The sequence below is a fragment of the Microtus oregoni genome, unplaced genomic scaffold, assembly GCF_018167655.1.
Source record: "Microtus oregoni isolate MIOR12 unplaced genomic scaffold, Mior012 000025F_ref0000491, whole genome shotgun sequence".
Lineage (NCBI taxonomy): Eukaryota > Metazoa > Chordata > Mammalia > Rodentia > Cricetidae > Microtus > Microtus oregoni.
Genome location: NW_024543084.1, coordinates 31,063,606 through 31,132,819, shown reverse-complemented (window position 1 = coordinate 31,132,819; position 69,214 = coordinate 31,063,606). Strand labels below are relative to the sequence as shown.

Here is a 69,214-nt window from a genome sequence, read left to right as displayed (position 1 = left end):
TCTCGTAGTGGAATAAAGAGTGGAGATGAACAGTTGGAAAACTGCAAATTTGTCTTTATATGTAGTTTCTCAAAGTTCTGAAAGCCATGTCTTTTTTTTTTTCCCTCTAAAGCATTTCTGGCTGGATGGAAGGGAGGGCTCTGCGCGGGAATGTTTGAAGGAGATGAATTCGTGTCCCGGAGATGGGAGGTAATTACGAGACAAATGAGTCGCACATCCGGTGGGTTCGTGGAGGGTTAAACTAAATATTTCAAGCTGTTATTTGGTCTGTTTACTTATGTTTATATGAGGTTAACAGCTTCCACAACAGCCTTTTGGGCAGTTGTTCCCAGGTGTCTTCTGTTTGGCGGTCGGGCTCATCTGAATTACTTTATGAGGAATATTTCGAGTAGAGACAGTCAAGGGAAGGCTCCCGCTTCTCACGCCCTTGGGAGAATTCCCTGTCTCCTTCTCACCACAGTGGCGGCGATGCCTAAGAGAGGAAATAAGGTCGTCACGGACAAACGCAAGATCTCGTGATTGTGTGTGCACACATGTTTATACGTGGGGTGTCTACAGACACGTAGAAGCTTGTCAACAAGTTGTAGGCACGGAGAACTGAATTAGCGAAACAGATCTCTTTGGCTTTTGAAGGTTAACAACCCTGGCATGTGTGTGGAGGTCAGAGGGCAACATAGGGTACTGGTCCCTGCTTTCCACCCTGTTTAGAGATGGCCTCTTGTTTGTTTGCTTAGCCATGAATAGGTTTCTCCTTTTCAGCAATATATATAGATTAGAAAATATACTGTGGAGTATAATAAACTCATTGTTTGAAAACCAAAATGCACATAAGGTGTGCACATACTTGGGAAAATATATACAAAACTCTAGCAATATTTGATTTTTGGTTGGTAAGAATGCAGATTTATGATAAAAAGGCTCTGCTTTTACATATACTTTCAACATTTCCTCATAAAACAAAATTTAGTATGTAATAAAAAGTAATCTAAGTCCAATAAAACATAGCATGACAAATTCTTTCTTTAGGAAAGCATTTAAAATTATAGTTCTGGAAACCAGAGACTGTGTGGCCCACAGTGATTAACTCTTGTTTGAGTGACTCGTTCTGAGGTTTTCTTTGAAAAAAAAAAAAGTAATTCTTGCCTCTCTGTTTGTATGATTTGTGTGTGTTTGCGTGTGTGTGTGTGAGAGAAAGTCTGTGCGTGTGTTTGTATGTATGTCTGTGTGTCTCTGTGTCTGTCTGTGTGTATCTGTGTGTCTCTCTGTGTGTGTCTGTGTGTATTTGTGTGTCTCTGTATGTGTGTCTGTATCTATGTGTGTCTATGTGTGTATCTGTGTATGTCTGTGTGTGTTTGTGTGTACGTCTGTGTGTATTTGTGTCTCTGTGTGTGTCTGTGTGTATCTGTGTGTCTCTCTGTGTGTGTTTGTGCATATGTCTGTGTGTGTGTCTGTGTGTGTGTCTATGTGTGTGTCTCTGTCTGTATCTCTGTGTGTGTCTGTGTGTGTATCTGTGTCTGTGTGTATATCTCTGTGTGTCTGTGTGATCTGTGTGTATATGTGTGTGTGTGTCTGTGTGTGTATCTCTGTGTGTCTCTGTGTGTGTCTGTGTGATCTGTGTGTGTGTCTATGTATGTGTAATGGTTTACTCATTGCACCATTTCCCTATCCCTTGTATCCTTTTCTTAACTTGGCTCTGCTGTTTTCCCACTCATAAAGTAGGAATCGTCACTGAGAAACTGAAGAGACCAGCAGGCTGTGTTGAAGTTAGGCTCAGCCAGTTCTGCACCTGTTCTTTTCTATTCATGTATTTATTTATTTTCCAGACAGGGTTTCTTGCATCCCAGACTGGCATTGATTCTCTGTGTAGCCAAGGATAACCCTAAACTTCTGATGTTTCTGCCTTTCCCTCCAGAGTGTCAGGATTACAGGGCTGCAGCAGCATCACTCAGTCTGTAGTGCTGGGGATCGAACCCAGGACTTCACGCATGTTAGACAAGCCCTTCACCCACTGACCTGCATTCCCAGCTCTTTTTTGTTTTGTCCTGGAGATAAAGTTTTACTCTGTAGCCAAGACTAAACTCAGATTCCCCGTAATCCTTCTGCCTCTGATTTCCAAATGCTGGGATTACAGGCATGAGACCATACCTGCTTTATAATATATTTCTTAATAAAATTGCTGATGGTCTACTTTATATTTTCTGGGACAAATACAGGGTTTGTATTCTTAACCTGATTTACAGTCGGCCAATAAATGATAGCAGTGTTATCCTCAGATATTTTCCTTGATTGACATGATCTTGCTTCCCAAAAACTAGAAACCTCAGAATTACTCTTACTGGAGGCTGGAAAGATGGCTCAGTGGTTGAGTGAGTACCGCTGTTGTAGAGGACCAGAGCTTGGTTCTCAGCACCCACATTAGGGTGCTTACAACTGCTTGTAATTCCAGGTTTTGGGGATCTCATGCCACTTACCGCCACAGGCACCCTCACTTACATGAACAAACTCCTACACAGAGAGAAGATGGACACACACACACACACAGACAGAGACAGACAGACAGACAGACACACACACACACACACGATAGACACACAGAGACACATACACACATACAATTAAAAATAGAGTGGCCCTTGCTACCTCCCCATCCTCCTGCCATATCCAGTTTTCACATCTAGGTCACAAGATCCCATTGTCCTTACCTTCCTCCAGTTCCCTTCAGTGTTTGTTTTTGAGATAGGGTCTCACTATGTAGCCCTGGCTCTCCTGGAACTCCCTATGTAGGTCAGGCTGGACTGGAACTCACCTCTGCCCCTGAAGATCTAAAGTTAAAATTGTATGCCACTCTACCTGGTTTTATTTTTGCTTGTCACCTGCAATTACAGGAGGGCAGCACTATGCTGAACTTATATTTAGTTATTACTAAATGTAGGGGTCACAGACCAGCGAGGTAGCTGTAGGTGAAGGTGCTTGTTCCAGTCCTGGGTCCCAGATGGTGAAAGGGGACAACTGACTCCCTCAAGCTGTCCTCTGACCTTCACAGTGTGCTGTGGCCTATGCGTGGCCTCCCCCCACACAATAAAAATCAATGCAATGAATATTTTTACAAATGAATAGGGCTCAGAGGCATAGAGATAACCTTAATTTCAGATTTCACTGAATAAATTTGTTTCTACGTTTTATTTGTTTCTTCTATGTGCGTCAGCACACACCAGCTAGGGTCCCGTGGTGAGGTAATCTATGACCCATCCAGAGCCCATCAATTCCAAGATTAGGGCGAGACTGAGGCTGTAACTAAGCAGTCTTGATGAAGCCTCCCAGCTGACGGGACATTCAGGTTCAGCCTGACTTAATGACCTAATCTCAGAGAGGAGGAATCGTGAGTCTAGAAGGTTGTGGTGATTTGCCCTCATTATCATATCGTATACTGCTGCTCATAGCATAGCTATGAGCCTCCCCTCCTGGGCTTTATCCGCCAACATTCATCTTGCTGCCCCTGAGCACTGAAGTATGTAGACAAACTTTTTTTTTTTTTTTCCTTTTTGCTGTCTTGAGACAGGATCTCCCTTTATAACTAATGTTGAACTCACTGTGTAGCTCAGGCTGGCCTCAAGGCTGCGGTGACCTGCCTTGCTGGAGTTACGATCCTGGCACACCTTGGTCACTCTAGACAAGGATTTTGTTGTTCTTATTCTTGTCTTTTTAGATCAATGGAGTCTGTGAATTGCTTGAATTCTTTAGAGCTGCCGTTCCCAGTGGTCATTTGCTTTTTGTAGTTTTGTCATTTGAGAAGCTTTATGATTAGATCTTTATTCCGGGAGCAACCCGCATTGTTTACCTTCAAAGCCTCTTAGAAATGCTGATTCTTTGTAAAAATCTGCAGCCTGCTACATCACAGGTGGGCACAGGGCTCCTGCAAACCAAACCCAGCCTGAGGCTAACTTTTGTGCAATCTCTCTGATGAGAATGACTTTTGCTTTTATCTATTTTTATTTTGTGTGCATGTGTGCCACTGTCTGTGTGTGTGGAAGTTAGAGGAATTCGGGGGTTGGTTCCAGGAATTGAGCCCTGATCGTCAGGCTTGGAGGCAGATGCCTTTACCCACCAGGCCATCTCCAGCCTTGATTTATATATATATATATATATATATATATATATATATATATATATACTTATATATATAGTTGAAAATAAAGTACTGAGCGTGAGGCTCCGTGGTAGCGTATGTGCTTAGCATGCGTAAGATCCTGAGTTCAATTCCCAGTACTTGAAAGAGAGAAATTAAAATAGGAATAGCATTTTTTAGCTGGGCAGTGTGGTGCACACCTTTAATACTTGGGAGGCAGAAGCAGGCAGATCTCTGTAAATTTGAGGCCAGCCTGGTCTACAGAGTGAGTTCCAGGCCAGCCAGGGCTGGTCACTGAAAAATCATTTCTTGAAGAACAAACAAGCAAACAAAAGAAGAGCATTTTGGCCGGGCGGTGGTGGCGCACGCCTTTAATCCCAGCACTTGGGAGGCAGAGGTAGGCGGATCTCTGTGAGTTCGAGACCAGCCTGGTCTACAAGAGCTAGTTCCAGGACAGGCTCCAAAACCACATAGAAACCCTGCCTCGAAAAACCAAAAAAAAAAAAAAAAAAAAGAAGAGCATTTTGTAACATATGAAAATTCTATAAAAGTACAATTTTAGAGTCTTTTAATAAAGTTTTGCCAGGACACAGCCATTTTTTTTTCTGTTTTTCTTGGCACAACAGCAAAATCGTAATCTCAACAAAGCTTGGAATAGACTGTCTTGTCCTGTTAAGAAAAAGCTTATTCGTTTCTGTGTTGCGGTAAAATAATTACACTCCCCCTCCCTCCCAGGCTTGTGAGATGTGTAGATAGGCATCTGATTAGAACCAGGATTTTAATCTTTGATGACAAAACCAGAGCTACGTTGCAAACAACACCAAAATGGTATTTTTCCTCCTCCTCCTCTTCCTCCTCCTCCTTCTTCTTCTTCCTCAATACTGTATTTAATGTGCGTATAGCCCTTTCCACCAAAAACTGAAAATCACGAGCGATGGTAGATACAGAAGCTTCCCTCGGCCTGCCAGCAGGAGGCACGTGTTGGGATAATGGACTGATGAGACATCTCGGGACAGACTCCCTGGGACTTGTATGCAGAAGGGGGTTGTTCTTCCCCACTCCCACCCCCATAACTGAGTTTCCAGCTTCTCAGAGTCTTTTCCATGGTTTTAAAAGCTTAGTGTTTTTGAGTCTGGGCTGATAATGAAACAGCCAAGGAACAACTTGTTTTATTTAAAGAGAGTTGAGTTTTTAAGACGTAATGTAATGACTTTCCCTTCAACCCCAATAAAATATGTTAACAGTTCATAGGGAAAAAACACAGAACAATAGAATATGGGAATAAGTGCATGGAAATGTCTCCTCACTACAGGTTCAGTAAATACAGTTCGAAACAGCAGCAAGACGCCATCTTTTCCTTTCATGAAATCACAAGGAATCAGTACATTTTCTGATGATGTCATCACTCTATAGTAACTTGAGTTTCTTCCCTGAGACAAAGTTTATTATTTGACTCAAAGGACATCTTCTGCAGGTCTTCTTTCTTTCTTTTTTTCTCTTTCTTTCTTTCTTTCTTTCCTTCTTTCCTTCCTTTTTTCCTTCCTTTTTTCCTTCCTTCTTTTCTTTCTCTCTTCCTCCCTTCCTCCCTCCCTCTCTTCCTTCCTTTCTTCTTTTGATTCTCCTGCCTCAGCTTCCAGAGAGCTGTGATTACAAATATGCTCTCCACTCACCGTGATCAAAGGATTTCCAAAAATATGTAATGTGCCATTCAAAAGCCTAACTTCAAGACTGCAGAATTAACACCGGCATTGTAACTGGCATTCAGAGAAACCTTCTGAAATGCAGAGTACCAAACCTGGCTTTAGCGTACTCGAATGATAATAGAAGCAAACAAAACCCCCTAAGAAGTGAATTCGCAACTCTCTACGTGGAAGAAATATTTTTAAAATGAAACAGTTTGTTTGCTATTAAATTTTATCACGTGGGAGGTGAAACTTGGTGGGTTTGGGATCTCTGCCTCTGCCTGTCAGATCCTGAGTAAACCCCTCAATTCATGCTAACATGCAGGTTTATATTCTTTGGGATAGGTATGTTTTTAATTCAGTTTTGGGTTTAGATTAGGTGCTCAGTGACTGTCCAGCACTTGTTTAACTTAAGATCAGGAACTGGGCTAGTAGTTAAAAACTGGTTTGGAGAGCCTGACTGGTGGCGTGGACCCTTGGGAGGCAGGGAGAGTGTGAGCTGGAGGCCAACCCGGGCTACACAGTGCGTGCAGGCCAAGATGCTGGCTCAAAGAGGAAACACACAAGTCAAAACAAAACAGTATAACAACCTCAGAGGGCCACTTGAATAGACTTACCTTTAAAAAAGCATTTTCTGAGCAGGGCGGTGGAGCATGCCTTTAATCGAAGAGGCAGATGATCTCTGTGAGTTCGAGGCTATTCTGGTCTGCAGAGCAACTTCCAGCATAGCCAAGGCAGTTACATGGAGAAACCTTGACTCAGGAAAAAAAAATGCATTGTCTTTAAATTTTGAAAATTATACATTTTGAGTAAAGTCATTTTCTAACTTAGTAAATTTACGCTATCCCTCTGTGAAGTATGTAGCTATGGCTTCCAGCTCTGAACTTTGTGTCATTCCGCAATAAATCTAGTTCCTTCGAGTGTCTAGAAAAACCTTCATGGCTCACCCTCAGCTTTCTAATCTGTCAGGAGGCTTCTTTAGGAGAGATCTTTCTATGTTGTGATGTGTAGACCTGTGTGTTTAACCCTTTGCCATCCTGGTGGGTATTCCTCAGGTCTGCACTTTGCCAGATACGATGTCAATTAGAAAAGCAAGGCCTTTGTGTTGATGAACGGTGTCATGACCACAGGAGTATTTGTTGATGTAATATGTCAATGCACATGATGTAGTTATTGGTGTGTGATCTTTGAATAAAGGCAGTACAGCTTTTATAGATTTAGACAAGTTCCCTTATATCACAGGCTGGCCTCCAACCTGCTACACAGCAAGAATGCATGCCACTGAACTTCTAACCTTCTTGGGAAGACCTTCAGAGTTCTGGGATTATAGGTGTGAACTGTCATGCCTGGTCTATGTGATGTAGGGGATGGGATGGGGAAGTCTAGGGATGCTGGTAATATTGGGGGATAATGAAGATGAGAAGACTTGCCAGATATTGAGAGTGACCCCATACCGAAGGTGACCAGTCCTTGTTAGAAGACTCGGCAGGATTCTTGGTAACACCGGACAATGAAGAGGCCAACATGGCAGGCCAGTTTTCATTTTATCTGTTTCTTACTTATGTTTACTTAGTAACTGTGCTAGAAGTTTAGCTCCCTGATATTAACGGGGAGCTGCTGAAACAACTCAGTCTCTGTTCATATGGTCTCTAGACTGGCAAGGTCTTTAAAGGTTCACTTCAGTGTTTCAAGTGACACTGGGATTTAAACTTAGGATGTGGTCTGGCAAGATGGCTCCATGGATCAAGGTACTTGCTGCCAAGCCTGATGAATTGAGTTTGATCCCCAGATCCTACACAGTGGAAGGAAAGACAAGTTGTTCTTGGAACAACACGTATACATATGCAGTATGATATATGCAAGCACACATGGTCTAAATTTATGTATAATGTTTATCTCTTTTGTATCTATTTTCTCTGTGTCTTCTGAGTTCATGTATGTGCAACCAGTGTTCCTAACTGCTGAGTCATCTCTCTTGCCTCTAGAAAAATCTTAAAACAAACAAGCAAACAACAAACAAAAGCCAGGGTGAGCTGCTTCCCTAGGCCTCTTAGCGAAGTGCAGGTGGGACCTGTAAGCCTTCCAGGCAGCTTTCCAGAACCTGGAGAGATTTGCTTCAGTGAACACCTTCTGCTGCCCCATGCTGCCTGTCTACGGTGATACTGCTCTATGGGTTCTTTTGTGTATACGGATGTTCCCTGTGCAGTGAGCCATGGTTCACAAGCTTTGGAAGTTCCCCTATCAGGACCTAGATGAAAATCATTTCCGAGGAGCTTGAGTAGACTTTGTCAACTCTATTGTATGCGTGAGAGCCAAAGTCATGTTCTATGTTTTAATCACTCTGCCTAAGAGATTGTTCACCCCACTGACCAAGAATAAGACCACTATCACAATTTAAAGCTAATTTGAAGCAAGCTTTAATTAAATACTGGCCAGGTGGATGGGGCTCTGGCCAGGTCCATCTCCAGGTTTCCAGAAAATGGCCTTGAGTCACTGTTTGCGGCAGCTTAAGTATTTCTCATCAGGTCCAATCAGGGGCAAGCACACACCGTGATGTATTTCCTGCCTGGAAACCTCCTCCCTACCTGTGATCAAGCACACCTGGTATAGGTGGGGCAAGCAAACTTGTTTAGGGGAGCAAAACTGTGCCTTGTTATCTTGTATGAACAACGGACTCCAGCTTTTCAAGAAGTATCTGTCCTTGGGCAAGGGGTTTGTAGGTTAGAGGAACTTTTGTTTCCTGAATCTCTATAGAGTAGTAATTAAAATTTGAAATGTAACTTTGGCTCTCACAAGATCCATAAAACAAAGATTTGTGGTATCGCTGAGTGACACTTCCCATCTCTGTCTGTCCTTTGTCTCCCTGCTGGTCACAGTCTCTGGCCTTTGTTTTGAAGAATCATTGTGACTCGGCATGTGATTGCCAATACGTTCAGTGTACACAGGAAGACTTGAATCAGAAGCTCTGCTTGTGAGGAAACCATTACATAGTCACTGGGAGAGGAAACGACTCGCTCCCAGTCACATCTTGTAGCTCTTTCTCGTGAGGTGAATGGTCTCCCGATGAAGAGGAAGGGGAAGTAAATCTAAGTCTGCTCTCGTTCTGGGATTCCCGTGCTATCCCAGCACAAAAACAACTCCTTTGTGTTTTCTTCCTTGAGCAAGAAGTGGGCTTGTAAAATGCAGTTTAGTTCTGCAAAGTACATAGATACAACAGAGAACAGTGATCAAGGAAACTTTAGGAGGGCTAATAAAGGATGGGCAGAGGCGAGAAGGCTTAATCCCGGAGTCCACTACTCTACCCTCCCATCCCATCCAGGAGTGCAGTGTAAAAGCAGGTCCAGCCAGACGAGAAACACATGGCCAACTGGTGCAAAGGTTTTGTGGAGGTCATGCTTGCCATGCTTATTTTGAAAAGCTTCAGTGATTTATTTGACAGTTTTAGGCAGGGTTGTCATTCAATCAGAGAAGAGATGAAAAGCTGAAATGTAGGGTCTTCGAGTAAGCCTCCCTGAGTAGCCTGAAAGAAAGGGAGAGGCTAAGACAGAATGGAATAGACCGAATCCTCATTTGCATACCAGGCCGAATAGTGCCATTAGCCTAGAGTAACCTCCCATCTTAATAAGAACATAGTTATATAGATTTGGCTTACAGTGTATTCTGAAATAGGAAGTTCTAAGTTTTAGAGAAGAACAATATATAAGCCTGGCCATGCATGAGCATTGTCTCTTCTAAGACACTATCACAGCTGCCAAAGGAACAAAGAGAAAAGTAGCTTCACAGCTTAGCAAGATGTTCCTATTCCTACGTGGATCCCCAGATGTTCAATTGAGAAAAATCTTTTCAACTTCCCCCTGCTTACACTGAGGTTATGAGACCCACACACACAAATAATGTAGGAGCACGAAGTTTTTGCTAAAGACTTTTGTTTTTTCCTTCTAATTTCCAACTTGGGCTGCAAGTCAGAGTGTTTCCCATGGGTTAGGCCAGTTTGGATTAAAGAAATTACCAGAAAGCTTAGAAAAATTGAAGAGACTTGATGACACCAAATAATTTACTAAAAATAGGTATTTGTAGTTTGTGCATTAATTTTAGGGAGAACAGAAGTAGTGGGTCTTAAATGCCTGTTGCGCATCACTTGGGCAGAAGTGAAATCTCGCAGAGACAGCTAGCTTCTGCTCTTGCTGCTGTGTAGACGTCTCTTTCTGTTCCAGTTTGTGGAGCTTCATCCTGGACTATGATGCAAGCTGAGCGACCTCTAGCAAACCCAGGCAGCCTAACAGCTAGGTAAGGACTTGGGGATGCAGTTTTCTGATGGACATAACATTTCCTCACATCTATGCCTTGTATAAGTAGAGTGAAATGGGAGATTCACCATGGTTCATAGTTTGAATGGGAGAGGGTTCAGTAGATAGTGAGACATAGGTAATTCCTACCCAGTCAAAGCCTTCCTTTCTATAAAAACTGTCTGACAAACACACACACACACACACACACACACACACACACACACACACACACACACCTCTACAAGGGACCAAGTAAAATCAATGTGTTATCAAGCCTTAATTTTCTAGGCTGGGTAGGGTGGCACATGTTTCTGATGCAGCACTGGAAGGGGAGACAGAGCTATGCATGCAGGAACACTTAGTTTTCCATCGTTAGCTTGTGTCAGCGATGCCCCCGAGTGATGCAAACAGTCATCTCAGACAGTTAACATGTAGTACTTGTCAGTCGAAACTGCATCTACTTTCTGTTTAAAAAGATTTAATTTTAATTGTGTGTAGACCAGGCTGGCCTCGAATTCATGGCGATCCACCTGCCCTTGCCTTCTGAGTGCTGGGGTTAAAGACGTGTGCCACCACTGTTCTGGTGGAAGCTCCACCTTGGTCCCCTTTCCCCATCTCTCACTCCTGAAGCCCTGCCTCATATCAGAAAGCCCTTCAAACATGACCCCTCCTGCAGAGATGCACAAGATACCATGCCCACAGGGTATTTAAACTGCCCCCCACCCACACCCCCAAGGAAGGGGTGGAAGATTATCCGGGAGCATTTTACCCATTAAACCTGGGATTTTTCTAATTGTGTTTGATTTTGATAGCTGTGTTGGCAGAGAGGATTATCCGGCTGCAGGAACTTTTCAACCACTTAGGAGATTGAGGAGCGAACCCTGGGCCTCACACATGCTGGGCATGCACTCTACTACTGGGCTGTATTTGCAGCCCTTTGTTTTCTGACTAAGGTAGAGTACAGGTACCCACCCCCCCACCCCCCCCATTACCCCAATCTCTTCTGGGCTAATTTTCTTGGACAACATTCCTCCTATCAAAATACTGTGGCAAGTTTAGTCTGAGAGGCACTTGTAAAATTTTAAGAAACTAGCCCTATCTTACTCTTAGCGTCTAGAAGACACTGAATCAAACAACAAAAGATTTAAAAAGGAATAATAACACTGAGGAGAAATCAGGAATACAACCCAAAGTAAACAGAACCGAGGCCTTGTCCTGTGAGGATGAATGATCACAGCTTCAATGAAACTACATTCCAACCATTTAGCTGGTCGGTCTGCAAACTAGGTACAAAGACACATCGCTCCGCCTTTTCCTGTCACGTGGTGTGCTATTTGGCCATTGTAAGGCACCCAGCGCTGTAGTTCGTTAAAGAATACCCCCCATTACAGCTTCAAGCCAGCTACTCTGCCTCGCATTCCCGCCTGTTAAGTTGGATGTTGCTGTTGATGCCTAGGGTTGTTGGTGGTATGGTTTATTTTCAGAACGCTTTTACATCGTCTGCAGTTCCGGGTTTTAATGTGATGTCATTCCCTATTGCTCCGACTCCGTGAGAACGAGAAGAGGGACTTAACATTGTTTGCATTCAGATGATCCTCAGGAGTTCCTTTGTTTATCTACTGGGCATACACCTGGCTAATGACAAAGTGGAGGAACATTTGTTTAATAGGGAAATGAAGAAATGGTTCTGAAGAAGAATAATAATCATAGATTGGCGTATATGCCATACAGTACAAATTTTATTTTTTTTTTAAAGAAAAATGATGAATTTAAATAACAAAACTGCCATAGAGCCTCAGTTTGACTCTAGGGTACAGATGTTTCACGGGCTGGAACTGACGAGGTGACCATTTACGAATCTCTCCCGGGCGCCAGTTGGTCTGCTTTTTACATCTAGGTTGCAGTTTTTCAGCTTTGAGACCGTATCAGGGACACCGTGGGTTGAGATCTCGTGCTTTCTAGGGAGAGAAAGATAAGCTAGCGGAGGTTACACCGCGCGTCAGTGGTCTTAAAGGGAGCGGCAGCGCTGGAGTCGACTCTCGACCTTTAACTGCTCACTGCGCTGCTGGCCCCCTGGATACAGCTCCTGTAATTCCCCCACACAGGGAAACTTCAAGTCGGGTCTTATCAGCACATAGCCAGATGACCGTGTCTCTTGAAGGAAGAGGAAGCTCGACTTTCAGACTTTTGGGGTTTTTGAATTGTGATAATGGATGTAAGCATAAACGTTTGCTTTAGTGCACAACCTTAGAAAGAGGGTCTGGAAAATGTTAACAGTTCGTGGTTCTTTATTTAGGCAGGCCTGGGGTTTGAACCTGGGTTCTATCCCCAACCAGAGTTAACATTCTGGAAACGGATGTTTTACCAGAAAGGAAAAGCAGTTTCTAAGGCCTTCCCAAACATCACATTGGGAAACGGCCAATTTTATAACAAGTATTTTAAAGATTAAAAAAAAAAGGTTTGTTTATTTTATTGATGTGTATGGGTGTTTTGCCTGCACGTATATCTGTATACCATTTTCATTGCTGGTGTTCATGAAGGTCAGAAGACACCATCAGATCCCCTGGGGCTGCAGTTAAGGATTGTGCCACCCACAGTGTGGGAGCTGGGAATGGAACCCAGGTCCTCTGCTAGAGCAAGTGTTCTTAACCACCAAGCCGTCTCATCTGTGTGTGAGTGTACCAGGGTGTGAATGTGGGGGCCCAGGGAAGGTTAGAAGAAGATGCCAGAGTCCTGGAGCTGGAGTTACAGGTGCTTGTAAGGTGTTTGACATGCATGATGGGAGCTATATTTTCAGTCTTGTGTTCTTAAACTCCAGGACATATCTCTAGTCTCAATAAGAAGTAGTCTTGCTGGGCAGTGGTGGTGCACGCCTTTAATCCCTGAATTGGAGAGACAGAGGCAGGTGGATTTCTGTGAGTTTGAGGCCAGCCTGATCTACAGAGCTAGTTCCAGGACAGGCTCCAAAGCTACAGAGAAACCCTGTCTTGAAATAACAAACAAACAAACAAACAAACAAACAAAAAAGTAGTCTATAACTTACAATCTTCCTTTGTCCCTTCCCTCCCTCCCTCCCTCCCTCCCTCCCTCCCTCCCTTTTTCCCTTCCTTTCTGATACAAGATTTCATGTAACCGCAGGTAGCCTCAAACTCCCAGTGTAACTGAGGGTAACTTTGAACTTTTGATTCTCTCGCCTCTACCGCTTGGTGCTGTGTTTACAGACCTGGGCCACCTTGCCCTGTTTTTATATGATGCTGATGATCAACCCAGGCCTTTGCACAAGCCAGGCAAGCACTCTCCCTGCTGAGCTACACCCTTAGACTGGTTTATATCTTTAGATGGTGATAAAGTCTCTGATCAGAAACTAAGCCTTTAGAAGTAGTAGATTCTTCTTTGTTTCCTTATGGCTCCAGGGGGCAGTTTGAGGTCTCCCTGATAATCAGTGAATGATCTTCATGACTCACTTTTCAAACCTATTTCACCTCTACTCGAGACTGCGTTCTACTTGTCAAAACATTAAACCTAATGTGGGGAGGAAATTTTTACCCACCTTACCTTTAGTTACTTCTGTAAGATTCGGTGCATCGCAATAGAGCCCCTCCCCCAATCTAGCTCTAATAGATTTATTCTGAGAAGAACTAAGGGATCCCTTGGCCTAGCATCTTGTCTTGGGAAGGTTTCCTGACAATACAAATGTGTTAATGGTGTTAGGGGTTGATGAGGCATCTTGGGGAGTGGGGGCAAAGGTACTCGATCCCAGACTTGATGACTCTAGTTTGATCTTGGGGACTCACATGATAGAAGGAGAGAACTGTCTCCCCCAGATAACCATAATTTGAGCACTTGTGTGTGTGCTTACACACACGCGCATGCACACACACACACACACACACACACACACGTCCGCACATTTAATAGAAAATTAAAAACAAAACAAAAACCAAATGTTGTTAAGTTGGAGAGCTACTATGTTTCTGAAGGCGTTTGCAGCCACTGTGAATTGTTGCTCTGTTGTGTTCAAACATGAGCCGAGCCCTCTGTGAGCTCTGAGCACAGCACAGGGAGGTGGCAGATGGGCAGAAGCCTGTGCCCAGGACTCTATTCTGGGAGTGTACAGTGGAGTAATGAGTTAGGACATAATTGAGGTTACCACTCTTGCAGACTCTGTTTCCTGAGACTGCTAGTACGTGCTCATTTAAACTACTGATTAAGTGAAAGCTAGATTTCCTCATTGTAATAGCCATTTTTCTTTGTAAGACTTGAGGTATAATATCTGTAAAATAGCCAGGTGGCACATGCCTTTAATTCCAGCACTCGGGTGCAGAGGCAGGTGGATCTCTGAGTTTGAGGCCAGCCTTGTCTACAAGAGCTAGTTCTAGGATAGGCTCCAAAGCTACCTGTCTTGAAAAACCATAAATAAATAAATCTGCAAAATAAGATATTTTTATACTTATTTTTAGATGTGTATGTCTTGTCTTTCTGTGCTACCCAGGGTGTTTTTAATTTGCAATCCTTCTGCTAGTGAGCCTGGCGAGCCTGGCTTTGAAAATAACCTTTCTTTCTTTCTTTCTTTCTTTCTTTTTTTTGGTGCTGGAAATTTAATCCAAGACCTTTCACAAGATTTTTTAATGTAATAAACCAACCAAATAAAAAATACCTAGAAATTCTTTTCTACATTAAATTATATGTATGTATACATTATTGCTTTCTTAATATATGAAAAATTTAGCTGAGGGTGTGGTGCACAACTTTTATACCAGCACTGCAGAGGCAGAGGCAGGCAGATCTATGAGTTCGAGGCCAGCCTGGTCTACAGAACAAATTCCCGGATAGGTTTCTACACAGAGAAACCCTGTCTTGAAAATAAAAACAAAAGAAAGTTTTATATATTTTTATTAAAAGCTACTAGACAGCTAAATAAAATATAAAATACAGTGTTTTGTATTTTTCTTCTTCTCATATGCATCTTAAATATTTCGTCTGAAGCCTTCCTTCCCTGAGCCAGACTTTACTGATCTTTGTGTGTGTGTGTGTTTGTGTGTGCATGCGTGTGTTTATGTGTGTGCGCGTGTGTGTGAGAGAGAAGGTGCATATGTGGCGGTCATAGGGCAACCTCAGTGTCCAGCCTCCTCTTCCATCTTCTTTGAGACATGGTATCTGCCGTTTTTCCTCTTTAAAGGCCAGGCTAGACATCATAGAGCCCTGGCTGGCCCAGAATTCAATAACGTAGACCACACTAGCTTGCTACTTGTGGCCATCTTCCTGACTCTGTCTCTAGAGTTCTGGAATTCTAGGTGTGAGCTATCACACCTAGCTAGGTCCACTTTAAAAAAAACAATTTTCATGCTAAAAAGAATACCACCGTTTTATTTGATAAACCACCAAGGCCTCAAAATTAAAGAGAAACCGCAGAATTGAAAAGCAAGTCCTTTCGCAGTGAGCCTTGCTGAGTGTAACCCAGGATGGCTTGAGCTCTTCCATGGCATTATGCCTTCCATTTCACGGCAAAGTCCAAGGAGAGTTTGTTTCTAGATCTGGAAAAGCCCATTTTCCAGTGTTAACTCAAGCTTTACTTATCACGCTTTTAAAAAGGAAATAAATCATGAGAGTTCTCCCACCAGTCAAACAAATCGTGAACATTTGCAACAAAGTTCATTATTTGAGATGCGCTTTTGAGGTCTGACCCCAAAGCACTACTCGGAACCTCTCCATTAAAACACAGAGCCACTGACTTCTGGTCTCTGCAGCCACTGTCCGTTGTCTCTGTCCAATCAGGGAGACACACAGATTCTTTTGACCTACATTCTCAGACTGCCTGCCACTCAAGTTAGAGACACAGAAACAATGAGGAGAGTTTATCTGGCAGCCCTCCCTGTGACCACCATTAACCAACAGAGAGGCCGGTAAACACTGATAAGACATCAGAGGACTTCTGCAATGTTTTAGCTCTTGGAGAAGCTCCAGGCCCTCATTCTTCAGGTTAGTAAGAGAGAAAGAGAAAATTCCCCTGCCTCCATCTGATCCCAGCAGCTCACCTGATCGGCAAGCTTCAGGATAATGGCGGACTTGGTCTCTTTAGATAATTCAAGATCCATTTCCTCTTTGGGACCCACTCAACAAATGCAGGATGACCTTACAAGATGAGGTGCAGATAAGCACCCCCACACTTGCTGGTCATTCAGGCCTTCGTTTCAGCATGTGAAGGGCAGCCACCCCCCCCCCCCCTCACTTGGTTTGCATTCATGCTTCTGTTTCTTCTGATCAGAAAGAGGTTCATGAGCAGGACAAGTCAGAGACAGCCTGCCCGTGAGCATCAGCTTTGCCTTCCTCCAAAGCGAGTCTCATCTCATGCCTTCAGAAATGACCAAAGAAAGCATTGTTGAAGGCTGTTGTGTTTCATACTGACTTTGTAGAGAGCATCATTTTAGCTGGTGGGGCTAGACCTGTCATCCGAGCTTTTGGGAGGTAGAGGTAGGAGGATCAGGAGTTCAAGGCTGTGTGTGTGTGTGTGTGTGGGGGGGGGGGGGTTCTTGAAGACAGATTTGTCAGCTGGTCAGTGGTAGAGTCCATAGAGAGCATAGACAAAGCCCCAGGTCAAACTACAGTACTGAAAACAAAACAAAAGCCAAATAAAATCTACTAGAGATGCGTTCCAAGCCCAGAGCACTGGAGTCTGCGGAAGATGAAGCAGCGCAGGCTGGGACGCAGCACATACCCACAACTCCAGTGCTCGGAGGCTGAGACAGGAGGATTAGCATGAGTTCTAGGCTAGCCTTAGCTAAATCATGAGTTCAAAGCCATCCTGGACTATATAGTGAGACCTGGTCCCTTAAACTAAAGCAAGACAAGATTTTCTGTTTGCTTATTTTGTTTTGAGACAGGGTTTCTCTGTGTAACAGCCCTGGCTGTCCTGGAACTGACCTACTTTGATGTGCCCAGCCTGAGATGTGCGCACCCACATTGTAGTGACTGCTGTTTGTCAAGATCTTCTTGGTGGCTCAGAGTGATAGGGGATGTAGCCTATTTTGGACACACGAGGTGGCTGGGAGTTAGGTGAGCACCAAGCAGATTAAAAGGAAAAGAGATTTTATTTTATGTGTTTGAATGTTTTGCCTGAATGTATGTCTATGCCCCTTGTGTGTGCCCGATGACTGCCAAGGACAGAAAGGACCAGGAATCCTCTGGAACTGGAGTTTCAGATGGCTGTGAGCCATCATGTGAATGCTGGGTGGGGACCGAATCCTCGTCCTCTGCAAGAACAACAAGTGCTCTTAACCTCTGAGCCATCTCTCTAGCCCAAGAGCAGATGTTGGAAAAGTTCACTCTGGTGACATGGCGGACAGAGTGGAAGAGAGCCAGTGTGGACTGCAGAGGGGAGGCGCCCTTGGTGTCTGTAGGAGAGACAGCTGTCTAGGACTCAGACGATGACAGAACAGGCATGAAAAGTAGATAGGTTAGGTCTCTAAAGCCTTTTGAAGTTTCAAAAGCATGTGACAAGGTGAAGGAAAATGATGCAATGAGGGCTGGAGGGAGGACTAAAGGTAAGGAGGATGGTGGGTTATTCTGGTGTGTAGAATGAAGCCTGTAGTTTTGGTTTTTGAGACAGGGTCTTATTATGTAGCTCCAGCTGTCCTACAACTCACCCTGTAAATAAGGCTGGTCTCAAACTCACAGCGATCTGCCCGCCCCTGCCTCCCGAGTGCTGGGATTAAAGCATGAGCTATCTCTACTGGTCTGATTTTTAATACGACCCTTCTAATCTATAATGCTGAAGAGACAAAATATAATTCATTTTAGGGAAGCTGGAAAAATATTAACTCAAACTGTTTTTTACATGCAACAGAATATGTCAAAAAGTTAAGATTGATTAATTCAGTTTTTTTTTTTTTAGTATTGAATTTAAACTTCCTTATGTGAGTAAGTCACAGAAGACAAATTCTAGTGCTTAGGGTGATAAATTAAATTGTGTACTTAATAATAAAAATTACTAAATTTCACACAGAAGACATATTCTAGTGCTTAGGGTGATAAATTTAATTGTGTACTTAATAATAAAAATTAGTAGATTTCAGGCCAGGTGTGGTAGGCCACGCTTTAATCCTGGCACTGGGGACACAGAGGCAGGTAGATGGATCTCTGAGTTTGAGGACAGTCTGATCTACAGAGTTCCAGGACAGCCAGGGATACCTGAGAAACAGGGCTACAGAGAAACCTTGTCTTGGAAAACCAAACAAATTACAGACCACCTTTCCCCCACCCATTTCTCTCTCATCCGAAGAAGCCACGAGGGAATTGGTGACTCAGCACTGACGGAAGCACACAGCAGAGAGCGTCTGAGTCACCGGACCTGCAGCTGGTTGACACGTGTTCTCCACATCGCTGCAGCTGAGTTACATCACATGAACCCCAACACATCGTAGCGAAACCAAAGCACCTGCACTGGGTGTTTTCCTCCAAGTACAGGAGAATGTTTTCCTTGTTGAAGGCATTTGCTGTAGCTGTCAAGGGCTGGCGAGCATCCCTCAGTTGAGGGTTTCCTGTGTAGGAAGGGTTCCAGCCCTTAGACAGGGGAGGCGGCTGCAAGCCTATTCTGTTTCCTTGCAGAACACTTCAGAATCATTTTGTATGTTTTAGACATTTACTTCAAATGTGTCTTACCTCTTAAAAACTTGATTCACCCGGGGCTAGAGGGAAAAGGGCTGGGAGGAAGCTCATTGGCTAACAGAGGTTGCTGTTCTTGCAGAGGACCTGAGTTCTGTTCCCAGCACCCATGTCAGGGGGCTCGGAACTGCTTGTAATGCCAGCTCCAGAAGAGATGATGTCCGCCTCTGGAGTCCAAGGGTACCTTGCTCACACATGCTCACTTACACACACACACACACACACACACACACACACACACACACACATGCACACACACACACTTAAAAAGAAAACAAATTGGTAAAAAAAAAGTTAAACTATTTTAAAATTATTCTTGTTTTCAAACAAAAAAAAAATGTCACTCCCCCCTCTCAAAAATATCATTCCTTCTACATTCTTTTTTTCCACTGGAGACGGTCACACCCAGTGCGTCCAGCTAGTATGAGGGCCTGAAGGAAAAACTGACAGGAGAATGTGGGGAGTATGTGTATGTGGTGATAATTGTTTCTAGCAGGATATTTGCTCATCCGGTTTCCTCTTCTCTCTTCTCACCCTTTCCCAGACTCACTGCACTTTTGGCATCATCTGTATTCATCCCAATGTGCTATGTGTTTAGGCATCAGGATCCCGAAAGACCAGCGTTCCATAGGGAAGTCTGTCTGTGCTCCGTAGCTGCGCTGTTGTCAGGCTGCACAATTTCTGGCCCCTCGTTGGTAGTAGTACATCCTTAAGGGGCAAGTACATGACAGAGACAAATGTAGTCTTATTCTATTCATATTTTACGTGGTTAAAATAAATATTGAATGTAACCTAGAGAGCCAGGCATTTAAGTGGCTCTCGTCTCCCCGGCATTCAGGAGGTGGTCAGGAGGCTCGGGAGTTTGAGGTTGTCCTTAGCCACATGGGAGCTGAAAGACAGCATGAGCTACATGAGGCCCAGTCTCAAAACGGCAAAAATTAGAACTAACCAATGAAGAAGAAGAGGAAGAGGAGAGAGCAAGAAGAAGATGAGGAGGAAAAAAAGGAGGAGAAGGAACAGGAGAAAGAAGAGGAGGAAGAAGAGGAAGAAGAAGAGGAGAAGAAGAAGCGTAACCCAGAAGAAAGCTCTTTTGAAACAGACACTGATTGATAGACCTATCAATTAGCTAATCTTAACTGAACGTTGTTTAGACACCAAGGAGCAAGATGCTATTGCAGGAAGAAAAATCATGTTTTCTGTAAGGCACAATTTTAAGAACATTAGGCACACATAGACAAAACTGACAGTCTTGCATAGTACTTACTAGTTCGTGTAGGCATGAGGGAACACGATGCATTGTTTTTCATAATTATACTTTATTAAGTTCCTGATGTTTCTGTCTTTTAGAAGTGGTTTGTAGCCAGGTATGATACTGTTGATCTTTACTCCAGCACCCGGGAAGCAGAGGTAGATCTCTGAGTTTGAGGCAAGCTTGGTCTACCTGGCGAGTTCCAGGACAGGCAGAGCTATGGAGACAGATCCTATCTCAAAACAGCACTAAAGTATTTGTATTTGCTTATCTATTTCTTGTGTCCATGTTTGGCTGCTCCAAATATAGGAGGAATCTGGGGGACCTTCAGGACCTACGTAAGTAAGCTAAGAAGAATGCTTCAGAAGAAGAAAAAATTCCAGGAGAAAGATACGCATTCGAATGATGTCACTGCAGAATTTCAGACAGCTCCTGCGGGCATTCTGATAACAGCAAGAGACTCAAAGGGCTTGTGTGTCTGTGTGCGGGTCAGGGGGTGGGGGTGGGGGGAGTCATGTGGCGGTCAGAAGACAGTGCGCATGTGTCAGCTCTCTTCGCCTAGTGGGTCTTTCGGGATTAGAGTCAATCATCAGCCTGGTCACCAAGCCCTTTTCCCTGCTGAGCTATTTCATCAGCGAACTTCTTTTCTGTCTTTAGGTAACATAAACAAAGGACAGTAGGTTTCCCTGGCATACAGATTTACTTCTAGTCTCACCATTGGGCAATGTTCACTGGGCGTGGGTGGACACCGCAGAGGCAGCGGGGAGCCCTCAGTGGATTCCATCAGTCACATGGAACACAAGGGTTACCCAGTGAAAGGGTAACCTGTGCACTCTGTTTTTGACCTTTCTTCCCAAATTAGGCCAAACTAGTCTTTACTCAGTTAAAACACTGATAGCGAGAAGGCAGAGCACACAGTCGAACGCTTTTCTGCCTATTGTAGAGCAAAAAATCAAGTGTTTACCTACTGGGAACACTATACCTTCTTGGAGCCTGCCCCTCGCTCTCCTATCTTTTCGGCTCATTGTCCCTGATGGAATCGTTCTCTTATCTGCGTAAACGTTTTCCTGACTTTGATGCTTGCTCCCTGTGTGGACATGAGAGAGGCCCCCTTTGAAACACAATGCTTCTCCATCATATTTCTCCAGATCTTAGTTTTCTTTAACTGCCTTGCCTCCTCAACCCTTCAGAAGATGGAGACAGTAAAAACAGCTCATCCCCTGGGCGGTAGCAAGCAGAGCCAATCAGCAGAGGCTCGGGGTTTAGTGTTTGGCTGTTTGAATGTTGCTCTTAAGTCAGGAGAACTTTTTATGAAGTGTGATTAAATTCAAAGAGGATGCCTATTTCTAACATTCTCCACAGGGGGATATCATACGCTCGGTACTGCATGTGTGTGCGCAGATCCAGAGGAGAGGGACTGCATGTGTGTGCGCAGATCCAGAGGAGAGGGACTGCATGTGTGTGCGCAGATCCAGAGGAGAGGTTTTGCACACAGTGAAACAAAGCGATCATGATGTAAACCCCAAAAGGCCTGAGAGTTGCAATAAACTCCAAAACCCATGCTATTATTTTTTTATTTGTAGTGTGTGTGTGTGTGTGTGTGTGTGTGTATGCACGTGTGCGTGTGTGTTCCATTTCTAATAAGACTGTCCTCCAGATCCCTATGTAGCTCAGGATAATTTACTTTCCTGACCTTCCTGCCCCCACAGCTAGAACGCTGGGATTTTAGGCATGTTCCATCGTGACCAACTTAGCCCCAGGTTATAGCAGTCCTTCCATAGCGTTAGCGAGCCCTCTTCTTCGGGCTCTCTTCCGGGCTATCCCGATGGCGTTCTTCGTGGATTGCCGAACTCTTGCCACTCCAGTCGAGGCAGTGTGAGGTCAGATGAGGTAATGGGCGTGGCCTGGTCAGCAGCCAAGGCTTTTGTTTGAGGTTGTTCCACTTTCCCAGAAAATCATATCTATAGACTTAAAACTTCAGGGAACAGAAGTGCATTCGGATGCAGGCAGTCTCACTGAGCAACGTCCCAAGCGCTGAATAACATGCTGTCTTTTATTCATTTAAGAACCCTGCCGAGGTCTTTGCCATTCTGGTTCTACAGGGAGAACAATGAAGCTAAAAAGAATTAATTCTCCAGAGGAAGTAGAGACCCAGACCCATGCCTCCTTGTCTGCTCTGTTTGTCATTTGAGACAGTCTCTTGTCACCTGTTGTGGCCTCTCTCTACTTGTTAAGGGTGAATTTGAATTCCTGTTCTTCTGCCTCCACTTCCTCAGGAACAGGGTTATGGCATGCACCAGTGTGCTACTTTCTGCTTTTCTTAAACACCAACAGGAGGTCTTTTTTATTTTATTTTATTTATTTATTTATTTTGGAATGCGGTGAGTGTCTGTAAAATTTTGGTATTCTGACCTGGGAACTACTTGGCTAACTCTGCTAAACAGCTGTCCAGAGTTCTATGTCTGTCAGAGTATGGCAGAGTTCCATTTGTATTAAATCTTTCCTGAGTACAGGAAGTGTCTTATAGGGAGGCAAGTGGGTGGGGCCTGTTACCCTGCTGGAGCACAGGGACCAGCAGTGAGACCTGTCCTGCGATCCTGGCTGTGGCTGGCAATGGCATGTATTCTGTCTCTGTGACCCTGTCCATATTGGCTGTGAAGACTTAATGTCCATCATCACGGTAAATACAGAAATTTCAATTTCAGGGGGAAAAAAAAGGACAAAGAATGACAGTTTTTGCTCCATGCTTTCGTATTTTGCTTTACAGAGACTGGGACTGGAGAGACAGGTGGAGATGTTTGCCATGAAGCTCCGGGGGGGAGCTCAAGTTCCCTCCCCAGCAACTTGTTCTCAGTCTCCTCTCACAGATGAAGTCACATGTGCGCGCACATAGACACGCAAAGTAAACACGGGAAAATGTAGCAAATATTTAAGAAAAACCTCACCCCCCCCCACCCCCGGAAAAAAAGAAAAGAAAAAAGAACCCATGTCTTCGTAAACTGTATCACTTTAGATCTTAACGTTTTTGAAGCATTGATCCTATTTCTGTTTCACAGGACACTTCAAAATTTCTGCCTTGGGGCTGTGAAGATAGGAATTTTGTCTTTGGTGTTTATTTCTGGGAGGAAGCAGGGGCACAGTTAATTGTAATTTAACAACAGAAGAATCGAGGCTTATAAACCCCTCCTTGTATGTGTATCCAGTTGAAAGCAAAGGACTGAAAATCTATTGTTCGTGGCACTGGAGAGGTGGCTCAGCAGTTAAGAGCATTTGCTGCTGCTGCAGAGGACCCGAGTTCAGCTCTCAGCATCCATTGCTGGTGGCTCACGGTCTCCTATGGCTCTAGCTCCGTCGCCAGCCTCTGACCTCTGTGGGTACCCACACCCATGTGAACATATCTTCAGATACACACATATGTACATAATCTAAAAAGTTACTGTTTTTATTTTTTCCCTTCTCCACTTTTATTTTTTATTTTATTTTTTTTTTTTTGATCAATTCTGGGACTCAAACTCAGAGCCTTAAACACGCTAAGCAAGCACTCTACCAAAGAGCCACAGCCCCAACTGTTGTATTTTCTCTCGCCGGATTAGGATACATGTGTTTTCTCTGCCTTGAAAGATCTTACTTTGCCTGTATGCCTTTGTGTTATAGCAAGTGCTAGCAGAAGGCATGATAAATACTTTTGGATAAGGATGTCAAGAAGAGAGTGTGCAGCCCCAGTTGTCGCATTGGGTCCTAGTGATCACTGCCATCCTGGAAGGTAAGAAGGCTTCCTTTGATGTCCTTGGTTTTGCTGGCCAGTGAGCACAATAGGTAAGCAACTCCCAGGGACCACTTCCTTCGCATCCCTTAGGGTTGCCTTTGTGAGTTCACAGGAGGCTGTGAGATCATGGTTAAATTGTTTCAATTCTGTGCTTTTCCTCGGAACATTTTTTCTTCTTTTTAAACTCTTTTCTTTTCTTTCTCATTTCCTGTAGGTGATGGTCATCTTCTATAACAAAAAACAAAACAAAACAAACAAAAACACCAAAGTTAACCTCTGAGAGAAAAAAGTAAAAACTGACTTTAGTTATTGAAGGACGTGGGGACAATGTTGTTATATGGGTTGACTAGGGAAGAGATTTGATATAGGAACGGAGAGGACAGAATGTGGCTGTGGTGGTGAACAGACAAGTCAGAGGACCCAGAGGTCAAGGTCAGCCTGGTGGGCAATCCCAGCATTTGGGGAGATGAAGCCATAAGATTTTTATAAGTCTGAGGCCAGCCTGAGTGATATAGGGAGTTCAGGGCAGCATGGGCAACAGAGGCTGTCTCAAACAGTCATTGCTAGTCCGTGGTGCTCTCTTTCTCTCTCTCTCTCTCTCTCTCTCTGATAACAGAGATAATTATATCTGAAATGTAACCTTTCTCTAGTACAAATCATGCACTGAGTTGGAGCAATGACAGAGTGGTTAAGCCTGCTTGCTCTGCGACCAGGAAGATCAGTGTTCCTACCCGAGGACCCATGCAACAAGCCAGATGCAGTAATGCGTATGCCGGTGATGCCGGTACTAAAGGGTCACCAAGGTTCCTGGCTGCCAGCCTTGCTGGAAACACCAGCGTCAGGCTCAAGGGGATTCCCTGACTTAAAGAAATAAGATGGAGAATGGCAGAGGAGGATGCTCAACCTCTTCCTCGGGCCTCCACATACACACGTACACAGACGCATGCACCAGCATCACTGGTGTAAAACACACTTGCATGCACACACACACATACACTCACACTCCTCAAACAAATGAATAATGCTATTTCTTATTTGACTGGAAAATTTTAGCCCTAAGCATTTTTATTTTTCTTGTTAAAGTTAACTTTGGTCTCTTTGAGGTTTTCTTTTATTTTTCAGAAACCATGGTTACGGGTGTAATGAGAGGCAAAACTGATGCTAATTAACTTTTCTGTATTCTTAAGAATTTATGAGTTCATGTGAAGTTACTTAAAGCAAATTACTCATATGGCACAATTTATTAGATTACTTTAATAGGGATTTTTTGCAATCTGTAAAATGTATAAATAATTCAATTTTAGAGTTTGGTTTATTACTTGAAGACTGATCCATTTAAAAAGGACCTTTAAATATAGAGTCATTCAAAGCAATGCCAGGTGAAGGGTTTGTTTAGTTCCTAAGTTTTCAGATTTCCCATTTGTTGTTTCAATCTTTGTAGCATTTCATATTTTATTGATTTGTTTTATGTGCATGAATGTTTTGCCTGAATGTATGTCTGTGCACCACTTGTGTGCCTGTTGCCCAAGGAGGGCATGAGAAGGTGTGGGATCCCCTGGAGCTGGAGTTATAGAGGGTTGTAAGCCACCAAGGGAGTAGAACCCAGGTTCTCAGGGGGAGCAGGAAGTTCGCATGACTGCTGAGCCATCTCTCCAGCCCCATGCAGATATGAATGTGAAAAGCCTCGAATTACCACTTTGTTGTTGTTGAGACTTTCACCTAGCCTAGGCTGCTCTGGTCCTCACTGTGTAGCTGAGGAGGACCTTGAACTCCAGGTGCGGCTGCCTGTCTCCTAAATGCGTCTGCTACTACACCTGCCAGGTTAAAATGGCCTTTAAACTCTACCCCTCTGCCTGGCCTGGGAGCACACACCTTTAACCCAAGCACCTGGGAGACAGAGGCAAGTGCATCTCTGAGTTTGAGGATAACCTCATATACATAGTAAGTTCTAGGCTGGCCAAGCCTACATGGTGAGACTCTGTCCAATAAATAAATAAATAAATAAATAAATAAATAAATAAATAAATGGGCTGGAGAGAGAGTCGGCTCAGCAGTTAAGAACAGAGGACCCAGGTTCAGCTCCCCACTGAACAACGCCTCATAAGCAGTCCTCACAGCGGTTCCAGGGGGATCTGACAAGCTCCTACACATATACGGTACACAAAAATTCACTCGGGCACACATATATGCCTGCAAAGATTAAAAAAAAACTTTAAAATTTTTGAGAAAGGCATTTTTAGCTGAATACCTTTATATATTTTTTGATGGTCGCATACATGTAAACAATGTATCTCTAGCACATCCATCACGATTCCTGCCCATGGCTCCTCATCCCCACCCCCCACCTTTCTTCAGCCTCTTGACTTGTAATTCAGGCTGGCCTAGAACTCACTGCAATTTTCTTGCCTGCGTCTCCTCTTACCTGCTGTAACTGTAGGTGTGTGCCACCATATAGTTGAGGCTACACACTAATAGCTGAGTTAAAAATCTTTCTTCACCAGGAACACCTTGCTTGAATTAGTTTTTGTGATTATTTTTATTCTTTTATAAAATGGCCTTTGTCTTAGTATATAAGAAAACAAAGCTGTGTGTGTGTGTGTGTGTGTGTGTGTGTGTGTGTGGTGTATTTGGGCAAAGATTATGTTCCTAAGTCATTTACTGATTTTTATTTTATGTATATGAATGTTTTGCCTTCATGTGCATCTATGCACCGTATACATGCAGTGTCCTCAGAGATCAAAGAAAGGGCATTGCATTCCAGGCATTGGAGTTACAGGCATTGGAGTTACAGGCACTGGATTCCAGGCATTGCATTCCAGGCATTGGAGTTACAGGCATTGGAGTTACAGGCATTGGAGTTACAGGCACTGGATTCCAGGCATTGCATTCCAGGCATTGGAGTTACAGGCATTGGAGTTACAGGCATTGGAGTTACAGGCACTGGATTCCAGGCATTGCATTCCAGGCATTGGAGTTACAGGCATTGGAGTTACAGGCATTGGAGTTACAGGCACTGGATTCCAGGCATTGCATTCCAGGCATTGGAGTTACAGGCATTGGAGTTACAGGCTAGAGGCCATGAGGATTCTGGGGCCTGAACCCAGGAGCCTTTGCAAGAGCAGCAAATGCTTCCATCTGATGAGCCATCCCTCCAGCCTCCAAATATAGCTTTTCAAGTTACATTTTGTTCATTTATTTCTGATGGTGTGTGTGTGTGTGTCTGTGTAGAAGTCAGTGGACAACCTGTGGGAGTTGATTCTCTCCTCCCTTTGTGTGGATCTCACAGGGATTGAACTCAGCTCATCAGACCTGGCTGCAGTACCTTTTCCTGTTGAGCCATCGTGGTAGTCCTGTTCTTGAATATTGTTAATCATCAGAAGAACTAGCTCTTGTGAGCAAAAGCAGAGTAGCGGCAATGACTTCTCTGAACCACATCTGTCACTGTATCCACTATATGGTGTTTAAAAAGAAAGTTCTTCCAAACCAGGGTCATGGAGTTCAAAGAGCACTGGTGATGCTTGTACAGTTCCCTAACGAAAGCAGAGTTCAAAGGACATCTGCAAAACATTGCAGGGACCCAAAGTTTTCTGGAAATCAAAGACTGAGGTTCTTGGGAGAGTCTTTGAAAAGGAATGATCCACAAGCTGAGTATGAAAGCCTCTCTTAACATGGTATTACAGTTCCAAAGATCTGGTCCTAACACAGGGCCCTCGGATGGGACAACTGTACGTAAGTACTTTGCCAAATATGTTAAAAAATGTGTCTCAGCCAGAAGACAAGGCTCAGTTCTAAGTCTGTCTTTTGAAAGACTCATGTCTTCAAACACGGAAGTGATTAGACCAGAGCTGGGTGAGATAGATCTGTAGCCTTGGGGAGGTGACAGAGCTGGGTGAGATAGATCTGTAGCCTCCGGGAGGTGGCAGTGAGCATGTGTTTATATAGAGCACATTTTCCTGGAAGGGTTGAGCTTTGGAGGTTGACATCAAAAGATCGAGAATTTCCATTTTCTAAGTCCCGTGAACTCTTGTTCATCTGAGATCTACTGTCAAGGAGGAGAGATCCCTTTAAGCGCTGGGACTGTCTGCACTGGCTTTAGCTTCTTTGTTTGTAAAGCCTGGGTTTTCATTTTCCACTTGGAACAAAAGGAATAGATAAAGGAAGGGAAACGAGAGAGAGACAGAGACAGAGACAGAGAGAGATTTCCAGTCTTCAGCCTTGGCTGGCCTTAAGTGTATTCAGTCTCCTGTATGATGGGATTCCAGACTGGAGACATCACACCTGGCTTGCATTCATTCTTTAAACACCTCTTGGTAGTTACAAAAATCCTGGCCCTTTATTTATGTAGTGTCTCCCCTAGTGCTATCCATGGAGTAGCAGTTTTGATTCCAGTTTTCTATGATCACCAGTATATTAATTTTCTTAAAAACCAAATAGAACCAAGTTAGGCAGTGGTGGTGCATGCCTTTAATCCCAGCACTCAGGAGGCAGAGGCAGGTGGATCTCTGTGAGTTTGAGGCTAGCCTGGTCTACAAGAGCCAGTTCCAGGACAGACTCCAGAGTTACAGAAAAACCCTGTCTTGAAAAACAAAACCCCAGAAAACTAGCTTTTAGGGGCTATCAAGACGGCTCTCCAGGGAAGAAGTGAACTATAACCCAGCTTCCATGTGGAAAAGCTGGATGTGATAAGGTACCCAAGCATGGCAGAAACAAGAGGATAGACCTACCCTTAGCAAGGGAGAAGGCGGGAAGGAGTTCCAGATCATTGTACTCTGACCTCACACTCCGGTTATGGTGTCTGTACACTGCACATAGACACACACAGACACACACACACACTCTCTCTCAAAAATAAATAAAAATTTATGCCAGACATGGTGGTGCAAGCCTTTCAACCCGTCACTTGGGAGGCAGACTTCCATGATTTCAAAGGCAGTCAGAGCTACACAGTGAGGCCCTGTCTCAAAAATTAAAAAGGTATTTGTAATATACAGAGAATTTGGACGAGTCACAAGTCCCCAGGGAGGCAGTACTTACAGGAGCAGCTGATAATGGCAGAGATGGCTTTGTTGTAAGCATGGCTTGTCCAAACACGCAGGCTTTTTAAGGCCCACACCATCGATCCAGTAGCCTCAGCTGCGGGCCTCCACCCTCTCAGCAGTCCCACAGGGACTGCCAGTCTGGTTCCCAGCAACTTAAGGAGCACACAGACTGCCTAACTTGTCTTTCTTGCACCTCAGTCCTCTCGGGAGGGAACCACTTACTCAGGGCAGCACCCTCTAACCTACCAGAGCTTGATTCTTCCACCCCTCCCCCCCCAGCTTCGTAGCTGTTTGCCATTCTGATGAGACTCATTATCAAGTGTCTAACTTCCTGTTTACAGTCATTATGCTACGTGTCAAAAGCTTTCCTGTGCTCATCAATGGCCTTTTCTGGGTCAAAAGAAATATTTTATGTACTGGACATGTAGCATGGTAGCATGTTTTACAATATTACCGAGATCCAGAGGCAGTTAGTGATTACACTTATAAAGATAATTTAACTGGCTCTTGGTTCTGAAGTTTGGGCAGAGCTTGTCAGAGGAGGAGACCTTAGTGTGTGACCAAGCCTAGTGGTCTTGGTGTCCAGCCTGGGATGTTGTTTGCCCTCCAGTTAAATAATCTTACCTCTCCAGGGAGCAATGAGAACGTCGGCCTGGTTACAGCTCTACAGTCTGGGCCCACTTCCCAGCTGGTCTCCTGGACTCCAGCCCTCTTCCCAGTTAGCTTGATTTTCCCACCTTGGTGTGAGGGCCACCATCCTTTGCTTCTCAGCAGATTCTTGGCAGAAGGGTTTGCTCCCTCTGCACGCGTCTGGAATTGCTATTACTGTCACTAAAGCTGCACTTTGAGGGTTAATTTTCAAAAAAACACATTTTGATTCTGGGAAGTAAACGCAGGGCTTAACACAAGTTAAAGCGTGTGCCCTGCCAACAGGCTGTGCTCCCAGCTCCCCTAGAGTCAAGAACGCTGCTTCTCTATTCCACGGTTTTGAACTTTTTCTATGCAGATTCATATAAATACAATGAAAATGTCTGCACACATTATTTTTTCCCCCACAGCTAGATGTATCTTATTTTTCTTGAAACACTTGAGGGATGGATTCTTTTCTGGTGACATGCAGTCTCTATAAATTCATTCATTGAAATGTTTACAATAAGATCCCCCTCTGGGAGGGCCGCAGTGATGCACACACCTTTAATCCCAGCACTCAGGAGGCAGAGGCAAGCGGATCTCTGAGTTTGAGGTCAGCCCGGTTTACAGAGCGAGTTTCAAGACAGCCAGGGCTACACAGAGGAAACCTTGTTGGGGGTGGGAGAGGGAAAGATCACCTCTATGTACTGATACCCATGCTTGTTCATAAATAAATTCAACTGAACTTTACTCATCGATAAATTCAATTAAATTATATATACATGTGCATATACCCATACATACATATATGGTTTCACTGTATGTGGTGTGTGTGTGTGTGCACATGTATGTGTGTTTATGTGTTTGTGCATCTCTCTAGCTCTCAGGTGGAGGTCAGAGTACAACTCCGGGAGTTGGTTTTTCTTCCAACACATTGGTCCAGGCTGTCTGGCTTGCTGGGATTTCCCCTGCTGAGCCACCTCACTGGCCCTTGTTTGTGTGTTTTGTTGTTATTTCATGTTGGTTTATTTGAAATATAGATGAGGACGTAGAACTTCACCGGTTAATGTGGGATTAGATGGTGCTCCTTTGAAACCACATATCCTCACCTCATTATGTGTTCTTATATCGCTTCAGAGTCAGTGTCTTGTGCGCTTTCAAAGGCTAATTTTCCACAAGGTGAAGCCAATTTTGTCAGCAGAAGGAGCCATGAGTCCTGAGACAGGCAGAGTGTAGAGTGTACCGCTCACATCAGGACACAAAGCAGCCCCTCACCCCAGACAGCCCCTGCTCTCCTGTGCTTAACTTTCCTGCTTCCCTTTGTGTTCAGCAGCTGCTGGTCAGTCCCTACAGTTTGTCTTCCCCAGAATGCCGTGCGGGCCGAACCTTCCGCAATGATGGGAACTTTCTAGCACATCTTTTCCTGAGCGCACTACTTTTCACCAGATACAACCTGTCCTGGAGGGAATATCTGACAGTGTCTTGAGTTGTTTGAGGACAGGGGATGTGGGGGTGTGAGTGCCTCCTTAATTAGCCCAGGCTAGCCTCCAACTTGCAATCCTTCTCTTTACCATCCAAATGCTGGAACGGCAGGCATACAGGAGCACCACCACGTGACCTTTCTGGAGATGATCAGTTGTTGCCAGGGTTATAGGGAGCCTGGTGCTGCACAGTGGCAAGAACCTGAAATCCTAGTACTGGGAAGGCTGGGGTGGGAGAATCGTTGTGAGTTCAAGGACAGCCTTGGAGATGTAGTGTAACTGTCTTAAAATGACAACCAGGCATGTCCCTTTACCTGTGATTACCTATGTGTCGGGTGAAAGATACTTGGCTTGCTTTTTGTTCTTAGAGATGTTTACATCTCAGAGAGGCACAAAGAGTAAGCACAGCACCTGCATGAGCCCCACAAGGTCCTCTGTGTATGTTTTGGCTTTCAGTGAGTGTGAGAACAAGTGGGTGTCTGAGTCTTATGCCTTTTCTTGGGCTTTCTGTTGCTTTGTTCTTTCCAACTTTGATGTGATAGCTTTTGTTTAATCTTATATTTTATTTTATCGTGTTTGGTTGCTATCTCTTAGAAGCCCCTTCGTTTGTTCGTTCGTTCGTTTGTTCATTCCTTCCTTCCTTCCTTTTTTCTTTTTTCCCTTTCTCCCTCCCTCCCTCCCTCCCTCCCTTCCTCCCTCCCTCCTTCCTTCCTTCTTTTTTTCCTTTCTTTGTTTTGTTTTATCAAGTCAGGGTTTCTCTGTGTGTATTCCTAGCACAACAGAGATCCACCTGCCTCTGCCTCCCGAATGCGGGGATGAAAGGTGTGTGCCACCACTGCCTGGCTGCCTCTTCTTTTCTAATGAGAGACAGCAAAGGTGGGAGGAACTGGGAGGAGAGGAGAGGGATAATTGTAATCAGATATATTATATGAGAAAATAATTTATTTTCAATAGAAGGGAAAAATGAGAAAAATGTTTTATATAAGCATATGTAAGCTACACCAAATAATGGGTTTCATTATGCTATTTTTAAACATGGACATAAAATATTTGATCATATTCATCCCAGTTCTGTTATTTTTTTCTATTTTTGTTTTTGTTTGTCATTTGGCAGTTATGAATAATGGTATAAATAGCTATATAAATGTGCTATATGAATATAACTACTGGATATACAGAATTCCTTGGGCATATGGTAACTGTTTACCTTTTCGTTCTGTTTTTTCTTTTCAAGATGAAGTCTTATTATGTAGCACAAGCTGGCCTTAACAGGGTGCTTTTCCTTCCTTGGTCTCTTAAATGCTGGAATTATGTACCAATGTTTGACTCTAAAAGACACTGTAATTTAATAAGTGTGCATGTGTGTGTGAGAGAGAGAGCATGTGTGTATGTGTGTGTGTGTGTGCATGTGTGAGCGTGTGTATGTGTGCGTGTGTATGTGTGTGCATGTGTGAGCATGTGTGTATGTGTGTGCGCGCATGTATGTGTGTGCATGTGTGAGCATGTGTGTATGTGTGTGCGTGTGTGAGCATGTGTGTATGTGTGTGTATGTGTGTGTGCGTGTGTATGCGTGTGTGTATGTGTGTGCGTGTGTATGTGTGTGTGGTGTGTGTATGTGTGTGCATGTGTGAGCATGTGTGAATGTGTGTGTATGTGTGTGTGCGTGTGTATGTGTGTGCATGTGTGAGCATGTGTGTATGTGTGTGTGCATGTATATGTGTGCGTGAGCATGTGTGAGCGTGTGTGTGTGAGTGTGTGTATGTGTGTATGTGTGTGCGTGTGTATGTATGAGTGTGAGCATGTGTGAGCGTGTGTATGTGTGAGCTTGTGTGTGTGTGCGTGTGTGAGCATGTGTGTGTATGTGTATGTGTGTGTGTGTCAGTCAGAGGACTACACAGCTGAGAGAGCTGGTTTTCTCCTCTTGTCATGTGCCTGGAGATTAACTCAGGCCTCCGGCTTGCAGAACTGCCTTCGCTCGCTGAGCCATCTCACCAACCCTGAAGCACAGTTTGTGAGATTTTCAAAGCAGTATTATGTAACAAACTTTGTAACTATATTAATTCTGTGTGTGCCTGTGCTATTGGAGTTTTACCTGGGGTGTCGTACATGCTAGGGAAGAGCTCACCAATAAACTACAGTCTTAAAATATTTTTTAAAGAATATTTTTAAAAAATGTAAGTGACCCATACTTTTTTGTAAAGCTTACTTGGCCTCTTTTTACTTTGAAAAGTTGCCTAGACTTCCTTGAGTTCACTCTGTAACCCTAGTAGACCCCGAATTAATGATCCTCCTTCCTCAGCTACCCAAGTAGCTGTGGGATGTAGGCCTTTGCGGCCAGGCCCAGTGGTTGGCATCACCTTTGTAGCTTCAAGCTTCCCTTCCTAGCTGTAGCGTTATCGATCTATTAAAAGCTTCAGTTTAAAAATTTAAACTTTAAATGAACCCAGGTTACCACGCCATTTAACCTAACCCCTAAGCACACAGCTTATTTAGCCCTAGACTACCCTCCGGATTTTGAACAAAGGAAGAAATTATCTGCGTTATACATTTCATGAAGGGATTCTTGGGTGGAGGCTCATACACGTGGTGTCTCTAGGGGTAGCCCAGTATTTGCTGTGACTTTAGTTTCAGAAGGGGTTCACTGAATGTATCAGGAACGCCTTGGTTTTGTGTGATTTCTGTGTCCTGGCTGGCTGCTGCCATTCCGTCCTGGAATCCACGTGGAAGAACCATATGCTACCAGCTTTCCAAACCGTGCCGTATCTGCACATCAACCAGCCCACAACTGAGTGTACTGACAATCCTGTGTAAGTCTATCTTTAAGGACCGCCTTTCTCGCTAAAGCACGCCTGTTTGCAGTGCTAATATTGACAGGATGCGTTGGTTTCATGTACAACAAACTTGAAACAGCCTCAGAAATAACCCATGGCAGCCTATGCCTTATCTCATTTCTGCTGAGTTAATGGCTTCTGGGTGAGTAATCCTGATAAGATGACTTCGGTCCCCTTTATGGCCTTGGCTTCATAATTTTGTTCATAAAGGCAGAAGGCGTGTCAGGACCAGTGAAAAGCAAAAACACTGTGGGAAAACACACCTACTCCTAACAGTGTGCATATTAGTAGAGAATCTACAAACTGGCCAGCGAGAATCACGCAGTCTTTTCCTAAGATGAGTTTTCCTCATTTTCGTGAAGTAAATTTGGGATTCAGGCAATCTGGCGTTCTAACTTCTGACAGCATCAATAGAAACTGTTGAGCCCGTGTTCTCTGCTACCTGCAGAGTTGTGCTACAAGGCCCGCACAGAAGACAGTCACTTCACAGTATAAGACAACAGTGACTTCACGGTATGGAAACAGCTTGGGAGACAGGAACCCAAGCCTGCTTCTCATTCCGATGGAGAAGGCACAGGTCTCACCTACGTCTTGAAGATCATAATTGTCCTTTTCCTAGGGATGATTTTTCTCTGCTGTTGAAGACATTTAATTTACATTCAACCAAACCTTAGTTCATTCGAAATGCCACATTGCGGTAGAGAATTTTGGGGCTGGTGTGACGGCTCAGTGGGTAAAGGCATTTGCTGCCCAGCTTGGCAGTCTGAGTTCAATGTTTGGTCTCATATGGAAGGAGCAAACAGCAAACAGACTCTCAAAAGCTGTCCTTTCACCTCCAAGGTGTGCTTGGCACTCTCACCTACACACACACACACACACACACACGCACACGCACACACACACACACACACACACACACTAAAATGTAATGAAGCGAGACAAGATGAAGAAGCTTCCCCTGAAAATAATGCTCTTCACTTTGGGCTCCCCACCCTCCTCTCTCACACACTGCACACATTCCTGGGTTTTCACTGTACCTTCCCTTCTCCCTCATTTTGTATTTTGTTTTGTCTGGAGCAGGAGTCTACTTTTTATTCATGAAATGTTTGTTACGGAAAATGTTAGCAGCCCTGGGGCAAGGACACTATTCCAACCCTGTTCACCTGCTGAGAAGTTTCCTTATCTTTTAGGCGTCTCCACTCAGGTAAAGCTGAATTCTTACCTTTGCCCTAGAAAAGAACTTCAGGAGAAGCCATTAGGATTCAGTTTGACCCTATTAGAGGACAGTTTTGGGGCCAGGGAGAGGCTCCTCTGACAAACTGTTTGTTGGGTAAACCTCAGGACTTGAGTTTAACTTCTAGATTCTGAGTAAAAAGGCCAGGCATGGCAGTACATGCTACTAATCCCAATGCTGGGGAAGCAGAGGCAGGAGGCAGAGAGCAGAGAAACCAACTCTGGGTAAAGTGGAAGACCCTGTCTTAAAAAAAAAAGTGGAAGGGATGGAGAGCTGTGATCCAGACTTCAAGTCCCAGCACCCACATGGCGGCTTCCAACTGTCTAAAACTCTAGTCTTACAGGATCCAACACCCTCTTCTGGTGTGCAGATGTACATGAAAACAAAATATCTATATACATAAAATTAAATTAAACAAGCAAACCAAACAAACCAAGGTGGGGTGACTGAGAAAGACACCCAAGTTGACCTATGGCCTCTATACGCATGCACATGTATATATGCCTTACGTACACAAGCATAACTACAAGGTATTTAAATTTTTGACTTTTATGTGTACATGTGTGTGCCTACATGAGTTCATATGCCCCGAGTGCATGCAGTGCCTGCGGAGGTTAGAAGGAGGCACTGGACCCACAGGAATGGGAGTTCCAGATGGTTGTGATCTCCAACATGGGTGCTGGAAACCAAACCTGTCTATTCTGAAGTAGTAGTAACTGCTCTTAACTACTGAGTCATCTTTCCATCCCCCATCCCTTCTTTTTCTTCTGAGATAAGGCCTTATGTGTAGAAAGCTGGCCTCAAATTTCTTATGTAGGGGTTGAGGAGATGGCTAAATATAAAAGTGATCACTGCATGAGCCTGACAGCCTGAGCTCAGATCCCTAGAGCCTACATAGAAACATCAGTCACACATCTGGAGCCTTAGGGTGCCTACTGGAAACGGGAAGCAAAGACAGGAGACCCTCCAGAAGTTCTTGGCCTGCTAGATTGGGTTAAGAAGCTGTGTCCTTTCCCACGTGTGACACAGAACACACAAACCCACACCAGTGTACACTCATGTTCACATTTATCTTGTCTCTCTGTCTAGGTCTCTGTCTCTTACACACACTTACACACACACAGAGAGACACACACAATCACACACACAGGACAAGATATTTGAAAAAATAGATTCTAATCACAAAGATGGAAAGAAAGGAGGGGTGCTCAGGAACAAAGGGGACCCTGGAGAATGTAGATGTTGGCCTCTGGAAGGTGAATCATGTTGCGATGTCTTTATTAGCCATATGCTCTGGCTTTTGATGGCTTTTGAAGATACAAGGGTTGCTAAGGGATCTAAATGCAGCCACAGAGTGGCTCCTACGCATTGGATAGGATTAGAGCTGATAAGGTAAAATTCTAGATCAACAGGGCTGAGGAAAAGTTAAGACGCTTTTAACTGTAAATCAGGGTGAAGTAAGTCTTGTTTGTGAGATTCCAAGGAAATGTCTGGAAAATGAGTGAGGCTATCAGGCTGAGGGTGGTTCATTGCTAAGGTGATAGTCTTCTCCATAAAAAGAAAGCCTTGCGTCCCTGTAGACAGTCCTCACAGCGAATGTTAGTTATATAGGTGATGTGGGAGTGTCATATATCAATCTGTTGATTTCATTGGTTAAGCAATAAAGAAACTGCTTGGCCCTGATAGGTTAAAACATAGGTGGGAGGAGTAAACAGAACAGAATGCTGGGAGGAAGAGGAAGTGAGCTCAGAGACGCCATGCTCCCCTCTCCCGGGTACACGCGATAGCTCTGCTCTCTGAAGCAGACACGATGGAGCAAGCCGCCAGGTCAGACATGCTGAATCCTTCCCGGTAAGACCAGTACTACACAAGTTTATTAGAGATGGGTTGATCGGGATATCAGAATTAGCCAGTAAGGGCTAGAGCTAATGGGCCAAGCAGTGTTTAAATGAACACAATTTGTGTGTTGTTATTTCGGGGATAAGCTAGCCAGGCGCCCGGGGTGCTGGGGACGCAGCCCCGCTACTCCTATTACTACATATAGGAATTCCTGCTCCTCTGCTGATAAGGGGCTTCAGTCAATCAGACTCCTTTACCCTTCCTGGGTCCTTTGGTTTTTCCTGTTCCCTGTCCTCAGTAGTCCCAGGTAGAGTAAGCTTGCATCCGTCTTTGTTCACTGGTCCCTGAATGTGAATATACAATTATGTGTGGTCTAGAGACACGGCTCAGTGGCTAAGAGCACTTGCTGTTCTTAAAGATGCCCCAGGTTTGGTTCCCAGCAGCCACATGGCAGCTCACAACCATCTGTCACTCCAGTTCCATGGGATCTGATGCCATCTTTGGGCTTCCCGGGACATCAGACAAGCACACTGTGCACATACACATATGCTGGCAAGACTCTCATATAAATAAAATAAAAATAAGTGAATCTTGAATTAAAAAATGTTTCCTCTGCTCACTCTCATTAATTTTCCTTGGCTGTCACTAGATGAGGAAGGACACGGGGATCCTCCTCCCTGTGAGGTTTTGAATGATGAATGGCCACCATAGGCTTACATGTTTGAGTACTTGGTCCCCTGTTGGTAGAACCCTTTGGGAAGGGATTAGAAGGTGTGGCTTTGCTGGAGGAGGTGTGTCACTGGGGCTGGGCTTTGGGGTTTCAGATGCTCAGGCCACTCCCAGTTATCTCTCTTTCTTTCCCCCCTGTTTGCAGACACGGATGTAAGCTCTCAGCTTCTGCTTCAGCACCATGCCCGCCTGCCTGCCTGCTGCCATTCTCCCTGCTACGATGGGCACAGACTCTAACCTTCTGTAACATTGTGTGTGTTACTATTGAACGTGCAGGGAAAGCATAGCATCTTGATGGGAAAGTGCTTATTTGTCAACCACTTCAGAAGGGTTTAAGCTTCCTCTCCTACTTCCTGTCTCCAGAGTTACCCATCCCATGTGTTTCTATTTGTCTAGAACTGATTGATAAATTGATCTGTGAACACACCCATACACATTCAGACAAAATTCCCATACACACAAAATAAATGAATCTAAAAACCCCCATATATATGTATATACACAACATACAAATATTGTTGTGTTTGGCAGTATATGTCTTCTTTTTAAAATGGTTTCTTTATTTAAACATTTTAGTTATTTTTATGAGTATGTGTGTGTGTCTGAGTTTATGTGCACTGCATGTGTGTGTGCACAGGAGTCCATGGAGGCCAGAAGAGGGCATCAGGTACCCCAGCGCTGGAGTCACGGGCGGTTGGGAACTGCCATGGGGGTGCTGGAAACTGAACGTGGTGCTGTGTAAGAGCAGCAAGTGCTCTCAATGGCGGAGCCACCTCTCCACCCAAGCATGCCCTCTCAACCACACATTTCCATTTTGTCTTTTCCTTCAGAACAGAGAAAGAGATGGTGAGACGGCTTGGTGGTTAAAAGTTGTTGCTCTTGAAGAGGACTGTAATTCAGTTCTCAGAACTCAGCAGGCTGCTGACAGCACCTGTAACACTGGTGCCAGGGCATCCAGTGCCTTCTTCTGGCCTCAGTAGGCACTTGCACACATGTTCGTGCACACACACACTTATAATTAAAAAATCTAAAAATATTAAAAAATAACAGAACTAGATTGTTGGACAAACATGCACACATAGGTGCACACCTTTAACCCTAGTATTAGGGAGGCAGAAGTATGTGGATTTCTGAGAGTTTGAGGCTAGCCTGGTCCACATAGAGAATTCTAGACCAGTCAGGATTACATAAAGAGACCTGTCTCAACTAAACAAAATACCCCCTGGGGGCCGGAGAGATAGCTCAGTTAGGAGCACTGGCTGCTCTTCCAGAGGTCCTGAGTTCAATTCCCAGCAACCACATGGTGGCTCACAACCATCAGTAATGAGATCTGGCGCCCTCTTCTGGTGTGCGGGCATACATGGAGGCATAATGTTTTACACATAATAAATAAATCTTGAAGAAAAAAAAAGAAGGAAAAAAACCCAAAATACCCCCAACTCAGCTAACACCCTCCCCTTCTTTACAAAAATGGACATGGAGTTGAATTCAATTTAAAATTTTTGATGCCATAAACTAATTATTATTCAACTATTATTGAATTGTTACCATGACCACCAAAATAACTAGAAACAAATGTAGACAGAAATATTTTGCAAGGTTTCTCTTTTTTCCTTCTCTTCCTTCTCCCCCACCCTCCTCTCTCCCTTCTTCCTTTCCTTCTTTAGATTAAAGGTGCGCACCACTGTACCTGGTGTGCACCACCGTACCTGGTGTGCAGTTTCTTACTGATTCTTCACTTATCAGTGATGACAAAATGCACAAGAAATGACTGTTGACTACGGGGCACCTTTCAGAATCCATCTGTAGACATTGATCAGGGTCACATATGGTGCACACTTTTAATCTTAATACTCGGGGAAGCAGAAGCCTCTGTGAGCTGGAGGCCAACCTGGTCTACTTAGTGAGTTCCAGGCCAGTCAGAGCTACACAATGAGACCATGTCTCAAACAAAACAAAACAAAACAAAATTGACCTCTGCTTCAGTGCAATGTATATGGTAGTCTTCAGTGCTGACCGTCAGAGGGCCTGGAGGCTAGGGAGGACGATGTGATGCATGGCGCAAGGGGCGTAAACTCTATCCTTCTGCGAGGTTAATGTGAATGCTTAGCATCAGATAAACAGTGAGAGATGATTTAGTCACTGGAATGTGCGGGGATTTTGCCTCATGAATATTTAAAAGCTTGTGGTCAGGGCAGTGAACCCATCAGTCAACAGAGGGACCCGGTGACCAGCTGTTGAGTGGAAATATCTATGCAGGCATTTATAGGACTTGTAAGGAGATAGCCTGAACCTGTTCTAGCGTGGCGGAACATTTGTTGGTTGTTCAATGCTTTGTCTTTGTCAATATTCCTTTAAGGATATAGCCACACAGATTCTAGAATTCATAAGTGTGTTTTTTAGAGCATTTTTTGGGGGGTGTTGATTAGCCAGTCCTTCCAGGACAAAGTAAGTATCATTTCTTTGGAAGAGCTATAATATCTATGACAGGTTCTCAACTAATATTGAGCCATCATATCTACGAGCAGGTTCTCAATGAATATTTCTTGTCATCATGCTGTATTTGGTGTCACAAAAGTCGCCATTAAACCAAAACTAAACATCATACTCCCCTTTAAAACAACAATGCCTCCTAAACCTCTGCAAAAAACCCCAACCCCCAACCTAACAAAACCAAACCAATAATGCTTTAGAAAAACTACTACAGACGTGAAATTCATTTCAACCAACTCAACTTGTTTGCAGTTGGTTAAGTGTGTGTGTGTAAGATAAATGCCCGAAGAGAGTTCAGTTGAGAACACCAAAGACATCAATCATCTCAAGAGGCCACAGACACTTTAACACAGTCACAGAGATACCGACAAGAGCACGCCACAGGAAAGATCACAGACAACTAGAGGACCTGAGCAAGAACAGCCCTCAAGTGAGGCAACTTGACAAAGGAAGTGTTGGCTTTTAAACCCCTGATCACATATTACCTGTCACATTTCAGCTCCCACAGCAGCTCCATGTGGGTACTCTCTCTCTCCACTAACTTACACATGAAGACGGGCAGCCTCACGACACTTACAGGATTTACTCAAGTCATGCAGTGTGCATGGGAAGGACGGGGGCCTGACCCACCCTGATCTATTTCCTGCCATCCATCCATCTAGTCCTTTTAGTTAGAAAGTGCTGCAATGGTTTTTCTGGTCACACTGGTACAGCTGGACAACAGCAGTTGAAGCATCTAAGTAACTTGATCAGTCTCCTCAAGCCCCTTATATTGAAGCGTAGGTTGGTCTTGAACTCATGATTTTACTGCCTCTATCTCTCAAACACGGTAGCTACAGGAGTATACTCTCACCAAGGATTAGAAATAAATTCCTTTTTGTAAAGCTCTGTTTTTAGTGCGTGCGTGCGTGCGTGCATGCGTGTGTGTGTGTGTGTGTTATGTGTGTAAGTGAGTGCCACAGGCGTCAGGTACCTCTGGAGCTGGCTTTACAGGTAGTTTGTGAGCTGCCTGAAGGGAGCACTGGGAACTGAACTCAGGTCCTCTGGAAAAGCGGTCTGCAGTGCTCTTAACTACTGAGCCATCTCCCTAGCCCTATAGATTAATTCTTTAAAAAATTATTTTATTTATTTATTTTATACATATGAGTGTTTTCCTGCATGTAGTGTGCATATCATGTAAATGCCTGGTGTTTGTGGAGACCAGAGAGGGCACTGGGTCCTGTGGAACTGGAGTTGTGAGCTGCCTTGTTGGCACTTGGCATCCAACCAGGGTCCTTTGAACAATATCTCTAGCCCTATAAGTTTATATTATTGTTGTTGTTGTTGTTGTTATAGAGGCAGTATCTCTTTATAGAACCCTGGTTGTCCTAGAACTCTGCGTAGACCAGGCTGCCCCTTCCTCCCGAGTGCTGGGATGAAAGATGTGCACCACTACACTAGGTGAATTCTTAATGTATATAGGGCTTTCAAGTCTAGCTAAAGAATTCTGCAATAATTTAAATTTTCTCCTGATCTGCCTTGGTGACCCATGAGCCTTAGGCTCTGGCTTTGCTGCTTGGTCTGTGAGCTGAGCCTGCAGATGAAGTCTCAAAGGCACTCCACCTGGCAGTTCCCACGGCTACCCTGGAAGGGAGTGTCTGTCATGGGGATCTGGGCAGCCACTGTTTGCCAGGAGGCTGTGCACACACCTTTGATGAAGGATCATTGCTTACCTAGAACATCCTTATAACTCCCTGTGGCTTCTCTAGCATTTTATCACTTCCTCCTGTCATTAGACAAGACAGCTCTCAAAGGCAGGTGGATGACAGTGTAATTCAGGCAGGAAATGGCTCCTACCTGCAACACTGCGAGCTAGTCTCTAAAGTACACACTGGGTATCACCCCAGTCTCTCCGAAACCGAGGCTGCAGCTTTTCGGTGAGCAGCTTAGACAGCCAAGGACCATGAAGCAGCCTGACATGATTCTTTACCACTGAAGGAAAAGACACTGTGGTCTGGATAATACTAAGGGAGGAAATGCACAGGCCTGTCTGTGCATAAACGCTTTTCACGGTGTAGCGGGTGAGAACGCAGGGCCCCGTACAGACTAGGTGAACAGTTTATCACTCAGTTACATCCGCATCCACGTGTCTGCATCTGCTTCGGCATTCATTGCATAATTTCTTTTGCCAAGTGAGTACATCCATGCTGGTTACATTTTGTTCGAGATTAGAATATATGGTTTATGGACACATGGAATGTGGATGCTGTTGATGGGTAATTGAGTACACACTGAGAACCATCCTTCAGAACTACCAATATAGATTCGTACTGTTCTGACTTAGTATGCGCTGTATGACACTGAGTTTACTGTTTACTGGGGGGTGTTTATAGAAACTCAGCTGAGTATTTTTAAGATTTTATTTATTATTATAATTATTAGTTTTGGAGACAGGGTTTCTCTATGTAGCCCTGGCTGTCCTTGCTCTATAGATCAGGCTGGTCTTGAACTCAGAGATTCGATTGCCTTTGCCTCTCAACTGCTGGGATTAAAGGTACACACCACCACACACAGCTCTTATTATTTTTAAAGGTTTACTGTTTTTATTTTATATTTATGAGTGTTTTCCTGTATGTATGTATGTATATGTACTATGTATGTACTTAGTGCTTGAGGAGTCCAGGAGAGAGTGTCAGGCTTTCTGGAGCTAGAGTTACAGGTGATAGCGAGTCACCACTTGGGTATTGGGAACCAAACCTAGGTCCTCTTGTAAGAGCAGCGAGTATTCTTAACCACACAGCCATCTCTCCAGCCCCACCCTTCTGCTGAGATAGGTTTTATGGAGCCCAGGCTGGCCTTGAACTCTTGATCCTCCTGTCTTCACCTCCCTAGAGCTGGGACAAGGGCAAACCACCTGCCTGAGTCATATTAGATTACGACTCTGTGTACACACCAGCCTGTAATGGAGTTTCTGCTCCTTCACAAAGGCATAGAATCCTTATTTATTTATTTTTTTCCACAGGGTTTTTTTTTTGTGTGTGTGTGTGTCACCCTGCCTGTCCTGGAACTCACTCTGTTGACCAGGCTGGACTCGAACTCATAGACATCTGCCTGCTTCTGCCTCCTGACTGCTGGATTAAATGCATGCGTCACCACCATCCTGCAGGGGGTGGAATTTTATGTAAAGGGTTACAGTGGGTATGTTTGAGGATTTTTAGGTGTAATATAGTTGTAATGTCTGTTTCATAGATTTGGACAGGCTGGGATGATTAAGTAGACGTAAAGCATCATGGCGGTTAGGGGGAAGAAGTAGAGAATGAGAGAGAGACTACATCACGCTAATATGACATTCAATAATGGGTCCTTCAGAACCGCCTATGTCCTGGATAGCACTCTAAAGAGCTGCCTGGAGCACAGACTAAAACCAACCAAATCTGCACATTATAGAACACTCTATGTGATGTACAGAGTTTAAAATTATCTTATTTTGTGTAAAATATTGCCTTACCTGTTTTGTTTGTTATTGACATTTTTTTTCAAGGAAATGATTCAGTGAAGATAAAGCCTTTAATTTTATTTTGGTTTTGTTTGTTTTGTTTTGTTTTCAAGATAGCGTGTCTGTGTGCAGCTTTGAGTGTTCTGGAACTCACTCTGTCGAGCAGGCTGGCCTGAAACTCGCCAAGATCTGCCTGCCTCTGCTTCTCTGAGTGCTGAGATGAAAGGCGTGTGCCACCACTACCTGGTTAATTTGAAACATTTTTATTATATTTACTGAAGCACATGTGTGGCATATGCATGTGGTGGTCACAGAGCAACTTGCAGGAGCTGATTCTGTCTTTTCAGCATGAGGACCCTGGGATTGGAACTCTAGTCTTCAATCTTGGTAACAAGTGCCTCTAACTGATAAGTCGTCTTTTCTGCTCAATAATTTCATTTCATCTCGTGTTTTATGATCTGTTTTCTCTCGCAGCAGACACTGATTACGCATGGATCATGAGCAGAAAGGATCCAAGTGTCGACTTTCGTCACTAAATTCTGTATTCTGTTCTCACTGAGTTATGATTTTTTAAAGGCACCCTTTTTTAAATTTACATTGTGTGTGTGTGTGGAGAGAGAGAGAGAGAGAGAGAGAGAGAGAGAGAGAGAGAGAGAGCGCACATACATGAGCTGGCATGCCTACATGTATAGGTCAGAGGTCAGCTCTCTCCTACTATGTGAGTCCCAGGAATCAAACCCATGTCCCCAGGCTTGACGACAGGAACCTTTACCCATCTCACTGGCCTCGTAGTGAGATTCTTATACTGAACATTCACCTCTTTTCCTCAAAAAATGCAATACGTGTAACCCAACTAAGAAGCTATGTGATCTAACATGCCCATTTAGAGGGGATCATAAAGAGGAGCCATACCGTATTTTTGTGAAAGAAAGAAGGGAGGTAAAAGAGAAAAAACATGAAAGAACAAATAGAGACATTGACTCGAGCCAGCCAAATGCCATGTGGGCAGCACCCCAGATCCAAAGCCACCCAACTTCAGCAGGTGGTTTTCTCTGAGCCTGTTAGGGAGAGACGTATCGGAGTTCTAGATGAGTGACTGACTCCTAGGTCCATGGCCATCTCAAGAATGACCCTTCAGTCAGCCTCCCAAGAAGCATTTATCTTCATCTCCCGCTAGCTTCAGAGGGACAAACAGTTCTAATCTCAGTCGCAACAACTGTAAGACAAAGAGCTGGAGTGTGTGGAGCCGGTGCCAACTGCTTGAGACAAGGTGGAGAGGCCTGCTTGTGCTGGTATCAGGTAAACTCGAGGTCCTCAGGAGGCTCTTGCAGCCCAGAGCCAAGACAGTGAGTCTTCTCTAAGAATGGGGACACACAGTTCTTCCTGACAAAGCCGTGCTGCTGTGGGACACGGGGGCAGGGTTTTCAGGAAAGAAAAGAGTGGGGGCTGTATCTGAGGTGCAGCTGTTTTCCTCAAGCACAGAGCTGAGTAGTGATCAGCATTTCTCTCCTGCGTTAGGCTTAGAGATCATAGTGGGTGTCTAATTTCTTGGATGATAAATGGTCATTAAATGTATAACTCTGTACAGGAAGCTTAGTTTGCTTTTCTATTTTTTATTTATTTATTTTTGTTGTTTTTGACCTAAGATCTTCAGCCAACACTGGCCGTAAACTCCTTATAAAGCTTTGGGTAACTCTGATCTTCCTGCCTTTGTCTCCCATGTAGTGTTATTACTGGTGTCTACAGATACCCCTGGTTTATGTGGTACTGGAGATTTAGTCTAGAACCTTGTGCTTCCTAGGTGAACACTCTACACCATCTACCTCAAAATGTATTTTTAAAAATTAATTTTTAAATTTAGCACACAAAATGATGGGTTTTGCTGTGGCACCTCAGGCCCCGCCCTTAGCTGAAACACTGTTGACAGTTGGTGGCTGCCGGATGTGGGCATGGCCACTGGTAGTTGATCAAGCTCCACTGAATGACCTGATGAGCCCATATCCTTGCACACATGAGCAGTAGTAACTGGCCTCAGTGGCTCCGAAATGAAAGAAAAACGACATGACGGTGGGAGAGAATCTGTTGGAGTGACGTCCATGGGAAGTTGGAGGGGAAGTGATGAAAAGGTGTTGGATATATGCATGAAATTTTCAAAGTATTAAATATTATCTTGAAAATAATAAGTAAGCAGGGTGTAGTGGCACACACCTTTAATCCCAGCACTAAGGAGTCAAAGGCAGGTGGATCTCTGTGAGTTCGAGGCCAGCTTCATCTAGAGGGGGAGTTCCAGGACAGCCAGGCCTACACAGAGAAACCCTGTTTTGAAAAACTTAAACACCAAAAAAACAAAACAAAAGACTAATCTGGTCCATGTAGTGAGTTCCAGGCCATCAGGGCTATAATAGTAAGACCCCATCTTAATAAATAAGTAAATAAAATTAATTAATTAAATGTCACACACACACACACAAAAGGCATTATTGGTTTTACCTTTTGTTGCTTTGGAAATACAGACTCACAATTTTGCCTAGGTGTTTGACTATTGAGACCAAAAATTTGATTTCCAGTCTTCTGGATTGGTCCATAATGTGGAGCTGGAGGTTAGTGATGGTAAGGAAGCAATGACATAGTCTTGGTTCAAGACAAGATGGAAGGCTATGTCAGTCCCAAAGTCACCACCATATGAGGGAAACACATTATCACCCAGTTAAAGTAAATGCTGCTTTGGCCTAACTCTGTCAGCCAAATCCATTTTAAACAAATACAATCCAAGCAATTTGTGAAACGAGAACAAGGCTTTACAGACTCCAGTTAGGATTCCCACTGAAGATTTTGGCAGGAAGCTGGGTATGTATTTCGTGGGACCCTCGTGTTCTAATCCGTTGTTCACCATTGCATGTCTATGAGACATCATCTATTTCACAGACAGTACTTCTCACAGACAAGAGTCTATGAAAAAAAGTTTGGTTAAAATCCACAAATGGGAAAGAGCAGGAGAGACGGCTCAGTGCTTTAGAGAGCTTGCTGTTCCTGCGGATGTCCCGGGTTCAGTTCCTAGCCCTCATTCAAGGTCTAAGAACCATCTGTAACCCCAGTTCAAGGGGTCCAGAGCCTCTTTGAACCTTCTCAGACACCAGGCATGTACTAAGCTCACATGCATACATTCACATACATACAGGCAAAACATTCATACACATAAAAAAATAAAAATTCAAAACAAATCAAACTGCTGTAAGCACAGGCAGGCAAGTTGGCACATGTCTTTAATCTCAGTACTGGTGAGGTAAAGAACCCTGTGGGTTCAAAGTCATCCTGGTCTATATAGTAAGTTCCAGGACAGTCAAGGCTACATGTGAGACCTTGACTCAAAACAAACAAACATCTACAATCATAACTTGTTTATGATTTTATCTTATTCTCTAGAAATATCTAAAATGTTTTTGGCATGTATTTATACATACATGTATAACTTTTTGGTCTCAAAAATGTTCCCTGAGTTATTATTTATTTTGCATGGATCTTGGTGACGTCTGGACCAGCTAACATATTCATATGCCTCCTTTTCAACACCTGCTATTATTGGCAAAAACATGGCATTGGGGTTTAAACTATATCTTCATTTTATGTATTCTTGAGCCTTAATGAGAACTAATTCATTTTTGAGACAGAATTTCTTGTGTCCCAGGCTGGATCTTGAACCCTTGATCCCCCTGCTTGCACCTCCAGAGTGATAGATTACAGATATGTGCTGCCACATCTGGTGTCTGCGGTTCTTAGGGCTTCCAGTGCTGTAGGCAATCCCTCCAGCAGTTGGCTATCTCCCAGACACAACTAAGCTACATTCCCGAGGCTGAAGAGAATTAAAAAAAAAATTTGAATGCTTTTTCTTCCCAGCATACACACTTAAATAAAACCACACACACAGACACACGCAGACACACACATAAAATCACACACAAATTCACACATATGCATACATACACACGCACACAGATGCACATATGCACACATACACATACAAATTTACACATACCCATACATGCACATGCACACACAGAAACACATATACACATATAAACTTACACACACACACATGTACACACATAAAAGCACATAACAAACATGCACACACACGCCTATGCTTGCACCCACATGCACACATAAACACACATGCACACATATACACAAATGCACACATATACACACACACATGCACACATAAATTCACATGCACACACACACACACACCCCAACCATAAAACCAAACATACTCATTCTCACACACAGAGTGGAAACAAAACCAAATCCAGTCACAGAGAAAGATGGTTGTGAAGGAAAAGACAGACAATGGCCGTAAAGGGCTCTCCCTCTCTTTTCTGTCTTACCTTCATTTCTTTCATTAGGGTTGGTGTAGATGGAAGCCAGAGAAAACAAAGAAAAGATGAAGAAGGCCAGCAAAATGAACGCCATCTCCAGGTTGGTGAATGGAAGCTCCATGGAAGCCCAAAGGTGTTTTCACCTACAGTAGGAAACAAACATCGCCTTAGGGACACCGTAGTCCAGAGAACTGCTCAGCAATTATTATTTTAGAACCGAACACATATGCTTAAACTTATCAAAGCACCTATGTACCCAGAGCCATTTAATTGGCCTTGGTGAAAACGAAGTGTGGCTTGGTGTGGTGATACACGGCTGTCATTTTAGTGTTAGGGTGGCCTGCGTAGGATCATTGTGAGTTGAGACCAGGCTAGTCTCTAGAGCCAAAATTCTGTATAAAAAAACATATCTATCCCAAACCAAAAGCAAGCATACAAACAAAAACCAAGAATACGGGGATGGAGAGATGGCTCAGTGGTTAGGAGCACTTGCTTCTCTTATAGAGGACCTGGATTTGGTTCCTAGCCCCCACATGGTGGCTCACAACTGTCTGGAACTTCACCCCAGGGGATATGACACCCTTTTCTGCCCTCTCCAGGCACCAGGCTTTCACAAGGTATACACACAAACACACATATATATATATGAAGACAAAACACTCATATACATAAAATCAAAACAAATAAACCTTTTAAAAAAGAAAAGGTGTGTTTGTGTATGTTTTTAAATATTAATTTGGCATGATTAACTCAAATTTGCTTTGCATAAATAGGAAAAGGACACAGGGATCTGAAGCCTATGATCACACATTTTTGTAAGACTTTTTATTTTGAAGCTTAGTAAAAAAAGGTCCACCTCACTTCTTATTATTTACTATCGCATGTGTGGATGATGTGTCTGTGAGTGCCTGTGCTGTGGCAAGTACGTGGAGATCAGGGGACCACTTCGTGGCGTCAGTTGTGGAGATTCAGCTCTAGCTGTCAGCCTTCTGTTGCCAGTGCCTTTACCCTCTGGGCCATCTCACTTGCCCTATTATATTTTATTGTTTTTTTCAATAAAAATTGTTTTATCTATCTATCTATCTATCTATCTATCTATCTATCTATCTATCATCTATCTGATTATTTATGTGTGTAAGCCGCATGTATTAAGGTGCCCTTGGAGGTCAGAAGAGAAAGTTGGATCTCCTGGAACTGGAGTCCGGCACCCATGAGAAGTGGGTGCTAAGATCTGATTTGTGTTCTTGGGAAGAGCAGCAAGTGTTTTTAACTTCTGAGCCACATTTCCAGTCCCTCTTAGATCTTTTAGACAAATCCCAACTGTTTAAAACACTGCCAAGAGTCTAGGGGAGTTCTGAAGACACCTAGAGAAAGAGAGGCCCATCTTCCCTTCAGAACCCACTCAAAGGTTTCATCTACTGTGTAAAAAGGAATTTGTTAGTCTCTTCTCTAAGGCTTCAGGTTCCTTTTAGTGTGGAATTCAGGTGATCTCAACATATTCTGTAGATGAGATTGTGGACTGGAAAGTAAAATATCTCTCTCTCCTCTCTCTCTCTCTTTCTCTCTTTCTCTGTCTCTCTGTCTCTATCTCTCTGTCTCTGTCTCTCTCTCTCTCTCTCTCTCTCAGCACACTCTCTCTCAGCTCTCTCTCTCTCTCTGTCATATACTGTCTCACTTCACAGCCTCGACTATCCTCAACTGCTCTGTAGATCAAGCTGACCTTGAACTGAACTCACAGAGATCTACCTCACCTCTGTTTCCCTACTGCTAGGATTATTGAACCACTATGCCAGCACCCTCCTCCCCACTTTTTAAAATCTGGAGTGAAAATATGGACAAAATTAAAATAAATGCAATTTTTAAATGATTTTTAAAATAAGACAGGACAGTATCATGATATATGCCTATAATCCTAGTATTTGAGAGGCAGATGTAGGAAGATAGGAGTTCAAGGCCCACTGCAGCTACATGGAGAGCAGGAGATCACTACACAAAATTCCAGCTTCTTCTTCTTCTTCTTCTTCTTCTTCTTCTTCTTCTTCTTCTTCTTCTTCTTCCTCTTCCTCTTCCTCTTCCTCCTCCTCTCCTCCTCCTCCTCCTCCTCCTCCTTCTCCTCCTCCTTCTCTTCCTCCTCCTCCTCCTTCTCCTCCTCCTTCTCCTCCTCCTTCTCCTCCTCCTCTTGTTCCTCCTCCTCCTCCTTCTTTTTTAGACATGGTTTCTCTGTGTAGCCTTGTGTGTCCTGTAACTAGCTCTGTAGACCAGGCTGGCCTTGAACTCACAGAGATCCACCTGCCTCTGCCTCCCAAGTGCTGGGATTAAAGGTGTGTGCCACCATGCTCAAAATTCCAACTTTTTTTTTTTAAAAAGAAGGCCCAGAATGGTGGTGGTGGTGATGTGTGTGTGTGTGTGTGTGTGTGTGGTGTGCGTGTGTGTGCATATGTGTGTGTATGTGCATATGTGTGTGTGCACACACACATGTATGTGCCACAGCACAGGTAGGGAGGTCCCAGGACAACTTTGTGGAGTCTTTTCTCTCTTCGCCTTTCCACGGGTTCCAGGGAGCAACTCAGGTCATGAATCTTGTGAGTGTTCTACCCGCTGAGTCATTTCACTGCCCCTGTTAAAGTGAACACAGATCTTCAGTAGGATCAGACAGACTGAAGCTGATTTTATAATAGCTGTATCTCCACATGCAGGATAGAGGAAGGACAAATGGCAATGGGGAAACATCTCAGTGTGAGGTTTTGTAGCTCTGTGCTAATATTTTAGCAATAGTGAAATTTAGAAAAAAGGAGAAAAAGGGAAGAAACAAAGCCAGGATCTACTCTGAAGGACATGCAGGGGAATGTGGGCATTCTACTGGCTGTATGGGGGAGCAGAGGGACCCAAGACTCATTCAGGAAAGAGGGGAGGAGATGAGGCTCACCAGCAAAACCAACCCACATAATTGTGAGTTGAGTGCGGGAATGTTAACCCCATGGCTAGCAGAGAAACATACTCACACACATCTTCTTACTTATCATCATTTCAAAACTGGATGTATTAACCTACTTCTTCAAAGGCTGTGAAGATTATTAATTCTGCTACAAAGTTACAGAAACCAGAACTTATATTTATTGCTAATACACAGAAAAACGGGAAGACAAGAAAAGTGATCTGTGGCGCCATCTACTGGCGTCTGCATGCTGAAGGGTAGAGAAGGAAGAATGGCTGAATTCAGGGATGCTGTACTGTGCCTCTGTGGTGCAACATGCTGATGTCAAACGGCCTTACATGTCCCATAGTTTCATTCCGTGCTTGGGATTAACACTCCTGCTTGCTGAGTGTGGGGCTGCATGAGTTTAATCCCAGCTCTCGGGAGACAGAGGTAGATGGATTTCTGTGAGTTCCAGTCTAACCTGGGCTACGAAGTGAGACCCTGTCTCCAAGCAAGCAAGCAAGCAAGCAAGCAAGCAAGCAAAACAAAAAGCCACGAAACAACAACAAAACCAAACCCCACTTTTGCTTGCTTGTTGTGAGACAGGCTCATGCCACACAGTCGAGGCAGGCCTTGAACATACTGTGCTTATTTTGCCCCAGCTTCCCAGGGCTAGGATTACAAGTGTGTGCCTGCATGACTGGCTTTGTATAATATTCTATTGTCTATTTATTAACTTAGTGGTTGGAGCCTTGTGTCTGCTGGGAAGCGCTTTACAGCTGAGCTGCCCCTTAGCTGAAACAATGGCATTAGTGTAGGTGTTGTGGGCAGAGATAACCGCTGTCACCCTTTGGATACAGGCCACAGTGAGCTCTTTCTACTCCAGCATCTCCTGGGCTGTAATTCCAGTAAAATAACATTTTCCCCCTTTCAGTGGAAAGCTGTGTGAAGATGATACCACACAGTAGCGACAGTGTCAGATTCTTTCCACTTCTGAATGAGGAGCCTGATTACGTCAGACGGACAACGCCCTTGGGCAGGCACTCTCCCCACCATGCCCTTAATCCTACAAAGACGCTCTTACCACCACTGTCAGAGCGTGGAAACTGGTCAGCATGTACTCTCTCGAGGCCGGGGTACAGTTTGGTGGCAGAACATGTCCTTGGCATATGTGATGTCCTGGGTTCAGTTTCCAGTGTGTAAACTACACATACCATGTACACACAACACGCACACATTACACATGCACATACCACACTCTTACACCACACATACATACACACCACATACTCATACCACACACACTATAGACCACACATCCATATACACGCTACACCCCCATAGCTCCCCATATACAAACCACATACCTACCACATATACATACACACACTGCACACACACACACACACACACACACACACACACACACACCAGAGACACTGCACATAGATACCACATACTCACACAAACATACATACACACCACACACATATACCTCACATACGTACTGCACCCCCATGCCATACACACACTACACATACCACATATACCTCACAAACACCACACACATCAAATATAAACACGTATACACACACCTCACATACCCACACCACATACTTATCACATCCACATGCATATGCACCACACACACATGTATCCGTCACAATACACACATATCACATCCACACCACACACATATACATATCACATACACACCACACAGGCACATACCACATATAGACCACACATATACCATATCACATATCACACACACACACATGCACACATGCACGTGTGCACACACACACACACACAAATTGTCTAAATACAAAGACGGTGTTTCTCGAAATTCTTGTGGAACATCTGAAAAGCATCTCTTTTTTTCCTTGGGTTGTATACCCCATATGCGGTTTATTATTATTATTTTTTTGCAAGTAAGTTGTTTTTCCTGTGTTCTAGTCGAAACTGGGCTTGACATTGATTAGTTGTCATTACAGTTTTGATGATCCACTGGGTTTCCTTGTTCGTCTACCCTGCTCATGAACTATGCTCCATGACCACAGGTCTCTTCTATTCCCTCTGTGTTAGGAGGGTTTAGAAAAATGACTTTAGGGTAGTGTAATAAAAGTTCCTTCCTTCCTTCCTTCCTTCCTTCCTTCCTTCCTTCCTTCCCTCCCTCCCTCCCTCCCTCCCTCCCTCCTTCCTTCCTTCCTTCCTCTCTTTTTCTTTTTCTTACTTTTTTTCCCCCTTGAGACAGTGTCTCATGCTTTTTATGACCTTGAGCTGAATCTCCTGCCTCCATTCCCTGGGTGTTGGGATTACAGGTCTGCACAGCCATGTCTGCTGTATGTCTGCCATATGCTCCGGGGCTCACACCCAAGGCTTGATGCACGCTACCCCTGAACTGCATCTCGGCCTGTAGTAAAAATTTCCGTGAGTCTTCCCTGACTCAGTCAGTGAGAGAAGCCCATGAACAAACAGCTCAGTGTAGAAACCTGAGTTTCAAGGGGATGGAAATGTGGGCTCAGAAGTCTCGGTGAGACCAGTCAGACTACTGCATGTTGACACCTCAACCAGAGGACAGGACGTGCGCTTGGAAAATGGCCTCAGAGTCTCCCAGTCCCAGCGACGTCCTTCCTACTCTTGTCCTCTCTCCAGAGGGCTATGCCCTTCTCTTTTGCCCCTTCCCTTTCTCTCTCACACTATGCGCCCTGCCTTTCTGTGATGTGGCACTTTTGAGTGATGGCTTGGGGACTGTGAGGAACAGGCCCTTCTTATCCAGTCTCCTTCCTTGTGTAAACGCTCTGTATGTGCACTGAGGGCCTCGGTACCTGATAAAATGAATGCCTTAACCCAAAGAAAACATTTGCCAGTGTTCAAATAAAGAGCTCATTCACAACCCAAGCAAATAGGTAAACTTTCTGGTTACCAAGGAATGTTTTTGGTATTTGAATTCTAACATCTGGCCACATCAGAAAATGACAGGCATGGAGGAAAAAAAGAGAAAAAAAATTCATGTGAATTCATGTGAACACTTCCTCTTTCTTCTTCTTCATTTTCTTTCTTTTTTTTTCTCCCTCCCTCCCTTCCTTCTTTTTTTGAGACAGGGTTTCTCTGCATAGCCTTGCCTGTCTCTGCCTCCCAAGTACTGTGATTAAAGGCCTGCATCACCACCTCTCTTTTCCTCATTTTCTTTTCTTTTTAAATTGTTTTTATTAAGCTATATATTCTTCTCCGTTCCTCTCCCTTCCTCCTTCTTCTCCTCTACCCTCGTCCATGATCCCCTTGCTCCTAGTTTACTCAGGAGACTTTGTCTTTTTCTATTTCCCATGGAGATTAGATCCATGTATGTCTCTTCCTCATTCTCAACGGCCTTGGGAAGAAAAGCTATAGTGAGTACAGATATTCTCTCAGATTTCAGCTAATGCACAGACTGGCACTAACCCATTATGATGCTGTTTCCTGGTTCCCTCCTCTGTCCTCTTTCTGGGACAAATGTCTCACGAACACACCTGCTCCATGAGCATTGACTGCCGTTAAGTGGCCGTCTTTCTGCTGTGTCTGTGAGGATGTGGAAGCGGTACAGGTTTCTGTCATGGGATGACCACTGTCTGCAAAACAAGGCTTTCAACTATAACCTCTCTCTTTTTAAGGGAAGTGTTGATTTGGACTCACTGTTGAAGGGACATAGTCCATTATGGCGGATAGAGTATGTGGCACCTGGTCACGTATCCATAGTCAGAAAGCAAAGAGGAGAGGACTATAAAATATAATCTTTTTCATCTCTGAGAAAACACCACATGTTTGTCTATATGCGGGTGTTCTAGAGTTGTCTATTCACCGTCTAGGCTCATGCAGGTGGACAATGGGCTTAGTAGTTTATTCCCTATCTGAACTTTCAGCTGTAGAATAGAAATGACTATGACTTCTACTTCACATTAAAATTTTAAAAATTATGATTTTGTTTTATGCGTATAGGTGCTTTGCATGATTTTTGTAGAGGCCTGAAGATGGCAGTAGATCACCCAGAACTAGAGTTACGGCCGACTGAGAGCCCTATGTGAGTTTTTGGAATTGAACCCTGGCCTTCTGCAACAGCAACAGTGCTCTGGATCTCTGAGCTCCTATTTCCCACCATTTTAACTTCCCACATCTCTCTTCCTCTCCCTTTATATCCTCTCCCCCACAGCGTCTCATGTCACCTAGGCTGGCCTCAAACTCACTCTGTAGCTAAGGCTTTCCTCCTGATCCCTCTGCTGCGCTCCCTGGGGCAGCATCACCATACCTGGTTTACATACTACCGGAAGGCCTTGTGCATACCAGGCAAGCACGTTACCAACTAGAGTGTAGTACATCCTTAGTCCCTAAATGTTGACTAACTTCCCTGGCCTTTGGACAATTCCATACATGTCTTCCCACTTAAATGGCATTTCATCAGTGAGAAATTTCCTCTAAATAAAATTTCAGGTGTGGGAAAAATATTAAAAGTTCTTGCTATAGTTTGAATGTAGAATGCATGTCATAAGCTCATATGTTTAAATACTTGGTCACCAGCTGTTGAAGCATTTTAGAAAGGTTATGGAACCTTTAGAAGCTGCCACCTTGCTGGAGTGGGTACTTCACTTCACAGCGGAAGGCCTTGAACCTTGCTGGAGGAAGTGCATCGTAGGTGCGGGGCTTGAAGCTTTCTATCCTGGTTCTACTTCCCACTCTTTCTTCTTCTGACTACAAGCAGTGTGACCTGCTCACCTAAAGCTCCTGTCCCCATGCATTTTCTGCCTGTCATTAACTGTGTCCCTCTGGGGCTCTAAGCCAAAATCAACCCTTTTGCTCTTAGGTGGCTTTGTCTTACAGCAGAGACAAAGACAAGGAAGTTATCTCCAGTACCACGCAATCACTGAATTCTCCCTCGAAGATTTTGTTAGAACAGTACCCTGCTTGTGCTTGGATTTCCCTAGCACAGGGGCTCATCACCAGCAAACTCAAAACACTAAATCCAAACGATCCTGCTTGTTAGGGACTTTTTTTCAGACTAGCGGAAATCTCCCCCGTGCAACCGTTACCATTTGGTTCCCGAGCACGGAGGTAGAAAGCCACCTTCTTATGAAGATTTAACAAACCACTGGGGCTTCCTTCCTGGTTTCTAAACAAACATCTCCCAGATGACATAATTCTGTACTTTCTTCCCATGCTTTCTCTCTTTTATTTCCTGTCTTATTTAAGTAGAACAATCAATTAAAAACAGGAAAGACCATGTTTTGGGTTAGGTCGACTTGCAAAGATCTCAGCTGAACAACCCTTGCCTTTTAGTTTCTCCTTCTACCCATAACCCCGTATATGTCTGTTTTTTGTTTCCTTTAAAAAATATTTTATTTTATGTGTGTGGGTGTTTTGCCTGCACGTATGTCTGTATACCATATACATTCCTGGTACCTGCAAAGACCAGAAGGGGGTGTCTGATCCCTTGGAACTAGAGTAAGAAAGGGTGTTGGGAATTGAACTCAAGTCCTCTAGAAAAGCAGCCTGTGCTCGTAACTATTGAGACATCTCTCTAGTGCATACTACTTTTTTAGAAATAGTCAAAGGCTGGCCATGAACGTGGCTATGTATATGAGGAGAACTTTGAACTTTGGATCCTCCTGCTCTACCTCTGGAGTGTGTTCCACTATACTAGGTTATTCAGTGCTGGAAACTGAACCCTAAACTTTATGCATGCTACATAAGTGATCTACCAACAGGATTACACACCAGACCCCATTTTTTTCTAGTATTTTTTTACTCATTTATTTTATGTGTTATGAGTGTTTGCCTGCTCAAATGCTTGTATGCAATGTCAGTAGCGGTCAGAAGAGGGCATCTGTGCTAAATATTTTTATACCATCTTGACATAAACCAGAGCCTTCTGAGAGGAGGAAACATCAAGGACCTTAGCTGGCTCCAGTGTAGCAAACAAGGCTCTGGCAGGCCTTGCCCTACCGCCATTCCCTCTATCTTGATAAAAACTGTGAGATTATATCCCTAAAGCTAGGCACATTATTTAGCCACTTCTCTCTCCTGAGGCTGACTGCCAACGTTCAGCTATCAAAGTATTGAAGTCTAGCAATCAAAAAACCCTCTTTTGGCCCACCTAATTAACACCCCCAATTAAAATTAAACACATCATTCTAACACAGGGTTTCGCTTTTGTCTTTATAAACTGGCATTTGCCTATGTCTCTTCTCTATCCAGAGGCAGCCTTTGTCTCTCTGGGACAATTATTCCTAACCCCTCTCTCTCTTACTTTTTTCCCATTCTCCCTTGTTCCCTTCTTCTTCCTCCTCATCCTCTTTCTCCTGTCTATGTTACTTATCCCTGCCCCCTGTCCCTCTGGGACAAACAAATTTCCTATGTGCTGAAAACTTGTTCTTGGGATGTCCTGAGCCAGCCTTGAGGTCCCTACAAAAATGCAGTTAAGAAACTGTCTTCATAAGATTGGTCTTTCACCAAGCCTATAAGGCATTTTATTAATTAGTCCATTGTTGGTGGTGCTATACCTGGACTGGCAGTCCTGGGTTCTATATAAACAGGTTGAGCAAGCCACAGGGAGCAAGGGAATATCCAACACTCCTCAATGGCTTCTGCATCAGTTCCTGCATCCAGGTTCCTATCCTGCTTGAGTTCCTGTCCTGACTGCCTTCAATGATGAACAGTGATATGGAAGTGTAAGCCAAATAAACCCTTTCCTCCCCAAGTTGCTTTTGGTCTTGGCTGATGGGGGGAGAGTCTTCTGTTTTGTGTTAATTTCATTGGTTAAATAAAGAGACTGCCTTGACCCTTTAATAGGACATAAAATTAGGTAGGCGGAGTAAACAGAACAGAATGCTGGGAGAAAGAAGCTGAGTCAAGACAGTTGCCATGATTCTCCCACTCCAGACAGATGCAGGTTAAGATCTTTCCTGGTAAGCCAGCTCGTGGAGGTACACAGATTATTAGAAATGGGTTGGATCGATATGTAAGAGCTAGCCAATAAGAAACTGGAACTAATGGGCCAGGCAGTGTTTAAAAGAATACAGTTTCCGTGTAATTATTTTGGGTAAAGCTAGCCGTGCGGGCAGCCGGGTGCCGGGGACACAGCCCCGCCACTCCATATTACAACACTTGGTGTTTAATCACAGCAGTAGTATCCCAAATAAAGACAGCATAGAGTCCTTTGGAAACTGAAGGTACAGATAACTTGGAACTGCCACATAGGTGCTGGGAGCAGAACCAGAGGTCTCTGCAAAAGCAGCAAGTGCTTTTAACCCAGAGTCATCTATTTTAGCATTGAACCCTACAGTCCCTAGTTTTGTTTCGTGAGGCAGAGTCCTGCTATATACATCAGACTGGCTTTGAACCTGTTATCTTTCTACTTCAGCCTTTCAGATTTTGTGCTTGCAGACATGTTCCACCATGCTGAGCTTTTATTTTTATTTTCATATTGTATCTACCGTTAGTCTGAACCCACTGGATCTTTCCTTCCTTCCTTCCTTCCTTCCTTCCTCCTTCCCTCTCTTCTTCCCTCTCTTCTTCCCTCCCTCCCTCCCTCCCTCCCTCTCTTCCTCCCTCCCTCCCTTTAGGAGACTCTCTTGACTACAAATCCATTTCTCCAACCTCTAGAATCTTTTATTGTTTTAGACAGAGTTTCTCTGTGTAGCCCTGACTATCCTGGAACTCACACTATAGACCAGGCTGGCCTCGAATTCAAAGATCTGCCTGCTACTGCCTCCCAAATGCTGGGATTAAAGGTGTGTACCATCACCTCCAAGAGTCTTTATTTCCACTTAATTTCATATCATCAGGATGAAAACCACCTATCCTGCCCATCTAAGATCTTTCTGTATCATTCTCTTATTACCATGTTTCAGAAATTCTTTGAGATTTATGCCACCCACAAGATTTTTGGCTTTACTGAAGTATAATTGCATATAAAAATTATGTATATTTAGGAGAGATGGCTTGATGTTTTCCTATACAGACACACCCACAGGGTTAAAGACCAAGCAGTCTGTGACTTCATTTAAGTTTTGCTGAGAACACTGCCTGGAATGAGATTCTCTGTCCTGTAGGAGCAGCACACACTATTGTTAGCTGTTTGTTTAGATAGTCAGCTATCGGAGTTCTAGGGAGGATTGTCTGCAGTGAGACATGTGAATGGAGCCTGGCACTCTTAATAAGCACAGCCCTTGCTGTTCAGTTCTCTTCCTGCGTCTGTCGAGAATTGCCCTTGTAGGTTTGCGTGTTAAACGATTCTTTTAAAATTTAGTCTCAGTTTGTATTTGGCTTTAAAATTTCATTAGCTCCATGACTTTTTTATTGGGTGTTAAATACATATAATCTATACTTATTAATATAGTATATAGCTATATATACTATATAATGCCATGGAGCTCCAGGCCTCGGGCCTATTGTAAAGCCACAGCAAGGAGGAGCTTGAATTCCTGATCCTCTTGTCTCTGGTTTCCACGTGCTGGGACCCGAAGTGTGTCATCCCATCTAGTCTACACGATTAATTAATTACTTGTGTGTGTGCATGGGCATTTGTGAATGTAGATGTGTGTATCTCCATGGGTGCCATGGAGTCCAAAGAGGGAATTGGGTCCCCTAGAGCTGGGCTTACAGGCTACTATGAGCCACCTGTTGGGTTCTAGGAACCAAACTAGAATCTTTGGCAAGAGAAGCAAGTGTTCTTAATCACTGAGTGATCTCTTCCACTCCGCCAACTGGCGTTTTAAAGGAATGTATTTCATTTTATGTGTATTTATCTCTCTCTGTCTCTCTGTCTCTGTCTCTGTCTCTGTCTGTCTGTCTGTCTGTCTGTCTCTCTCTCTCTCTCTCTCTCTCTGTGTGTGTGTGTGTGTGTGTGTGTGTGTGTGTGTATGTGCGCGCATGTGGCTATCAGGGCCCTAGGAGGCCAGAAGAGGGAGTTAGGTATCCTGGAATTGGAGTTATAGGCCCTTGTGATACGAATGGAACTCAGGTCCTCTGCAAGAGCAGCAAGTGGTTCTAAATACTGTGTGGTTTCTTCAGCCCCTCACGTGGCTATTTTAAAAGTGATGGGCAGGGTTTGGTGGCACACACTTTTAGTCCCAAACTCAGAAGACTAAGGCAGAAGGACTGTTATGAGTTCGATACTAGCCTGGTGTAGATATTGAGTTTCAGGCTAGCCAGGGCTACATTGTGAGGTCCTGCCTCAAAGTAAATAAACAAAATAAAGTAAAAATTAAAAAGTGACTACTCTCACCCAAATAAACATTGCTTTTTTATTCCAACATTTCATATTTATTTATCATTTATTTATTGAACAGGATCTCAGGCTTCATGCCAGATTGGCCTGGAACTCACTATTAGTCCAGACTGGGTTCAAATTTACTGCAATCTTTCTGCTTTAGTATCCCAAGTGTTGAATTACAGAAATGAGCTACCACGACTGTCAATCTATGTCTTTGCCTCTCTGTCTCTCTCATGAAGGCTTTTCTGGAATTTGTTATGCTTCTGCCTCAACCTCTTATGTACTGGGATTAAAGGCTTGTGCCGTCATGCCTGTCTGGCTTCATTTTAATATCACTTCCTGTATCTCTATAAAATATATGTTATTATAATTTTATAAATAAATCTATATATGATATTACATATAATTTTATATAATGTATATATAGTTATATATAAGATCACATATAATATAATTTATGATAATATAGTATTATATATATATTTTGTTTGTTTGTTTTTTTGAGACAGGGTTTCTCTGTGTAATAGCCCTAGTTGTGCTGAAACTAGCTCTTGAAGACCAGGCTGACTTTGCACTCATAAAGATCTGCCTGTCTCTACTTCCCAAGTCCTGGGATTAAAGGCATGCGCCACTACCACTTTTAAAATTGATTTGTGGTTATAAAAGACAAAATAAAAACTTGGAAGAATTAGAAGCCACCCAAGGGTTTGTGCTTGTCCTTTGCTGCTCTCATGGAAGTCTTCAGGCAGTAGACATTCATGTTGCTGAAGGAAACGTTAGTGGCTGGCAGTTCTCGGAGGTGTGCCTTCCTAGATCCTTAAGCTTCTCTCCTGAGTGTGGGCACTCTCTTCTCATGCTGGGACTTTAATATTTTTAAATCCTCTTTACTCTAGGTAGCTGGTCATATGCTAACAAAGCGATCCGAATCGTTCCGCGTCTGAAAACTAATCAATCTCCACAGACTTTCCAACTTCAGATTCCCTTGAGCTCGGTTTTCAGCTTGGGAGCAGGTGCCAGCAGAATTCCTCTTTGCAGGAATTTCAAAGAGTTCATTTATTCCCAGGGTGGAGTCACATCTCCCCGGAGCCCAGCTGCTTCCATGCTCGTCAGCCTGACAAGATCGAGGTGACCTGTTTGCTACACATGAAGAAATAGTTTTTATCTTGTAGCCCAAGCTAGCCTCAATCTTGTAAGTAAAATGACCTGGTAGTCCAGGCTAGCCTCGATTTTGTATGTAAAATGACTGTGTACTTCTGACCCTCCTGCCTCTATGTCCTGTGTGTTTTTTGTTTGTTTGTTTCAAGACAAGCTGACTTTAAACTCAGAAATCCTCTTGCTTTAGCCTCTAAAGTGCTAGGATTCAAAGTGTGGGCTACCTGGCCTGGCTCCCTGGAGGTGATGTTGAATGTGTGTATCTAATCATTTTGATGAAATTAGACAGTCATTCTACCTTATTAGAATTTGGTAGCTGTTAAAGACAGGAGAAGTGTGTGGCCACGCCTAATTCAGAAGCATTGCTCATTTAGGATGCCAGACCTGGATTCTGATGTTGGGGCTCCCTAAACTTCTCCTTTTTTAGGTAGGGTCTCATTGTGTAGACCAGGCTGGCTTGGAATTCGCTATGTACGTCATGTTGGCCTCCAAGTCCCAAAGATCGACTTGCCTCTGAGTTTCTCATTTCATCACTTCCTGACCCTGTGCAGAACTCTGTGAATGTAGGGTACGGCGCAGAGTCTGAAGAAGTAATGTATTTTTGTCCCTTCTGTAGGCACTTCTTTCTAGAACCCGGGAAATGATGGCAGGGGGTGGAGGAATGTGGGAGGGGGCAGACAAGACAAAAGAGCAGAGACTTCATTAGATTGTCTTGAGTTTGAGAGGCAGGCAACCCCCTGTTCTTCATTGCCAGTGGCCACTGGACTGCTGGACACTCACTGACCCAGCTCCTCATAACCCTAGATTATACAGGTAAGAGGACTGTGAATGGCTTCTTACAGTGTGTATATCAGTGTGTTAAGAGCGGATAGCTAGGTTCCAAAGGGCATCCATTTCTGACCAGCTTTGTAAATCGACAAGATAAGCCTTGCCAAAGTTCAAGGGTGGATTGCAATCAATTGTTTTATGGTGCTGATGACAGCTTAATGATGGAATTATATGGAGAGAAATCAACTAAGGGAGAGTTCTGTTTGTTACCTGGCTCCAGAGATGAAATTGTTTATTATTTTTTGTAATAGTTTTAGAGAAAAGAATATATTACTTATACTATGTCATGAAGCCTAAATACTATTTAATATTATTATTGTTATTTTTTAGAGCTTTTTTAAAAATACAGGACCTAATTATGTAACCCTAGACCATCTGAAATTCACTGTAGACCAGGCTGGCTTCAAACTCACAGAGTCTAACCTGCCTGCCCAGTTTCACACAATGTTTTTGAGGGTGATAAAATTATACGAAGTATCTTATATAATCAAAATGAAAATTATATTAGGGCCAAGCAATTCTATTCCCATATATTTTTACATAAGAGGCTGAAAACACATCCAGAAAATATGTGCATAGATTCATGGACAGGCTTATTCACAATAGCCCAAACTGGACCAGGCTTAGGGTTCCATTGAGCAGAGAATTCACATGTAGATTGTTATAGATTCACACAATGAAATACCATTCAACAATACTGATACAACACAAATAAATCTTTAAAAACTCTACGTGTGTGTGCATAGTGTATTGAGGAGAAGAATATTTGCCATTGTGGGGAATGAATAATGACTGACTAGATAGGAAAATGAAGAATTTTCTAGATAGAGAGTGAGAGTGGTGTTCTATACCTCAACAGAGATTTGTATTACACTCACCAAATGCCACGTTAAATATTATGCCTTTCAGTGGACACTAGATATTTTTTTTGAGGTAGGTTCTTTATGATACAGACCAGGTTGACCCCAAGCTTGTAGAGATCTGCTGACCTCTGCCTCCTGACTGCTGGGATTAAAGGTGTACACAACTATGCCAGGAATTTTTTGAAGGGTCTTTAAAATTTTCTTCTTTGAGAGTTTCACAGGTGTATTCAATATATTTTGGCCATACCTCCCCTTACCACTCCAACTCCTTCCGGACCTGTCACCAGGTCTCCTTTCTATGCCACTGGGAAGGAGTTTCTAGCCTAGGAAAAAGGTGACATGGTGAACCCAAGTGACATATTTTCTTCACTGTTTAGACTTAAGTTTGCTGCAGTCTTTAACTTTATAATACATCATACACATGATGAAGCTAAAGTGATGGGGGTGTAGATAGATGGACTGTAGACAGCCAGAGAGGCAGCTAGCACAACAGCGTGCCAATCATGACTTCCATATTGTTGATTTCTGGATATTCTTGATGCAGTCACTCTATTTTCTTTCAGGCCGAAACTACTTTCAAGATGAAACTCTAGGAACACAAAGGCATTGCCACTGAAGGCCTAAATAACTGACCTTAGGCACAAAAACAAACAAACAACCTCCCCAAAAAAACATCGTAAATGCATACATATATATAATAAGTATTGCACCCCAAAGAGCCTTAAAAATTGTTAACAATGCAATATCGTTTGCTCTCTATCCTGACGCAAGCAAAAGTTCCACACTTACCACATCCTGAGCAAATCTGACTTGTCGGTTCCCTCAGTGTGACCTTTGGAGATGTATACATACCTGCACATCCTTCCTAAAATTCCTAGATTAAATATGTAGAAAAATAATGTGGGCCACAGATTTTTATCAGCTGGTCATTATATAAAGAGATATATTCAAGAGGAAATGCTATCATTTAATCTGCTTTTAATTGTCACAATAAATAAGAAGGGCTTTATTTAACTATGTTGCCCAGCATTTTTCTTTGTAGTTCTTTCTTGTTTCGTGGTACCACGTTTTCCACAGTAAGAAAGTACCAGAACTCAGTAAAGCTTTGTGGTTTAATTTAGTTTGTTCAATTGCTCATGAATTCAACAAAAATACACATTTTCTAGCTTTGGAGAAAAAAATGAGGACAAACCAGAGAAATGTAGCAGAGGAGAGGGAAGCCCCTTTCAGGACATGTTTCCAGCAAAGTAGACAGTGTCCTTCAGTCTGGGAAGTTAAAAAAATATTTTTTACTGTTAAAAAAAAATACATTCAGGAAGAAACAAGCAGCAGACTCTTGTATCTGGACTAGAAAAACATCTTAACAGTCCATATGAATGAACAAAAAAGTTTCATTTTAAGGCAAAGAAAACACTGGAATCATATAATCACTTACCAGAAACATTCCTATCCCGAGAGAAGCCAGGAAGGACCGGTGAGGCTGGTGCAGACAAGAATCTTCTGTGTGTCAGATTAGAAGGAAACTTCGCCTGTTAGTGTGCGGTCTCACTGGCTCTCCTGCAGGCCATGAAAATGTGGGTTTAGGATGCTACTCCATTGCCCGAGCTCCCTAATCTGCCTGGCTTTTAATCAGGACTCCTCCGATGTGAATTAACATTCTCAAGGCGAAGAATAAACAAATAAAGGCTCACTTCCTTGTGAAGAACTGACGAGGAAACAGGAAGTGGTGTGAGTATTCTGCTGTTTACTTTTTTCCATCACACACCTAACTGCAAATACCATTAGCTTATAGGACAGGGAGCCGGCAAACACTACCCGTGGGCAGGCACGCACGAGCCTTGTGGGCGTGACATAAGACTGTGGTTGATCTTTAATGTATCCTTTAACCTTAAGGACACAGCCCGGCTGGAGGGAAGAGAATTTAGTACGCAGGTAACTTCCCAGCCATGCTTACTTACAGACTTCGTACCTGCTTGCTGAGTTTGGGTTCTGTTTTCATGGGTCCCTTTTCAGGGCTTTCTGCTACTGCCCTACAGTGAGGAGCTCTTGGGCGTTCTTTCTTCTTATTCAATATTTTCTGTTAGTGAAATTTGCAGGGTAATGGCTGGATCTGGAAAGTGTTATATTAATTGAGGTGACCTAAACTCAGAAAGACAAAAATGCCTATCTTTTTCATATGTCGATCCTAGCTTGTACTCTACACAGGTATGGGCGAAGCTTAAGTGGAGGAAGGAAGGAAGGAAGGAAGGAAGGAAGGAAGGAAAAGGGAAAATACCCTGTGAAATACCAGCCAAATTTTAATGCAATAAAATTAATGCGATGAAGGAAGTTGCAGATGCCACACAGAAACACCAAGTTAAATCCACTAAACTGAAGATAAATGGAGATGGCTGCTGATCCGGTTCTGCTAGGGTCAAGGTGCTTGCTGTCAACCTGATGACCTGAGTTTGATCTCTCGGATCCCCATAGCAGGAGGAGAGAACTGACTTCTGCAAGTTGATCTTTGCCCTCCACATGTACACACACACACACACACACACACACACACATACACACACGCGTAATTTAAATGAAAAAAAAGTTTCAGAAAGCCTAGGTAGGACCTCAAAGAAGTCCAGTGAAAAAGCCTTCTCCCTGGCTTCTTCTTGGCAGCACGGAAAGGAGCTGGACTGAAACAGCAGAGTTCGGAACGATTGGCACGGGATTCCACATCCAGCCTGCCCCTGGTGTTTAGAAAAAGGCATGATGGCTACCCAGGACAGAAAATCAGAAGCATGGCTAGAGCTGACGTGACAGCTGTTAGAAGAAATGAGCTGTGATCACATTATCACACCCAGCACACTGGTGTGCAGTAAGAGACAGCCTAGAGACTGAGAACACGGCAGGACTGCTATTGCAGAGAAGACGCCGGCTAAGGTGAAATGTCACAGTGTAAACATGTGTGCAGTTGTGCAGTGCATTCAACGTCCAGTATCTCCCTGTCACTTTCCATCTTACTGTTGAGACAGAATTTCTCAGTGAACCTGGAACTTGGTGCTTCAGCTAGTCTTGCTGACCAGTGAGTTCTGAGACCTTCCTTCCTGTCTTTGCTCCCCCAACCTCCGGCACTTGGGTTATAGGTGTTACTATTGTCCTTGTGGTGATTTGCATAAGTATGGCCCCCATAGACTCATGTATTTGAATGCTTGGCCCATCGGGAGTGGCACTATTAGGAGGTGTGGCTTTGTTGGAGGAAGTGTGTCACTGTGAGGGCATGTTTTGAGGTCTTTTATGTGCTCAAGCTATGCCCAATGTGGTATATGGTTGTTTCTGTTGCCTGAGGATCAAGATAAAGGAGTCTCAGCTCCTTCTCCAGCACCATGTTGGCCTGCACACCACGGTGCCCCATCGTGATGATATGGACAAAACCTCTGAAACTGTAGCCCAGCCCCAATGAAATGTTTTTTCTTTATAAGAGTTTCTGTGATCATGGTGTCTTCCCATAGAAATAGAAACCCTAAATAACACATTACTTAACTTTTACATTGATCCTGAGGATCTGACTTGAGGGCTTCATGTTTGTGAGGCAAGAACTTTATCCACTCAACCATTTTCCTGGCCCAGATACCAGATTCTCAGCACAAAGGAGATTTATTAGTCAAGAGGGGTAAGTAATGGGGGTTGGGACTGGGGTGGTGGTAGGCTGTTTCTGGATTGGGTAAAGGCCAGCAGTAGCTGCTGCAGTAACAGAAGGTGGGCTTATTTACTTACTTATTGCAAGAGTGGGTTTTTAAGGAGAAAAAGGGTTGTTAATGCTAGGGTCAGTCCTGACTGGACATAACAGACAAATAATGGATTTTTTCATTGTTGGACGAATGAATCAATGGCCAAATAAGATAATGGACCTAGCTTAGGAATGGAATGTAATAGTTAGGAAGGGAGAGAAGGGTAAAGGACAAAGCTTATTGGTGCCTGTGTTTGCCCTTAGTTTTCCTTTTTTGTTTTGTTTTGCATTGTTTTTTTTCGAGACAGAATTCCTCTGTGTAGCCCTGGCTGTCCTGGAACTCGCTCTGTAGACCAGGCTGGCTTGAACTCACAGAGATCTGCCTACCTCTGCCTCCAAACTTTTGGGATCGAAGATATGCACCACCACTGCCCTACAAGAGTTCCTCTTTTTAACAAAGTCTTGGACAGAAATCTTTTGTGTCTCCAGAAAAATTAGGAACTGACATGCCATTAACCTTTCCCTTCTGGGGCACACTTCTTCTAGACTCTTGAGGGCCCTGTCTCTACACGTTTCAAAGAGACAAAGTTTGTGCTCTGTGGCTGGGACCCAGCCAAGGGTTTTCCACATGTTAAGTGTGAGCTCTAGTTTTAAACTGTACTCCTAACCCATAAAAGAATAACTTTTAATCTTTCTTCTTTTACTGTGTAAGAGTTTAATTAGATTTACAGAAATTCCAAAAGATTCTGTTGTGTGTCTTCCATATCTTTGAGTCATCAAGCCTACAGGACAGAGTCAAGGAGTCTGCAGAAGAGTGATTGCCCTGAGACTCATCACAGTTATCCCTTTGGCAAGGTGAGTGATTGCTAACTGCTGCTGGTCTCTGTGGTGTAGCAGTCCCCACGATGTCTTCTGTAATTTCATCATCAATGCTACATGAATACAGCAAGTTCTACTATCCACTTGGCTTAGAAGGAGGCTCATTTTGCAATCTGGACTGGTTACAAGATTCTTTCTCCATAAACACAAACAGTAGGGGTTTACAATCTTCCCTTTGACTCTGATTGCTTGGTGGCCCTATGTACTTCTGCCATGACACTATTTGGCCAGTTTTGACTTTTAATTCTCAAAAACCACTTGTTACAGAGAGTGGTGTCCCTTTTTCGTCCCTGCCACCCAGCTAACTTATACCCAAAATAACCACACAGAAACTGTATTCATTTAAACACAGCCTGGCCTGTTATCTCTAGACTCTTACTGGCTAATTCTCACATCTTGATTTAACCCATTTCTAATAATCTGTGTTCACCATGAGGTCGTGGCTTACTGGGAAAGATTTAGCATGTCTGATTCTGGAGGCTCCATGGTGGCTCTCTGACTCTGCTTTTTTCCTCTTAGAGTTTAGTTCCGTCTTCTCTGCCTATGTAAGTTCTGCCATATCAGGCCAAGCAGTTTCTTTATTGATTAACCAATGAAAACAGCAGATAAACAGAAGGACCTCCTACACCATTTCCCCTATTTTGTTTAAAAGGGAAAGGAAAGCTTTAACTTTAACATAGTAAAATTACATATAACAAAATAGTTATTAAGCAAGAATTATAGTTACAATGTTTATATCTATTTTATTTTTTATCATAACAAAGGAAAACTACAACTATAATTGTCTATCTATTTTAACTCCAGAAAGATATAATATTACCTAAGTAAACAGGAAGTGTATTATAAACAACTTTTAAAACTCTAGAACTGACAGAGACATCTTGCTGCCTGGTCATTTACCCAAAGTTCTTTTGTACCATTGGGGCATTTATCTTTAGCTTATAGATCTATAGTATTTAGCAGACTTTTCCATGAAGCAGGAAATTTTAAAGACAGTTTAGTCACTTTTTTGTGTCCTGTAGAATGTTTCACAGACTCTTTAATGAAACAGGAACCCTAAGGATCATCTCACCTTTGGGCAAGTTTAGCAGTCATCTCTCTGTGGGTACTGCAGGTCCAGTGAAGCAGTCCAGGCAAGAGCAGTTTCTTACTCAACTGGCTAACAAATTCCATAAGGAGCCTCTTCAATTCCCATCTTCCTCTTGAAGTAGCTGGTGAGGCCAGGAGAAGATGCATTTTATTGTCATGAAAATCCCTAAGTTATTAAAACATTTTAAATGTCATACTTTATAGTCTTTGAAAGATATGAAAATTGCCTATCTAACTGAAATATATCTCTATATATCAAAGAAATCTAACTAACATGACTACAAGCTTGACTATTATTGATGATTATCCATTAACAATCTATATTTTTTAATTATATATTACATTTTAAATGAGCTACACAATCACAATACCTTAATCAATATCAGAAATACATATACATATAACAAAATTGAGCTTAAATTTATATCAATAAAACAAAATCCATACCAATACAAATTATTCATATCTTTATCAACCACTTGCTTTGTGTACACTTTAACGCTTGACTTCTGTGGGTTTAATTTATGGAGGTTGAGATGACTATTCCCAGTTTCAACTTGACTACATATGACAATAACTGATTCTCAAATGGCTGGGCACACATGTGAAGGATATTTTTTTCATAATTAAATCCTT

At 43.5% G+C, this 69,214-nt stretch overlaps 1 protein-coding gene across 1 annotated transcript; it reads right to left on the bottom strand.

Moving 5' to 3' along the window:
- Positions 1–39,196: 39,196 nt before the first annotated feature.
- On the bottom strand, positions 39,197–64,661 carry Smim31 (small integral membrane protein 31; the record flags this gene model as incomplete). Its single annotated transcript, XM_041674053.1, has 4 exons — positions 64,343–64,661; positions 50,442–50,517; positions 47,886–48,043; positions 39,197–39,219 (listed from the first exon to the last, which is right to left on the bottom strand). Coding segments are annotated over exons 3-4 (159 nt in total), but the record flags the coding sequence as incomplete, so codon positions are not given.
- Positions 64,662–69,214: the final 4,553 nt, after the last annotated feature.